Source organism: Scyliorhinus torazame, chromosome 11 (genome assembly GCF_047496885.1).
Source record: "Scyliorhinus torazame isolate Kashiwa2021f chromosome 11, sScyTor2.1, whole genome shotgun sequence".
Taxonomy (NCBI): Eukaryota; Metazoa; Chordata; class Chondrichthyes; order Carcharhiniformes; family Scyliorhinidae; genus Scyliorhinus; species Scyliorhinus torazame.
Genome location: NC_092717.1, coordinates 232,238,071 through 232,310,159, shown reverse-complemented (window position 1 = coordinate 232,310,159; position 72,089 = coordinate 232,238,071).

The window sequence follows — 72,089 nt, the reverse complement described above, 5'->3', positions numbered from 1 at the left end:
GCCTTTTCTCATTAGAACGGAGAAGGATGAGGGGCGACTTGATAGAGGTTTATAAGATGATCAGGGGAATAGATAGAGTAGACAGTCAGAGACTTTTTCCCCGGGTGGAACAAACCATTACAAGGGGACATAAATTTAAGATGAAAGGTGGAAGATATAGGAGAGATATCAGAGGTAGGTTCTTTACCCAGAGAGTAGTGGGGGCATGGAATGCACTGCCTGTGGAAGTAGTTGAGTCGGAAACATTAGGGACCTTCAAGCAGCTATTGGATAGGTACATGGATTACGGTAAAATGACATAGTGCAGATTTATCTGTTCTTAAGGGCAGCACGGTAGCATTGTGGATAGCACAATTGCTTCACAGCTCCAGGGTCCCAGGTTCGATTCAGGCTTGGATCACTGTCTGTGCGGAATCTGCACATCCTCCCCGTGTCTGCGTGGGTTTCCTCCGGGTGCTCCGGTTTCCTCCCACAGTCCAAAGATGTGTAGGTTAGGTGGATTGGCCATGATAAATTGCCCTTAGTGTCCAAAATTGCCCTTGGTGTTGGGTGGAGGTGTTGAGTTTGGGTAGGGTGCTCTTTCCAAGAGCCGGTGCAGACTCAAAGGGCCGAGTGGCCTCCTTCTGCACTGTAAAGTCAATGATAATCTATGATCAATCTAGGACAAAGGTTCGGCACAACATCGTGGGCCGAAGGGCCTGTTCTGTGCTGTATTTTCTATGTTCTATGTATTACAGAAATAGGTGGGAACGAGGTCATGGGTGGATTGGAATGCAAGAATGAAAACTGTACAATTGAGACACTGCCAGACCAAAAACCCATATAGGTTAGCAGGCAGAAGAGCTCGAAATGAGTTAGGAATGCAGTCAGCAGACTCCTGTATGAAAATTAAGTTTACAGAGGGTGCAGGATGGCTGGCCAGCCAGGAGAGCCACTGGAATAGTCAAGTCGAGAAGTTAACCAAGGCACGCAAGAGGGCTTCAACAACAGGTGAGTTGGAAGCAGTGGTGTAAATGTGTAATGTTACAGAGATGGAAGTACGTGGTCTTGGTGACGGAGAGGAAACAGGTTCAGAAGATGATTAAGGGCATCAGAGGGATATGGGCCAAATGCGGGCAATTGGGAGTAGCTTAGTGGTAAAAACTGGGCGCCATGGACAGGTTGGGCCGAATGGCCTGTTTCCATGCTGTAAACCTCTAAGACTCTATCCACCTCAACATCTGTGGTAGATCAAAATATTTTCACACTCCTCCAACCTTGTGCACAGAACTTTATCATGCATTACTTTGTAAGTATATTCCTGGTCTTGCACCCATCCTCTCGATTAGTTGTGTTGGATTTATAATGTCTTACTTCCATTGCTATTAATTCAAGTATGCTGCAGTGCATATGAGTACTTGGGCCTGGACTATGAAAAGTGTGATTTTTTTTTAAAGTTCACCTGATTAAGATCTACGACCCTGTGGGAAAAACACTCAATTCAAGCAGAGTGTGCACTGATCATCGTCATTTTACATCATTTCATCAGCAAAAGCAAATTGAGAAGAGGTCAGCTCAAATTGTCGAATGACTGCCACTAAAATTGCAGCTAACTTCATTCGAAACTAGCTGGATAATGGTTTAATCAGCAAATATATGTTGAACAATTGTGATGACAGCTTCTAGCTGTGAAATGCTCTGCCGCCCCACAGGAGGCTGTCCTAGTTTTGCCTTCCTTCATTTTCTTTGCTTTGTAACCTGATTACAAAACTCCCAGCAAGTGGTAAATGGGATACTTGGGTGCAGTTCTGTCTGGTTATATTTGCAGCTCGCGTATGCTATTACTGCTGTGTGATTACCAAATTATACATCAAATAGTAACTGCTGCCTGCCACTTTTCCGGATGAGCCATGCAACAATACGTGGATGAGAAGCCAGAATCTTTACCTACCTACGTAATGCACCAGACTTGCTGATTAAAAGCAACCTGACGTTCCTTGGACAGTGTGCCGCACTGCCCGAGAGTTGACAGCAATTGATGATTAATCTCTTGGTTACTGCTCTGAACAAGCCAGGAGAAAATCAATGGGGCATTAAACAAAGCACCTGAGGCAGAGTTTCCACTTTGGACACAATTGGAAAACTGGGTACAAATTGCACATGAAATAGATTTGAAATTGCCCTGTTTTCCCCGAGGTGAAACTAAAGTTCGGGTTTGCACCTAAACTAATTTGCACAATCACAAGGTTGGCATCTTCCTTCAGTGGATGCAGTTGGTCAACTTACGAAAATATAATTGCTCAGTGCATTTCCACTGCAGAGAAAAATATTCACTGGTGAGTTAAAGGCTAGAACTTGGTACAGTTCCATCAGCACACCTGCAAATGGGTCCATTGCCAAAAAAGAAGCACGAGACTGTGCATCTGAAACGCCACTTGTGTAACGTGAAAATTCACTGAAAATGAATTTTAGTAAGTATCTGTGCTGAACCACTTACCAGTTTCATTGGTATACTTTTGTGAGGGCCACAAAGAATCCAGCACGAGTTTTAAGGATAAAAAGAAATAACATTTATTTACAATAACATATATATACAACAGCAGCAGCAACTTCGCTTGCTGCTCACTCCTTCCTGGCTGGTTCCAAACTGGCCAGCTTTATTTATGCAGGGAATCTGCTAATGATTTCTCCGCCCCCCTCATTGGGGGAGCTGATACTCCCACAGGATTGTGGGATTGTCATTAGTCCCCAGCCAATGGTAAGCAGGCAGGTTATAACATCCGTCCCCCCCCAAAGTCCAAGGAATCCACCGAAGACCCTGGCGAAGGAGGGCGTCGGAATCGTTTTGACGCAGGCCGGACACCATTTACACGAGGCGCTGGATCGGGTGGAGTGTAACGAGATGGAGACCGCGCTTTCGTGATGAAGGGCGTAACGGTTGTACATCCACGGCCCGTGGGCCCGAGGATTCCCCCTCTGATGCGTCCTGTGTCTCCATCTCGGAGACAGAGTCTGCTGCCTCCATCATCTCGGCGTCTCTATCACCACGCGGTTCTGTAACGACCTGCGCAGGCTTTGAGTGAGGCACCAGAGGAAGATTGTGAGGACTACTTTCCATTTCTACAGTGAGAAATGAGCTCCGGGGGTGGGGAATCTTTGGAAGGATAGTCTTCTGAACCGAACATAGTCTACATGTTTGCGCTGGAGACGACCCTGGGCTTGCACCTGGTAAGATATAGGGCCCGTTTGGTGAAAGATTACACCAGGGACCTACTGGGCACCACCAGCAAAATTCCGAACGAACACTGGGTCACCGGGCGCAAACTGCCGAATCGGCCGATGCCGAGAAAAACCATGTCCCTGCCGTTCTTGTGTGCGGCGTACCTTTGCGCCAATGTCCGGGAAAACCATGCTAAGGCGGGTGCGAAGTCTCCGGCCCATTAGGAGTTCTGGGGGAGCTACCCCAGTCACCGCATGGGGGGTGGTCCTATACGAAAACAAAAAGCGAGCCAGTCTCGTGTCCATTGACCCGGAAGACTGCTTCTTTAGGCCTCGTTTGAATGTCTGCACTGCGCGCTCCGCCAACCCATTTGAAGCCGGATGGTAAGGGGCAGTGCGGATATGGCGTATGCCGTTCATCTTCATGAACCTCGCAAACTCCTCACTTGTGAATGGAGTGCCGTTATCCGTGACCAGCACCTCAGGGAGGCCATGCGTACTGAAAGACAAACGCATCTTCTTAATTGTTGTGCAGGACGTTGTGCCTAGCATCTTATGCACCTCTTACCATTTAGACTGGGCAATCAATTAATAGAAGGAACATGGATCCTTGAAACGGGCCGGCGAAATCCACACGCAAGCGTGCCCAAGGCCGCCCTGGCCATTCCCAGTGATGTAGGGGTGCGGCCGGCGGAAGCTTCTGATGCTCCTGGCTAATGGAGCAGTTTTGGGCCACCTTCTCAATGTCGGTGTCGAGGCCTGGCCACCAGACATAACTCTGGGCCAACATTTTTATTTTGGTCACACCTGGATGCCCATTGTGCAAGTCTCATAGTATCGGCTCCTGTCCTGTTTCAGGGACAATCACACGCGTCCCCCACAAGAGGATGCCGTCTTCCACGCTGAATTCTGACAGCTTGGAGGAAAATGCCCGCATCTCGCCTGGGAGCTGTCTATGCTGCCCACCATACAGGACTATGTGCCGAACCTTTGACAGGACTGGCTCCGTCTGGGACCACTCACGGATCTGTGATGCCGTGACAGGCAAGGTGTCCATAAAATTTAGGGTTGCAACCACCTCACCGGTCGTGGGGGGCGACATGGGGCCGGTCGATAAAGGCAATCGGCTCAGTGCGTCGGCATTCGCTATCTGCGTTCCTGGTTTGTGCTCCAGAGAATACTCATATGCAGCGAGCAACAAAGCCCAGCGCTGGATCCGTGCAGAAGCAATGGGCGGTATTGGCTTATCCTCTCTGAAAAGTCCCAGCAGAGGCTTATGATCAGTCACGATAGTGAAGTGGCAGCCATACACGTACTGGTGGAAACGTTTCACCGCAAAGACCCTTCTTCTCGATCTGCACATACTTTTTCTCCGCTGCAGTCAATGTGCGGGAGGAGAATGCTATCGGCCGCTCGGCCCCGTTTTCCATCTTGTGGGACAGGACGGCCCCAGTACCATACGGGGATGCATCACATGTGACGAGCAAAGGCTTTCCAGGATCATAGTGGGTTAGTAACCCAGACAACAAAAATTGTTGTTTTACCCGCCGGAAAGCGGTTTCTTGCGGCTGACCTCAAACCCAGGTGTGATTTTTCTTTAGCAGAAGGTGCAACGGGGCCAGCGTAGTTGCCAGATTGGGGAGAAACTTCCCGTAATAGTTTACGAGGCTGAGAAAAGAACGAAGATGCGAAGGGTCAGTCGGGGCGCGGGCCTGTTGAATTGCACGCACCTTCTCTGCGACGGGGTGCAGACCTTCGCGGTCCACCCGATAACCCAGGTAGACTACTTCCTTCACCTGAAAGATGCACATTGTGCGACGTAAACGGACTCCAGCCTCCGAAAAGCGTCTAAGGTCAGCCTCCAGATTTTCCAAATGTTCCTGCTCCGACGTCCCTGGATCAAAACGTCATCGAAGTAGACAGCGACACGCGGGAAACCTCTCAAAATGCCCTCCATAACGCGTTGAAAAATAGCGCAGGCAGAGGATACTCCAAAGGGCAAACGTGTATGTTCATACAGGCCCCGGTGTGGATTAATCGTTACATATGGTCGGGAGGCAGGGTCCAGCTCCAACTGCAGGTAGGCGTGACTCATATCTAATTTTGTGAACGAGAGTCCGCCTGCAAGCTTTACGTAGAGATCCTCTATGCGAGGCATAGGATATCAGTCGAGTCGAGAAGCCGTATTCACTGTAAGTGTATAGTCGCCGCACAAGCGAACTGTGGCATCTGGCTTCATTACTGGCACAATTGGTGCTGCCCAGTCAGCGAAACGGACGGGCCTGATAATACCCAAACTCTCCAAACGAGTGAGCTCCCCTTCTACCTTCTCGAGCAAGGCGTAAGGCACCGGGCGCGCCCGGAAATACCGCACGTGGCTCCTGGTTCGACTTGGATACGGTCTACGGCCCCTTTTATTTTCCCCAAATCGGGCTGGAATACATCTGGGTATCACCCTAGCACCTCAGTCAACCCTCCAGAAACTGTTTGGAGGATGTGCTGCCATTGCAACCGCAAATGGCGCAACCAGTCCCGACCCAACAGGCTGGGCCCATGGCCGTGCACCACGATAAGTGGGAAACGCCCCTCCAGGCGTCCGTAAACAACAGGGGTCATTGTAGTTCCTGCAATGTCCAGTGGTTCCCCCGTGTAGGTGGCCAACCTGGCCTATGAGTCGGTTAATGTAAGGGTCTGTAAACTCTGCTTGATGCGGTCGAATGTCCTCTGGGCGATCACGGAGACCGCTGCACCAGTGTCGAACTCCATCTCAAGCGGGTGACCATTGACCCGTACTGTCACCTTAATGGGGGTCACCGGGGAGCTGCCACACAATGCAGCTGTAGGCAGTCGTCCTCCGCCTCCACGTCCTCAGGAGTAGTCGCCGCAGGTTCATCCACATGGAAGGTACAGCCCCTGGGCTGGTCCCAGTTTCGGTCGGAACGACGGCGCCTCTGGCGTCCCCAGGACCGGCGTCCGCGACGGGGTCGGCGCCTACAAGTCTGACACGGACATGGCTCCTCATCCATTGGTTCTGGAGAAGGCTCCATTCAGGGAGGAATGTCCGACGGCCACTGGTGTCAATCCGGATGTCGCCTCGCCCAAGGTACTGCAGGAGTGCGGGGGGGAAGTTTTTGGACAGAAGGGGTTGCGCCCCAAGGCATGCACCTCCATTCCCTGTAGCCCCTGCACTCCTTGTCCTGTGCTCTCTCAGGACAATACTATTTGAATGGCCTGTTGAAAAGTCAATGCTGGCTCATCTAACAACTTTCTCTGGATGACCGCATTGTTAATACCGCAAACCAAACGGTCGCGTAACATTTCTGACAAGGTCTCACCATAGTCACAGTACTCCGCAATCCTGCGTAGCCTGGATAGAAAGTTGGCAAGGGATTCTCCTGGTGTCCTCTCAGCGGTATTAAACCGGTAACGTTGGACTATCATGGACGGGGTTGGGTTAAAATGTTGCCCCACTAAATTCACAAGTTCATCAAACGTTTTGGTGTCCGGCGCAGCTGGGTACGTAAGGCTCCTAATCACCCCAAACGTATGCGGCCTGCAGGCGGTGAGCAATATGACCACCTGGCGCTCGTTTTTGGTGATGTTGTTTGCCCGGAAATAGTAACGCATCCGTTGTGTGTACTGGTTCCAGCTTTCCAGCGCAGCATCAAAAACATCCAAACGTCCGTACAGAGGCATGGTATAATAGAAAACAACTTCCAACCTGTATCCAACAAAAATCCAGGGAGGTGTCTTCAGCAGTGCAGACAGCTATTCACTTTAACCCTCGTCGCCAGTTTTGTGAGGGCCACGAAGAATCCAGCACGAGTTTTAAGGATACAAAGAAATAACATTTATTTACAATAACATATATATACAACAGCAGCAGCAACTTCGCTTGCTGCTCACTCCTTCCTGGCTGGTTCCAAACTGGCCAGCTTTATTTATACAGGGAGTCTGCTAATGATTTCTCCGCCCTCCTCATTGGGGAAGCTTATACTCCCACAGGATTGTGGGATTGTCATTAGTCCCCAGCCAATGGTAAGCAGGCAGGTTATAACATGTACACTAATGAGTTTCTCGGTAAATTAATTATTCTTTAATCAGTCAAACAATGTTCAAGGTGTGCCCACTACTGCCGGTACAACTGAAAAAACAACCAAGCTCAGTTTGAAGAACCTCTTTGCACGGACTCAAGTCTGTGCCATCAGCAAAAACTCAACATGCTTGAGATTTTGATGTGGGCATGGAACAGTGGAATGAGACTAATTGGATAGGACAATCAAAGACATGATGTACTGAATGGTCTCCTCCTGTACTGTATTATTCTATGATACTCTGATCTAACTTCGTAAAAAGCTCCAAATGAAGACTTTCATTTAACTGCATCAAATCTTACATTTAACCCATCGATGCGTTAAATGTGAATGACATTAGAATTTAATTTTACAGCCCATAAAACCATTGACTCCCTACAGTGTAAAAGGAGGCCTTTCGGCTCATCGGGTCTGCACCAACCCTCTGAAAGAGCATCCTACATAGGCCCACTCCCCCTCCTATCCCTGTAACCCCATATAATCTGCACACCTTTGATCAATAAGGGGCAATTTAGCATGGCTAATCCACCTAACGTGCACATCTTTGGACTGTGGGAGGAAACCGGAGCACCTGGAGGAAACCCACGCACACACGGGGAGAACCGCAAACTCCACACAGACAGTCACCCGAGGCCGGAATCGAAGCGAGGTCCCTGGTGCTGTGAGGCAGCAGTGCTAACCACTGTGCCACCGTGCCATCCCTCAGAAGGATGTTGTTCTGAGAGTTCCCAACATTGACTCCAGACCCAGGGTCTGTGGATTACAAGTCCAGTGACCATACCACTATCTCTCCACAGCCATCGTCTCCCCACAGTACTCCTCCACGTTGGCCACCACTTGAAAGTACTCTGGGCTTCAATGCCCATCAACAAGGAGTGGCTCGCTACTAGCTGCCTAACTGAGTTTGTCGTTAGAGGGAAGAAACACGGGGGGGGGGGGGAAGACCAATTTAATCTCATCCTCACCAACCTGGCTGCTGCAGACACGTCTCTGTATGACAGTGTTCACAGGCTTGCCGGGGTGGGGGGTGGGAAGAATAATTTAAGGACGGTAAATTTTAATCTTTGCAGAAAATCTATAATATTTAACGGTGCTAGTCGCTGATTTATTGTGGAGTGGTTCTGTATAGCCTGCATTTCTAATTAATCTGTCGTCCTATATGGGCTCCAGCTGTAAATACTTCCAGTAAATTGGTGTGGAATATTATTTACCTCGTTGGCATAAAGCTGGAGCGGATGGAGATTTGTTTGCTGATTGATTTAGTCAACGTTGCACAGTTAGATGGCGTGTCAAACCTGCGTACAATGGCCTGAGGGTTTTAATTCGGCTCCTCCATCACTGGAAGACTGCAGTTGCCTCTGATGCATGTGACATTACACAACACAGCCCCCGAAGAAACTGTTTTTCGCTGCTCCAGTTTTCCTGGTCAGGTGCTGAATCGCGCTTAAGGTGCAGCATGTTAATAATCTAAACTAAAAATACACTTTATCTGCACTGAATCATAGTTATGGCAGTAATTTGCCTGCAGGGCATCTCATTGTGCACCCATGTGTCGTTTAGTTTCTCAATAGTAGAATGGGGGGAATAGTTTGTCTTCCACCTGTGTCTCCGCAATTGACCTTCAGGAGCCAAATAATAACAGCATTATTGTAAACTAGCACCACTTCAGGGAAAACAGACTTCTTTGTGCAAAACATGCTATTTCGAGTTTGGCTATCCCTATTCCTGACTCCATCACAAAGATTTTCATACCAAACAAACTTTGACCCAAAACGTCTGATCTCGGGGACGCTGGGGGAACCCTAACACCAGTTCCCACATAGAGACTGCATGGCAATTGCATAATTATAATAATAATGTCATAACCTTTGTCACAAGTGTGAAGTTACTGTGACAAGCCCCCAGTCGCCACATTCCGCCTCCTGTTTGGGTAAGCTGGGACAGGAATTGAACCCGCGCTGCTGGCCTTGTTCTGCATCACATATCAGCTGTCTAGACCACTGAGCTAAACCAGCCCATTCCATCCACTACCATTCACTCCCTCCACCATCGATGAACAGTGGCAGCCGTGTGTGCCACCTACAAGATGCACTGCAGGAACTCACCAAGGCTCCATAATTGGCACCTTGCAAACCCCCGGCCGCTACCATCTGGAAGGACAAGGGTATCAGAAACATGGGAACCCCACCACCTGGAGGTTTCCCTCCAAGTCACTCACCATCCTGACTTGGAAATACATCACTGTTACTTCGCTGTCACTGGGTCAAAATCCTGGAACTCCCTCTCTAACAGCATGATGGGTGTACCGACACCTCAGGGACTGCAGTGGTTCAAGAAGGCAGCTCACGCCACCTTCGCAAGGGCAATTATGGATTGCCAACATACTTTGGCCAAGCCAGCGATACCTACATTCTAGGGATGAATTTAAAAATGAAGCCCAAGGGCAGATTCCTCAGGCCTCTTGGTTCGGGATTCCAAGTTTGGATTCCAAAAATAGGTTCAGACCAAACTCTACCCCTTTACAAGTTCATTTCTTTCCTTTCTATTTTAAGATCAACTTAATCTTTTACCTCCGTTTAAGAGATGTATTAGCACCTATTAAGCCAGTGTTTATCAAACGTTTTTTTCCCGGGACCCACACCGACTGACCGATCTTCGTGACACATGCCACATTCGCTTAACTTTAATGCGAAAGGGGAGTCTGCTTTGTCCTCATGATCTCACTTGAATCCGGTTCAAAGGGGGAGAGGGCAATGCACATTTCAGATGTGGACTTCAGCCAGTTCCTTTGTGTCAACTTCAACTTTAGAAAACGGAAAATCCAACCTCGCACATGTAGGTCATCATGAAGGGCAATGGCAACAACATACTTGTTTTACTCAGCACTGGATACTCCTGGATGCTACTCCAGAATGTTGACAGCCTCATGGTCGTTTTGGCATGTTTTGGATGTACTGTCACAGGTCAGGTACAGCAACATATGGTGGGATTGTCCGACCCCCCGCCGGGCCGAAGAATGGCCAGAGGGCAGCGTGAATCCCGCTCCGCCGCCCTGACGCCGGCTGCCGAATTCTCCGGTGCCATTTTTTTGGCATGGGCAGGAATTGCGGCACACCAGTCAGGGGCCATTGGCAGCAGCCCCCCGGCGATTCTCCGCTCCGCGATGGGCCGAGCGGCCACCCGTTTTTGGCCAGTCCCACCGGCGTAAATTATGCAAGGTTTGTACCGGCGGAACCTGGCTCTGCGGGCGGCCTGCGGAGTCCTCGGGGGAGCGCGGGGGTATCTGGCCCTGAGGGGGCCCCAACGGTGGCCTGGCTTGTGATCGGGGCCCACTGATCTGCGGGCGGGCCTGTGTCATGGGGGCACTCTTTCCCTCTGCGCCGGCCGCTGTAAAGCTCTGCCATGGCTGGCGTGGAGAAGAAACTCCCTGCGCATGCATAGGAATCACGCCAGCGGTTCTGGGAACACGCTGGCGCTCCTGCGCATGCGGCAACTTGCGCTGGCCGGCGGAGGCCCTTTGACGCCGATTGACACGCCGCCAATCACTCCAGCGCCAGTCTAGCCCCCGAAGGTGCGGAGGATTCCGCACCTTCCGGTCGGCCTGACGCCAGAGTGGTCCACGCCACTGGTACGGCCCGCCCGCCGGATTCTGGAGAAGTCCAACAGGTTTGTTTCAAATCACTAGCTTTCAGAGCACTGCTCCTTCCTCAGGTGAACAAAGAGGTAGGTTCCAGAAACATATATATAGACAAAGTCAAATATGCAAGGCAATGCTTTGAATGCAAGCCTTTGCGGGTAATTAAGTCTTTACAGAGCCAGAGAGAGGGGTAATCCCAGGTGAAAGTGGTGTGAATTGTCTCAAGCCAGGACATTTGGTAGGATTTTGCAAGCCCAGGCCAAATGGCGGGGGGGTGAATGTAATGCGACATGAATCCAAGGTCCCGGTTGAGGCCGTACTCATGTGTGCGGAACTTGGCTGTAACTTTCCTACGGCGATTTTAATTTGGGGTCAGCTGTAAGTTAATAACTGACGCTGGGGTCTCAACATCAAAAATACATTTTCACCCACCACTTCTCTTTCAAAACTGAAACTTCTCCTCCCATTTGCCAGTACTTCCCTGCATATAACACACATGGGCTTTGTATCCTTATTTGCATTGGCACAATTGATAAAACCACACCTTAAGAAATCACCTTTATAACGTTTTGTTCCCGAGTTAGGTTTCTCCTTTGTAGGCTGTGAAATAGAGGTCCTGGAGCTCTGTACAGAGCTTGACACTAGCACTGCCCTGTCCTGCCTTGACCCTCCTGAGCAGTTCTCTCCAGCAGATACTGTTGTGAGATCCTGTCCAGTCGGTACACTGCCTATTTGTGCCTCTGGCTGTTTCTTACTTGTAACAAAATGATCAACTTTCACAGTCTTGTTGCTTCCTTGCCAGCAGCTAGAAAATGGAAGAAGCTCTCCCCCATGATTTGGCACCAAAATCACGTACATGGAGGGCGCTTATGTCAAGTGTACGTGCAGCGACATGACCTACTCAATACTGCCGCGTCTGGCAGGAAGACTGCCCACAGCCTCATTTCTTTTTATTTAAAAGGCGGCAGCGGCTGCGATTCTCAAGTTAAAAATCGGTAGCAGCCATTGAGCGCTTCTCCGGCGATCAGGACCACCGCAAGAATGATAATTTGGTGACCCTCCCGACGCCCACCAGCGACCCACCCGTGGGTCATGACTTGCACTTTGAAAAACCCTGTATTAAGCAATTCATCTCCCTGTGTCTGCGTGGGTTTCCTCCGCGTGCTCCGGTTTCCTCCCACACGTCCCGAAAGACATGCTTGTTAGATGTATTGGACATTCTGAATTCTCCCTGTGTACCCGAACAGGCGCCGGAATGTGGCGACTAGGGGATTTTCACAGTAACCTCATTGCAGTGTTAATGTAAGCCTACTTGTGACAAGAACAAAGATTATTATATTATTAATAAGTTTCTACCATTAGAATATTGAAAATTTCAAGGTGCAAAGGGGTATGTTAGGTCTTTTGAGAACATGGAGAGGACATTATGGCAGGCTCGTTGACTCCGATATTAAACTGAAGAAGGTGGAGGGCGAAGTTTTGAGCAAGATATGGAAGTCAATTCCGTAGGTCAGAATCGGCGATTACAAGATTAGGATCTGCGATTGCTGTTGAAGCAAAAGATTCCGGAAAGGACGTGGGGACAATCGAGCGAGGAAATCCCATCGGCATAAAAGGCATCTTGGGATTTCCTTTTGAATCTCCACCCCTCCGCCAATCTCGCCCGCCAAATGCGTGGCGGAACCCCCCCCCGCGGAACCCCCCCCCCCTCAATGCGATAGGCAATTGGTGACGTATCAGTCTTGTCGGTGATGTTACAGAGTTTTCCAGCAGAAACAATGCAGATGGAGCCAGTTGTCTATCCTGGGCCAGAGCTCTTTGTCTGTGAGGCTGCTAGTCAGATAGTAAAAAGGCAGTCTGAGACTGTGCAATACAGCAGGGCAATATTACTGGTTACTTTCACTGGTTTCACATGTGGGTCTCAACCCCACAACCCAGAGATGTGCAGGGTAAGTGGAATGTCCATTCTATAAAATGCCCTTTAATTGGAAAAAAAAAATTACAATTGACTGGTTATACAAACGAGAGATCCATGTCACATGATTCCCATCGCTCCACATTGTCTTTGCTAAAGGAGATGCATCCTCGCCTGGGTCCCCAAGGTTGTTAAATATCTCAACCATCGAGAATTGAAAGGAAGGCCCTTTGTCTTAGGAGGCTCCTGTTGACCAGCCTGGGTTATGAATTGCAGATGTCCTTTGCTTAGCTCTCTTTGAATTTGGTTTGTACAGCCAATGGAGTTCACTAGTGACTCCTCAGGGATAACGATGTTTGAGTTTCCCAGATACATTTATTCGGGGTCACAGACAGATCAATCATTTTAGGTATTTGTCCAGTTTAAAATTTCTGGAGCTAGCAATGAGTATATCTCTATGTATTGTATAAGAAAAATATACAGGGTAGGGTCTTAATCCCTCATAAAATGGTAATTCACCATGACAGCACACATTTAGCAAATTTTGCATTTAGGATTTTGTTTATTGTCACGTGTACCAAGGTACAGTGAAAAGTGTTTAAGTTTACTTTTCTTAATAACACGTAAACTTTAATGCTTAGCAACACTTGCTTTTCTTTTAGTGAATGTCAAGAAATGATATTGTGTGAATGTCTAATGAGTGATTGTGTGTTTGAGGGAGAAAAAGAGAGGGAGAGTCCAGACTGCAGGAGCAATCCAGACAGTTTTGTTTTTGATATTTTCCTGCATGAGTCATTCAAACTATTAGGGCAACCCTGGCATTATGGCAGCTAAGTATGTGGCTGACCTGGCACAGTTGCCCTATTTTTATATTCCCTCCTCCTCCCCTTCAGCATCCTCCTCACCTGGCAATGAGAGATGAGCACCTTCGCCCCCCTATAACCTGCAGTCCTCGCTGCTGTGCAGTGTCGTGCCGACTGAGAAACACAACTATCAGTCTGTATAGTATCCCAAATACTGAAGGAGGTTTCCAGGACTGCCTGAACCACGTCCTGAACACGCTGACAGCTTCTTCCATGAATCACTTTCTGATCATGTGGCTCTCGTTGTAGATCTCATTGGTGGACGTCTTCGCAGTTGTCGCAAACTAAGTATGAAGTGGCTAACCCTTGCCTCCAAAGAGCCAACATTTTAGTCTTCTTCCTAGATCCAAAAGGTCTATCATGCTGCGCTGCTATAGTGTGAGTGAAAGAAAGCTTTGTATTTCTATGGCAACCACTGGGTGTTTCAAAGCACTTCAGATCCAATAAAGTACTTTTCAAATGTTGACGCTGTTTTAGTGACACTTCATTTTTTCATTTCATTTAATTTCATTTTCAAAACAGCAGCCAACCTACTCACAGCAGGCCTCCACAAACAGCAATTTGTTCATGATCAGGTAATGTGTGTTTGTGATGTTGATTGAGGGATACTTACTAGTCAGGACACAGGGAATAACTCGCCTCTTCTTCAAAACAGGACAAAGGGAACTTTTGCAACCATCCAAACAGGCACGTGGAGCGTTGTCTTAACATCTCATTGATATAACAGCCCTGCCAACAGTACAGTACTCCCTCAGTACTGCAACGTCGGCCTGCAATGTCGTGCTGAACCCTCAGAGTGGGACACACAAACATTTGAATCACAGATGAGAGTTCCGAGCCACAGCTGAACTTTAGCCCTGTTTCCTTTTTCGCTGACCCTGAAATAAAATTCATGACTAAATTAATTCACTAAGTTGGTCCCTGGATTGGCGGGGCTTGTTCTAGGAGTCTGCACGGTAGCATTCTGGTTTGCACAATTGCTTCACAGCTCCAGGGTCCCAGGTTCGATTCCCGGCTTGGGTCACTGTCTGTGCCGAGTCTGCACGTTCTCCCCGTGTCTGCGTGGGTTTCCTCCGGGTGTTCCGGTTTCCTCCCACAGTCCAAAGATGTGCGGGTTAGGTGGATTGGCCATGCTCAATTGTCCTTAGTGTCCAAAATTGCCCTTCGTGTTGGGTGGGGTTACTAGGTAATGGGGATAGGGTTGAGGTGTGGGTTTGGGTAGGGTGCTCTTTGTTAAGTAATGGGTTAAGAGACATTGCAATTAGTTGTCTCATTTATGTTAAGTATCCATTAATTGACACTGATATGTAAAGGGGCTTCAGGTGGCCTCTGTCAGGTGATATGTAGTTAGAGTTTTGTGCAAAGGCCGTTGGAATGAAATAAATGTGTGTTTGTGAAAAAGGGACAGAACTTTAAACTCTTCATATCACAGCAACTAAAACGTCTAACAATTGGTAGCAGAGGATGGTTGTTGCGTAAATGTGAAGGGTTGAAAGATACAACTTTTCCAGATCAAACCGAGGTGTGAGTGAGAAAAGAAAAAGAGAAAGAGAAAGAGGAAATATGGCTGAACCGAGGATAAAGATGGCTGGATATGACTATCGTCCCTTATTTTCTGAAAGGGGATCGTACGACCAATGGAGAAGTGCAGTAGTTATGTGGGCTAAAGTAACTGCTTTGGGAAAGAGAAAACAAGGTATGGCATTGGCTCTTTCTCTACCTTATGACAGTAAAATCCAAAACAAAGTGCTTTCTGAGCTGGAATTGGAAGAATTAGACTCAGAAGAAGGTCTGGAGACTCTATTACATTATATGGATAAGATTTATGAGAAAGATGACTTGTTAATTGCGTATGAAGCAAGGTCGGATTTTGACAAGTTCCGGAAAATGGAGGATATCTCCATGGAAGACGATGTAATGGAACTTGGCAGACTATATAAAAGGCTGCAGAAACACAACCTGGAATTTCCACAGTCTGTGTTGGCCTTTAAATTACTTGACTGTGCTAGAGTGAGCAACATGGATAGGCTCCTGGTTTTGACAGGAGTTCAGTTTCCTGATAAGGATACCTTATTCGAACAGATGACAAAAGCTTTACAAACGTTTCTGGGGAAACATTTGATTCCGATGGCTCTGATGACCCAAATAGGTCAGTCAGCCTGCAATAAGGCAGAATATGGAAGATACACTACTAACAGGATGGCAAAATCATATGGCTACGAACAGGGCTCAAGACTATAGAAGGAGACTGAGACAAGGAAATTATGAAGACAGAAACCCAGTTGGAACCTACAATATGAAGATGAACCCCAGAAATGCCCGGGGTATGATAAATTGATGTTTTCGATGTGACTCTCAATACCATTATGCTTTCAACTGTCCAACTCGTTATGATAGAGTGTTTGAAGCGACACATGATACGGAAGAGTCGGAAGAGGAAAAAGATAGTGACCAGAAAGAAGGCATTGTCCTATTGACAAGCAGTTTTACGCCGGTAATGAGGGTGTTGGTTGCAGAATCCTTCAACTGTGCTGTATTGGACAGTGGCTGCACATCTACTGTGTGTGGAATTGACTGGTTAAAATGTTACCTGGACTCTTTGAATGCTGAAAATCGTAACAAGGTTAAGGAATTTGAAAGTTCCACAAGTTTTAGGTTTAGAGATGATAATACTCTACTCTGAAGTCGCTGAAAAGAGTGGTAATCCCTTGCAATATTGCCGGAGTGAATCATTTCATTAGCACGGATGTTGTATCAAGTGAGATACCTTTGCTTCTGAGCCACCGTCGATGAAGAAAGCACACATGAAACTGGATATGGAACAGGATAAGGCAACAGTTTTTGGAAAGACGGTGGACTTACAATTCACACAGTCGGGACACTATTGTATTCCATTACTGACAAATAATATTTCAAGTACAGTGGTTAAGGATGTGTTAATGGCAGTTGAAAATGGGACTTTAGCTGATGAAAAGCTTGTGGTATTAAAACTGCATAGGCAATTTGCACATCCGTCTCCTCGGAGGCTGAAAATTTTATTAAAGGATGCAGGGCTAAGGGATGACGACTATACTAAACTGATAGAACAGGTTAGTGACCGCTGTGAAGTTGGTAGGAAGTACAGAAAGACACCAGCATGACCGATAATAACCCTGCCTTTGGCCAGGGATTTTAACGACATTGTGGCCATGGATCTGAAGATCTGGGATAAAGCAAATAATATATTTATTTTGCATTTTGTAGATTTAGCAACCAGATTTAGTCAATCAATGATTGTACGAAGTAAAGAAAAGAGAGTAATTCTGGATCAAATCGTGGGAAAATAGATAAGGACAGGAATGGGTCCACCGGCAAAATTCCTTACGGACAATGGGGGAGAATTTGCTAATGATGAGTTTAGGGATATGTGTGAAAACATGAATATCAGAGTTATGAATACGGCTGCAGAAAGCCCATTTAGTAATGGTGTCTGTGAAAGAAATCATGCTGTCATCGATGACATGCTTCGGAAAATCTTGACAGATCGACCAAATTGCAGGCTAAATTCAGCTTTCGCATGGGCAGTACATGCAAAGAATTCATTGCAGATGGTTGGGGGCTATAGTCCTTATCAATTAGTGTTTGGTAGAAATCCTAAAATTCCGTCCATTTTGGATGACCAGCCTCCAGCTTGGGAGGGGACTACAATTAGCTCTGGTTTTGCTGAACATTTAAATGCATTACATAGCAGTAGAAAAGCTTTTTTGGAAGCAGAAGTCTCTGAAAGAATTCGCAGAGCTTTAAGACATAACGTACAGCCATCAGATGCCATTTTTCAGCAAGGAGGCATGGTATACTATAAGAGAGACAATTCTAATGAATGGAAAGGCCCAGGGAAGATCATAGGCATAGATGGCAAAACAATTATTTTGCAACATGGTAATTAAACTGTTAGGGTACATTCATCAAGGATAATGGGTACAGATTACAAATTTTCAAATTTAGACAGAGCAGGTGGACATGACGAGGAACCAGAGTCATCTGGTACACATGTGTGACAGAACTATGAGGACCAATTAACTTATATAGACAGGGTTTCTGTGGAGGAACACAACACTTCTGATGAATTAGAACAGGCCATTTTTCCGTAAGGGCAACTGCCAAAAGTTGGTACAAAAGTGACATACTTGCCTGAAGGGTCTAGTCAATGGAAGGATGCAACTGTTATTAGTAGAGGAGGGAAGGCCACTGGAAAGTATAAACATTGGTTGAATGTACAGCATTCAGGGGAAGGAGTCAAGACAATGGATTGGGAAAACAAAGTTCAAAAATGGAGGGCACAGAAATGCAGTGCCAGTTCAGATAGCACATGGAATAGTGAACAGGTCCACAGGAAAAGGTCGAGAGCTATTGAAAGGACATCCCACAGCAGAAGGGAAAGATCAAGCAGTAGCAGTACAGAACGAGATACCAGGCGGGAGAGGGGACGTAGTTTATCAAGATCTCGGAACATGAGTAAGACTACGAATACTAATAGGAGTAGAAGCCCACATGCACGTGAGATTTTGGTGGCTCCAAACAAATTAGATGAAAAAGTTATCAAAGAAGCTAAACAGCAAGAATTGCATAGTTGGAGTGAATTTGGGGTATACACGGAAGTACCAGATATGGAACAAAGAGCTCTCTCCCACAGATGGATTTGCACGGTGTGATGAATGGTTACTGCCTTATCATCATGTAAGGTGATGTCCCCTTTAAGACCAGGCTTGGAACCCTGGGGACTCCGCCTCTGGCTCCGCCCATCTGGGAGCCATACATAAAGGCCTGCCTCATGGTCTGTATAGCAGTCAGCTCTCGTCCAAATCTGTAGCATAGTTATTAGCCTAATAAAGCCTTCTTTACAGTTTAATCTCTAAGCATCATTATTGAGGGTACCTCACACGGAAAAGGTTCTTCCGGATGGAACTTATAAGGCAAAGGCCAGGCTTATGGCAAGGGGATTTGAAGAAAACTTAGAAGATCAGGATTTAAGGATAGATTCACCTACAGCAGGAAAGGTTATTTTAAAGATCTTCTTGGCTCTATTAGCCACAAAGGCATGGGAATGCAAATCTATAGATATAAAAGCTGCCTTTTTGCAGAGGCATCAGCTCCAGAGAGACATTTTTCTCCGTCCTCCTAAAGAAGCAGCTAACACAGAAGGGGTACTCTGGAAGCTGAACAAATGTGTATATGGATTAAATGATGCACCTCGAGTCTGGTATTTTTCGGTCCGGTCAGTTTTGTTAAAGTTAGGCTGTTGCCAGTTGAAAGCAGATCCTGCAATGTTTTACTGGCACTATAAAGGAAATCTTACTGGCATTTTTATGATGCATGTCGATGATTTTTTGTGGGGTGGGATTAGTGATTTCGAAGCTATTGTAATCTCTGGTTTGAGGAAAGAAGTCAGGGTTGGAAGTCAGGCTTCCGGTGCATTTAAATATATTGGACTGGAAATTGGACAAAGTTAGGGGCAACTTTATGTCAGCAATCTTATTTGGAAAGCATCACCCCAATAGCAATTAGTCATGGCCGAGTTTCACAAAAAGACGCAATGGTTTCAAAGATAGAAAAAGAGCAACTGCAAAGTTTAATTGGGCAACTGAACTGGTTAGGTAGACAGACTAGACTGGATGTGTATTTTGATGTCTTAGAGTTGAGTGCAAAAATGAATGATCCCAAAGTGGAAGACATAATAAGAGCAAATAAAGTGTTGGCCAAACGACAAATGCAGGATGTGTTTTGAAGTTCCCGGCTTTAGGTGACCTTAGGCACTTGAAACTCATAGTTTATAGTGATGCGTCCTACGCAAATTTATGTGATGGGGTTTCAAGCACAAGAGGTTTTATAATTTTCCTTTTGGGGAACAATGGTAAATATTGCCCACTTGTGTGGGAAACAAAGGAAATAAGGAGAGTGGTAAAAAGCACTTTGGCTGCTGAGACATTAAGCCTTGTAGAGGCGGTGGCTATGGCCTTTTATATAAGTCAGATATTGACAGAAATTTTGGGATTAGGGGATTTGGGTAATATACCTATTGACTGCCACATTGACAATAAATCCCTGTGGGAAAATGTGCACGCTACAAAAAGTGTCAATGAAAAGAGGTTACGGATAGACATTGCAAGTTTGAAGCAGATGTTGGACAGAGGGGAAATAACAAAAATTAAATGGGTCAACAGAAGCTATCAACTGTCAGACTGTTTTACGAAAAGAGGGGTGAGTTCACAGAAACTTTTGGATATTGTTAATGAAGGGCGCCTGTTTCTGTGACTTTTTTTTTTCTTTCTCGTCCAAACAAAAAAAAAGGGGGGGGAAACCATGTGTGTGTTCTTGAGTTTCTTGAAATTTTGTTTTCACCTAATTTTTTTTCTCCAAGGGGAAACTGTTAAGTAATGGGTTAAGAGACATTGCAATTAGTTGTCTCATTTATGTTAAGTATCCATTAATTGACACTGATATGTAAAGGGGCTTCAGGTGGCCTGTCAGGTGATGTATAGTTCGAGTTTTGTGCAAAGGCTGTTGGAATGAAATAAATGTGTGTTTGTGAAAAAGGGGGAGAACTTTAAACTCTTCATATCACAGCAACTAAAACGTCTAACACTCTTTCCAAGAGCCGATGCAGACTCGATGGGCCGAATGGCCTCCTTCTGCACTGTAAATTCTATGATTCTATTAGAGACTGAATAAATTGACTGATGAGAGACTGAGTAAGTTGGGCCTATATTCTCTGTAGTTTAGAATAGGGAGAAGCCATCTGATTGTTACCTACAGGAGAATGGGCTTGATTGGGTGGAGGAGGAGAGACTGGGCTAGATTCTCTGATTCTGATACTAGGTACTGACGCCGGTGTGGGAATGGTGGTGTTTTACGACCAAAAAAATGGCCACCAATCCTCCGTCTGGTTGGGGGTTAGCAGGCACGCAGCATAGAGTCCCCGGCTTTGCCTACGCGGTGGCGGCCTGCAGCAGCCATGCCGTGCAACATGGCGCCAGCCGCCTGCGGGCCCGGCCTGCCACATACTGTCCCCCAAGCCTGGGGTTCGGCTCCCCCCGACTGTGGCCGCGCTGGACTTAATTCGCAGCCGTCATACCGAGTTCAAAAAACAAAATGCCACACGCGACCAACGCCATCGGGTACTCAGTCCATCGGGGGCGGAGCGTCAGGGGGAGGGCCTCAGGGAACGTACTAAGCGGAAGGGGCGGAGCATTGCAAAAGCGGCGCTAACGTGGATTCTCCGGCCGGTCGACGAACGCGATTTCAGCGTCGGAGATCGGAGAATCCTGCCCAGTGTTTCCATTAGCCGGGGGATCAAAAGCACAGCCCCAGGATAAGGGGCCGATCGTTTAGGATTAGATGAGGAGAAATCTCTCCCCTCAAAGAGTTGTGAATCTCTGGAATTCTGCAGCCCAGTGGGTCATGGGTTTCTCCATCATTGTCTATATTTAAGGCTGGGATAGGCAGGTTTTGTCCCTCAGGCGATTAGGGAATATGGGAGCAGGCGGGAAGGTGGAAGCCAAGGGGCAGGATTCTGTTTCTGAGGCGAAGTGAGGAGGATCGGTGGTGTTTTACATGGAAAAAATCAGTGGTGCCCCCTCACTTTTCCTGCGACCGATGAGGGGCTTAAAACACCACTTAAAACTCCGGGCCTCCACAAAATAAATGGCCAGAGAATGGCCGGATCTGTGGCCGCACATGCACAAGGTGACGACCTGCAGCGGTCGCACCAAAAGACATGGCGGCAGCTGTTCGCGGACTCGACCTGCCAGATAGTGCTCCCTTAGCCACCCCCTCGCCACTCCCCACCAGTCTCCCCAGCCCTCGCGGAAGCCCTCCTGGCAGCACGGCTACTGCCCAACTGTGGCGGCGCTGGAACACAGTCCGGAGCCGCCATGCCGGGTTCCCGTACGGCTGAGACCATAGGTGAAGCACGCCGTCGGGAACTCGGCCCATCGGGGGTGCAGCATCGGGGGAGAGCCTTCAGGTGACACGCTGAGGCTGTCCCAACGGCATGCAGCGCGCGCCGCGATTACGCTGTTTCGGAAGGGGCGGAGCATCCAAAACCTGCGACAAACAGGTGCCGCCCCCGATTTCGGCATCAAAGAGGATTCTCCGCCCGCTTGTCGATTACAAAATCCATGTCGGGGAACGGAGAATTCCGCCCAAAGTCAACCGTCATGGTATTGAATGGAAGAACAGGCTCAATGGGCCAAATTGCCCCCTCCTGCTCCCGTTCATCCCAGGGATGATCCCAGGGATGGTAGGCCTAACATACGATGAACGTCTGAGGATCCTGGGATTATATTCATTGGAGTTTAGGAGGTTGAGGGGAGATCTAATAGAAACTTACAAGATAATGAATGGCTTAGATAGGGTGGACGTAGGGAAGTTGTTTCCATTAGCAGGGGAGACTAAGACCCGGGGGCACAGCCTTAGAATAAAAGGGAGTCACTTTAGAACAGAGATGAGGAGAAATCTCTTCAGCCAGAGAGTGGTGGGTCTGTGGAATTCCTTGCCACAGAGGGCGGTGGAGGCCGGGACGTTGAGTGTCTTTAAGACAGAAGTTGATAAATTCTTGATTTCTCGAGGAATTAAGAGCTGTGGAGAGAGAGCGGGTAAATGGAGTTGAAATCAGCCATGATTGAATGGTGGAGTGGACTCGATGGGCCGAATGGCCTTACTTCCCCTCCTATGTCTTATGGTGTTATGGTTTCTCCTATTCTTGTGTTCAAATGACTTTGGCTCAAAAGCTTGCTGTAAAATATAAACAGGTAATTGAAGTAAATAAGCTGTGAGAAACTGTTAAAATAAACACGTTCAATTTCATTTCCATCTTTATGAGAATATGGATGAGGCTCTCTGATCAGTTGTCACGTCACCATCCTGTTTTCAGGAAACAAGTTAGTTCTTGGGCACTATAAACAATGTCCTGGTGCAGAGGACCACAGTATTGCCTCAGTAAGTAATGGGTTAGGTGTAGGGTTATGGTTAGGGTTCATGCACTATAATGCTTGATTGTTTACAACTAGTTTCTGGTGTTTAATGGTACAGGATAACGGGAGAGTGACAGGGAAGCATGGGTTGTAGGGCAGTAGTTGCTGATGGTTAAGAATTCGGAAAATTAAGACTAAAAAATGAAATTGGGATGAAATGAAAAGGGGAATTAATAAGTGCAGCTGCCTGGAGGGGTGTTTGGATATGTGAATTAGCATACCAGTGAGAAAAGCAAGGGGTTACCAATGTAACTTGGGGAGAACAATGGGGTGCAGAAGAGGTGACTTCAAAGTGGAGATTTAGAGTATAGGCTAAAAGCCGGGTCCTCAGCGTGGGTGACATCAAAGAGACAGATTGATATATCCGTAGCACAAGAACTGAAGAAAGGAGCACAATGGAGGCAGCTACCCTCACAGCCACAACCAGGTGGATGAAACAGCCTCCCCGAAAAACAGGTTATTGCAAAAAGGCGGCTGGTGAAAATCCCAAACCTGGAACAGAGAAGATTACGCCTTCGCTGAGACTGAAGACTGTTTTCCCAAACATGGACAAATAACCTGGGCATGGTAACTATCTGCTGGATTTAGCTCATGGAATTTTATAATATTGGAAGTTGTTTGGGTATCTCAGAGTTCAGGAAAAGTAGGCAGTTGGGAACAAAAGGGTAACTTCATGTAACACTGTGTAATAGCCACCAATGTAGTTCGGTGTACATGCTGGCCAGCAAACACTCAAAGAATGGATGAGCACTTGGCACGTCATAACATTCAAGGCTATGGGCCAAGCGCTGGTAAATGGGATTGCATAGGCATGTCAGGTGTCTGCGTCGGTGCAGACTCAATGGGCCGAAGGGCCTCCTCTGCACTGTATTATTTGTGATTCTGTGACTGTTATAGGCTTTCAGGGAGTGAAAGGGAGGAGGGTGGGGGGGAAAGAGGAAAATGGAGGGCCTGCGATAGGTTGGAAGACAGGAGATTAAAGGTTTCATGGTACAAAGAGTGGTAACCGGAGAATAAAAAAACAAAAGTGTGTCTCGGGCAGCAGCGAATGGTAGGATCCAGAATGACTGCCATTCAAAAACAATGTACAGGAAATAAAGAAATTAGAGCAAAAAAACATCTTTGAATTAAACACTCTCTTTCTTTTAAACCTATTTGACTGTTTTTGGAAGCTGACGAACTAACTTTGCCATCTCAGGACTTTTGGGACTGGAATGTCTGGTTAATGATAATATACACTGTGGGTGTCGCTGGCCGAGTCAGCATTTATTTCCCATCATTTACTGCCCTTGAGAAGGTGGTGGTGAGCTGCCTTCTTGAACTGCTGCAGTCCACGTGGTGTAGGTACACCCACAGTGCTGTTAGGGAGGGTGTTCCAGGATTTTGATCCAGCGACAGTGAGGAAACTGCGATGTATTTCCAAGTCAGGGTGGTGAGCGGTTTGGAGGGGAACTTCCAGGTGATGGGGTTCCCGCGCATCTGCTGGCTTTGTCCTTCCAGATGGTAGCAATCGTGGGTTTGGAAGGTTCTGGGTGAGCATCTTGTAGATGGTGCACTCTGCCGCTACTGTGCATCGGCGGTGGAGGGAGGGAATCTTTGTGGAAGAGATGCCAATCAAGCGAGCTGCTTTGTCCTGGATGGTGTCAAGCTTCTTGAGTGTTGTTGGAGCTGCGCTCATCCTGGGAGGAGGGGAGTATCCACTCACATACGAACATACAAATTAGGAGCAGAAGTCGGCCCCTCGAGCCTGTTCTGCCAGTCAATCAGATCACAGCTGATTTGATTGTAACCTCAACCTCACATTCCTGCCCACCGCAATAACCTTTCACCCCCCTTGTTTATCAAGAGTCTATCCAGCTCTGCCTTAAAATATTCAAAGACTCTACTTCCACCGCCTTTTCAGGCAGAGAGTTCCAGAGGCTCACGACTGTCTTAGAGAACGAATTTCACCCCATCTCCATCTTGGAACTTTGCCCCCACGCCGGCGTAAAAACGCTGGCGTTTTGCTCTGAAGATTGCTGGGAAAAAGTGGAGCCGATTCAGTGGCCTGCAGGGGGCTAGCAGGGACCCAGAGTGATTGACGCAGCTTTAGCTGCGGATACGGGCCCCCACACATCCAGTTTTGAGTCCGCGCATGTACACAGCGGAGGCCTCCAGCGGCCATGCCGAGCGCCATGGCGGATTCAGACCGCGGAGGCAGGAACAGAAATTAGAGCCCCCCGATCGGCCGCGCCCGAAGATCTCACCGCGCAGATCTGTCCCCTGGTCGCCTATAAGGCCCCCCTCCCCAGTGTCCGATCCCCACGCCTCTCAAAAGGGCGGCTGCGGACTCATGCGAGCATCCCGACCGGCAATGGCAGGTTAGTTCCACGCTGTCGGGAACTCGGCCGGTCGGGAGCGGAGGATCGCTGGGCGGGCTTCTGTGAGTGGTCCCCCAGCCACACGGAGTACTCCTCGATCACAACGATTCTCGGGTCCCGGAGAATCGCCGGTCCAGCGGCAGGCCCGATTTTGACGTGAAATTAGATTCTCCGCCCCCGCGCCAAACGCCAAACTAGTGACCCCTAATTCTGCATTCTCCGACAAGAGGAAACATCCTCTCCACATCCACCCTGCCAATACCCTTGAGGATCTTAAAAATCTCGATCAAGTCACCTCTTACTCTTCAAAACTCTAGTGGGCACGGACCTAACCTCTCCGGCCTTTCCTCATAAGCCCACGTGTCCATTCCTGGTATTAGTTCAGTAAACCTTCCCTGAACTGCTTCTAACACATTTGCATCTTTCCTTGAATAAGGAAACCAAAATTGACACAATTTTCCAGATGTAGCTTCACCAGTGCCCTGTATAACTGAAGCATAACCTCCTTACTTTTGAAAACAATTCCCCTCACAATAAACTCTACTAGCTTTCCTAATAAATTTCTGTTCCTGTATACCAACTTTTTGTGATTCATGCACTAGGACACCCAGATCCCTCTGCACCTCAGAGCTCTGCAACCTCTCACCATTTACATAAGAGGCTTCTTTTTTATTCTTCCTGCCAAAATGGATAATTTCACATTTGCCCACATTATCCTCCACTCGCCAGAGTTTTGCCCACATATTTAAACTATCGATTTTCTTTTGTAGCCTCCTTACATCCTCTTCGCAATTTACTTTCCTCCCTGTTATAACCCTCACAGAGGTCACGGGGTGTGAGCTATGAGGTTCACCATGACCTCGTCAGAATACGAGCTTCCCTGTTAAGGGGGCAGGACTTCCCCTTAACATGGAAGGCCGGGCGGATATAAAATCCCAACCCGGATGTGGGTCGGGGTGGAAGAACCCTTCGGCGAGTAGAGTTTGTATGGTGCACTGTGTGATTAAACCTTTGTGTTCTGTCTCCATCATTGTTTCCTATGTGGTCGCTGTGTCTGACTCAACACTACCTATCTTGGTATCACCAGCACTGTACCATGGCAACCGTACTTTCATTCCCAAGTCATATAAATTGCAAAATGTGGAGGCTCCTGCACTGACCCCTGTGACACACCAATCGTTACATTCCCCAACTCTCTGTTTCGTTTTAGCTAACCAATCTTCAATCCATGCCAATATGTTACCCCAAAGAGCATGAGTTTTTATTTTCCTCAATTACCTTTGATGTGGTGCCTTATGCATTCTGGAAATCTAAGTACAGTACATCCACTGGTATCCCTTTATCCACAGCACACGTGACTCCTTCAAAGTCCAATAAATTGGTTTTCCTCCTGATTCCCATTGACTCCAGTTTAGCTCGGGCTCCTTGATGCCATACCCGGTCAAATGCTGCCTGGATGTGAAGGGCAGTCACTCTCACCTTACCTCTGGCATTCAGCTCTTCTGTGCATGTTCGGACCAAGGCTGTAATGAGGTCAGGAGCTGATGGCCATTGTGGAACCCAAACTGAGCATTCATGAGCTGGAGTAAGTGTCACTTGATAGCACTGTCGATGACTCCTTTCATCACTTTGCTGATGATGGAGAGTAGACTGATGAGACAGTAATTGGCTGAGTTGGATTTGTCCTGCTTTTTGTGTACAGGACGCACCTGGGCAATTTTCCACATTGCTGGATAGATGCCAGTGTTATAGCTGTACTGGAATAGCTCGGCTAGGGGTGCAGCAAGTTCTGGAGCACAAGTCTTCAGTACAATTTCTGGATCAATTGTCAGGGCCCATAGCCTTTGCAGTATCCAGTGCCTTCAGCCATTTCTTGATATCATGTGGAGTGAATCGGATTGGCTGAAGACACATATCTGTGATGCTGGGGATCTCTGGAGGAGACCGAGATGGATCATCCACTCGGCACTTCTGGCTGAAGATTATTGCGAACGCTTCAGCCTTAACCTTTGCACATGTGTGCTGGGCTCCTCCATCATTGAGGACGGGGATATTTGTGGAGCCTCCTCCACCAGTGAGTTGTTTAGTTGCCCACCACCATTCACGGCTGGATGTGGCAGGACTGAAGAGCTTAGATCTGATCCATTAGTGTGGAATCGCTTTGGTCTGTCTATCACTTTGTGTTATGAGAGCAAGATGGGAGGAATGCACAGCTAATTCTAGCCCCGCTACTTCACAGGTTATAACGATAGTGGGAATGTTTAATTCACCCACCAATTATATAGTTTTGCTACTGCATACAACCAGGCATCGTTCAATAAACATGGAATATTCAATTTATAGTGAAATAGAGCTCTTTAAAGCAAGTGTCAAAACTGATTAGCATATAATTTGTAATCTGAAAGCATGCTATTTACCCCTTTTAAACAATCCCGACACACATACACCCAACCTCAAAACATTGGACAAGACAAATAAGACCTCTGCAGAGATTGTTGTGAGGGAACAGTTTGACAATGATAAAGCCTGAAAAGATCTTGAAGCTGTTGATCTGACCAAGTTCTGGCCGCAGTAAAACAGGAAGTCCATTCAGATAGATCTTTGTTGAAGCACTGGGAAAACGTTTATGTAGAATGTGGCAGCAGGCAGGAAAAGCGGCTCTGAAGCCGTCAGCCCCAACAGAAACTTCCTCCGCCATCTTGTTGGACCTCAGTTCAAAAGACTTAAAGGGGCGGGTCCCACAATGTCACACTGGCAGGGTAGGTTCTTTTTTTTATAAAAGATCGGGGCACCATTGATAATGGCCGTCCTGATACACACAAGTTAGAATGGGACCACTCCCGCACCATCCTCCCATGCCACATCACCCCTCCCCACCCTGGGCAGTGCCCCTTGCTCGCCTGCTCATGACCCTTTTCCCCCCCGAAGAGGTGCAGTCACCTGTGCTCCTCTGGCGAATCTTCATGCCAGGCGCACACCATGTTGCAATTTGTGTCAGTCCCTCACACCGACATGAGTAGATTATCTAACGGGATGGGAGAATAATTAATTGAGGAGGCCTGATCAAATTTACTGTGTTCCAATGTTGAGCGTCAGGATTCCCATTACCTCACTGGGGGGAGAGCGGGGTGGGGCGGGGGGAGAGAATCGCGCCGAAACTTCCCGCTGGTGTAAAACGCGATTTGGGCCTTGCGCCAGATTTTGCGATCCTGTCACCAAAACCCCCCAGGAGAATTGTGGGAGCAGGAAATCAAGCTTTGCAGGCTTTTAAAATACGGATGCGTTATCCGGAAATGAGTTTTCTGTCTGAAGATTAGCTCACACTGGACTGCAGGCAATACAGGGAGAGAGATAGAGAGGGAGAGAGAGGGAGAGTGAGGGAGAGAGTGAGAGAGATAATTTTTTCACAGTATGCTGTCGAGGCACAGCTGAGTTCAACTTAAATGCCCAACAAAAACTTGTCCCAGGCCAAGTGTTTTCAGCCAATCAGCAGGGGTCCAAGCCAGTGCAACAGTAGTTTTTCCTTCAACTTAAAATAAACAAAATAATCTCGCTGAAGACAGGTGATTCCTTGAAAAAAAAAGCTTGCTCACAGACCAAAGTGAACTTGTAGCCTTAAAAATTCTCAGCAGGGAGAGTGTCCAGAGTTCAGCATCCTTCCAATTATTTTACAAAGCATATTCCTCAAACTTGCTGTTTATAAAGTTGAGAACACAAGTAGTCCTGTGTTGTAACATCATCAGTCTAAAACCTCATTTTTCAGTGTGTCCGATGTTGCTCCTGGCTCTCCTGCACTCTTCATTGAACCAGGGTTGATCCCCTGGCTGGGTGGTAATGGTAGAGTGGAGGATATGCCAGCCATGAGGTTACAGATTGTGGTTGAGTATAATTCTGCTGCTGTCGATGGTCCATTGCACCTCATGGTTGTTAGATCAGAGCTGCTAGGTCAGTTCAAAGTCTATCCCATTAAACAGAATGGTAGTGCCACACAACACGAAGGAGGGTATCCTCAATGTGAAGATGGGATATCATCTCTGCAAGCACTGTGGTCACTCCCTCCAATACTGTTATGGACAGATGCATCTGCCACAGTCAGGTTAGTGAGCACGAGGTCAAGTATGTATTTCCCTTTTTTGGTCCCCCAACTATGTTAGTGAACAGATGGGTTTTTACGACAATCAGGGTTTTTTTTAACTGAATTCAAATTGTAACATTAGCTGTGGTAGGGTTTGAACCTGGGTCTCGGGATAAGTGGTCCAGTGACAATACCACCGCGCCATGACTTTCCGGCTCCTATCGGTCGGTGTGACCTCATCCCAAATCTCAGGGAAGGCGACACTTTAATATTAAATGAAGGCAGCTGAAGCAGTAACATTGCATCATGAAGCTGGTGGGCCTACAGGGGCAGCGTGTTTGCTACCGCGCTAGGCTGTGGGAGGAGGCGTTAAGCATGTGTCATTTGAGAGTACCTTTAAGAAATGGGGGTTTATAAAATAGCTGTAGTGGATGTACCTTTAAGAAATGGGTGTTTACCAGTGATGTCAGAGTGTGGGTGGAGCTGGGCTGCCTGTCTGCTTTTACTTTCACTTTGGGCTTGCAGCTACAGGGTGTGTTTAGTTTTGTTTTAGATTTGGAGAAGCTGCAGTCACAGCAAGATGTGTACGGATCTTTGCAAGCTAAAGCATGTTCATTTGATGATTTCAAAGTGGTAACTGTTCTCAGTAGAGAAGTTTAACCTGATGTCTTTCTGTAAAAAGGGTTCTTTTTGTCTTATGGATGTTGCAAAGAAAGAGTTACTTAGAGAGTACTGTTTTCTTTGGGGGATTTATTGGTGTTGATAGTTGTTAAGATGTTTACTGTGGGTTTATAAAGCGTTAACTGGTTTCATAAATAAACATTGTTTTAATTTAAAAGTACTTTAGATTTCTGTTGCATCACACCTGCAGAGTGGGCCCGTGTGCTCCCCATAACCACAATCTATTCAAAGTTATGGGTCAGGTGAACTCCATGATACACTTTGGGGTTCTCTAAACCCTGGCCCATAACACATGTTTGTGTCTCCGATGGATTTACCAGTATAAATCTGCTCCACTATCACTAGTAAAGCGGGCCCTCATTCATCAGCCATCACAAAAGTGGCGCCAAAACAGAGGAGGCTCAGGCAGAACAAGTTCCAAACCAATACCCCATGTCAGAAGTTTCATCCCAGCGTGCAAGGGGTGAAAATATTTCAAGAATGCCGTACGAGCAAATTTCCTGCCTCTCTGTTCCCAGTCTCACCGCCACCTTCTCAAGGACAATTAGGGATGGACAACAAATGCTGGGGACTTGCCAATGATGAATAAAGAAAAGGTTTGCCAGATCACTGTCGCGAAAAGGGATTGAATTTCAGGATCTACAATCTTTCATTCAACTGATCCAAAACCTTGAACAGGACAAATGTTAAGGCCGAGCCAAGAGTTCATTTCCGACTGAAACCCTCAGCTTCCTGGATTCCTGCTCCTCTTTATTTGAGGTGGAAGCTGACAGCCAGCCGAGCGACGGCCAACCTTCAACAGCTTCCAGCGGCTCAGCAGCCAAATGGGGCGAAGAGAACCAACAGCCTGCAAATAAGGCCTGGGGGTTAAAACCGTCATGGCCTCCTGCATCCATCAACATTAAATATTCACCAAGAGCCTTCATTCAATCATTTCCAGGCTTGTGTTTCTGCACCATCACTTCCAGCCCATCAAATTCCTTCACACAATCAGTCTTCGTCCATGCATGACTCTCTCTTGGTTTATAGAAACAGAGTCCATCAAGCCCATTCCACAGTTTAGTTTGGTCACGGTCAATGTGTATCTTAACTCCGTTGACTTGCCTCGGTTTCGTAACCCTTAGCATCCTTGTCCAACAAACATTGGCCGGGGTTGTAAATTGCCCATGGAAACTGGATCGTTCGTGGACACGCTTTGGAAATATCAGTGCCCCACACCTCTGGGACACACTCGGATGTCAAAGTGAAGGGCAGGAGGGAGGGTTCAGGAATGCACTCGCCTCCAATTAACTGCCTGCTAAGCTCCTTCAGGAGCTTGTTAGCCGACCGGGGTGGGCGCAAAAATGATTTTCAATTTGTAAATCACCCAACCTGAACAGTCTGCCGCTCATTCCCGCACAGCTGTCAGATGTCACGTGGGCAAGGTTTTTTTTAATGCTGAATAATTTCAGGAGCTGGGAGATACTGAGTTGGACTGAATAGTAAGGTTGTGGTGCCGAGCTCGCCGCCCCTCCAATTCAGGCATTTACATTTGAAGATAGCGTCCTGTGAACGATGTACATGTGGCACGGAATTGGGACCCGCAGATAATCCGGGCGCCGTGTTACTGACCCAAAATATAAAACCCAGCTCATTAACTCTGTTACTCTCTCTGCAGATGCCACCTGGCCTGTTCTGCATTCCCAGCATTTTCTGCTTCTTTTATTGAAAGATCTATCAGTTGCAGCTTTTGAAATTTATATTGACACAGCTAACGTTGCTTTGCACAAGCCAGCAGTGGTTCTTTTGTTCATTCAACACACATTGATTCCCAATTGCAATGTACTACACATTTCTTCTCTCACACCATCTTTGATGTCTTTGTTAGTTGTTTTTTTATGCTTCAAACACTTATAAAGTACCATCTCCAGAGGGTGAATGTTCTTTTTCTTTTCTCCTCATGTGAAACACTACTGCCTAAACGTATGGGGTGCTTCACTTTATAAACAGAGATGTACAATGGTAAGGAAAAGAAGTTGGAGCTTTTTAATTACTGGATTGGTCGCAGTAATCTGGGAACCGCGATTTAGTAAAGTCCTCAAAGCCGCGAAGTGGCTGCGGACAAGATTTGTTTGAATGATACCAGGCAACGGGGATTTCTGTTATGTAGCAGCTGGGGTCATTCTCCTTAAAGGAAAAGTGAAAACAAAATTTGATAGGGGTATTAAGATCATGAATGGTATTATGATACTCATCCCCCTTTACACATTTTACTGTAATACAGATATACATCTTGGTGCAATGAGATACATGGCACTCTGCATTACAAATATACATCTCTGTGTAATGTGGATACATGGCTCTGCAGTATAGATGAACATCTCTGTGTAATATAGATACATGGCTCTGTAATACAGATGAACATCTCTCTGTAATATAGATATATGGCTCTGTAATATAGATGAACAGCTCTGTCTAATGTAGATACAAGGCTCTGTAATATCGATGAACACCTCTGTGTAATATAGATACAGGGCTCTGTAATATAGATGGACAGCTCTGTCTAATGTAAATACATGGCTCTGTAATATAGATGAACAGCTCTGTCTAATGTAGATACAAGGCTCTGTAATATCGATGAACACCTCTGTGTAATATAAATACATGACATGATAGATGGACAGCTCTGTCTAATGTAAATACAAGGCTCTGTAATATAGATGAACATCTTTGTGTAATATAGATACAGGGCTCTGTAATATAGATGAACAGCTCTGTTTAATGTAGCTACATGGCTCTGTAATATAGATGAACATATCTGTGTAATGTAGATATAGGGCTCTGTAATATAGATGAACATCGCTGTGTCATGTAGATACAGGGCTCTGTAATATAGATGAACAGCTCTGTTTAATGTAGCTACATGGCTCTGTAATATAGATGAACATATCTGTGTAATGTAGATATAGGGCTCTGTAATATAGATGGACATCTCTGTGTAACATAGATACAGGGCTCTGTAATATAGATGGACATATCTGTGTAATGTAGGTATAGGGCTCTGTAATATAGATGAACATCTCTGTGTCATGTAGATACAGGGCTCTGTAATATAGATGAACATATCTGTGTAATATAGATACAGGGCTCTGTAATATAGATGAACAGCTCTGTGTAATGTAGATACGGGGCTCTGTAATATAGATGAACATCTCTGTGTAATGTAGATACATGGCTCTGTAATATAGATGGACATCTCTGTGTAATGTAGATACAGGGCTCTGTAATATAGATGAACATCGCTGTGTAATGTAGATGCAGGGCTCTGTAACATAGATGAACATCTCTGTGTAACATAGATACAGGGCTCTGTAATATAGATGGACATCTCTGTGTAATGTAGATACAGGGCTCTGTAATATAGATGGACATCTCTGTGTAATGTAGATACAGGGCTCTGTAATATAGATGGACATCTCTGTGTAATGTAAATACAGGGCTCTGTAATATAGATGGACATCTCTGTGTAATGTAGATACAGGGCTCTGTAATATAGATGGACATCTCTGTGTAACATAGATACAGGGCTCTGTAATATAGATGGACATCCCTGTGTAATGTAGATACAGGGCTCTGTAATATAGATGAACATATCTGTGTAATGTAGATACAGGGCTCTGTAATATAGATGAACATTTCTGTGTAACATAAATACAGGGCTCTGTAATATAGATGGACATCTCTGTGTAATGTAGATACAGGGCTCTGTAATATAGATGGACATCTCTGTGTAATGTAGATACAGGGCTCTGTAATATAGATGAACATTTCTGTGTAACATAGATACAGGGCTCTGTAATATAGATGGACATCTCTGTGTAATGTAGATACAGGGCTCTGTAATATAGATGAACATATCTGTGTAATGTAGATACAGGGCTCTGTAATATAGATGAACATTTCTGTGTAACATAGATACAGGGCTCTGTAATATAGATGGACATCTCTGTGTAATGTAGATACAGGGCTCTGTAATATAGATGGACATCTCTGTGTAATGTAGATACAGGGCTCTGTAATATAGATGAACATTTCTGTGTAACATAGATACAGGGCTCTGTAATATAGATGGACATCTCTGTGTAATGTAGATACAGGGCTTTGTAATATAGATGAACATCTCTGTGTAATGTAGATACAGGGCTCTGTAATATAGATGGACATCCCTGTGTAATGTAGATACAGGGCTCTGTAATATAGAAGGACATATCTGTGTAATGTAGATACAGGGCTCTGTAATATAGAAGGACATATCTGTGTAATGTAGATACAGGGCTCTGTAATATAGAAGGACATATCTGTGTAATGTAGATACAGGGCTCTGTAATATAGAAGGACATATCTGTGTAATGTAGATACAGGGCTCTGTAATATAGATGGACATCTCTGTGTAATGTAGATACAGGGCTCTGTAATATAGATGAACATTTCTGTGTAATGTAGATACAGGGCTCTGTAATATAGATGGACATCTCTGTGTAATGTAGATACAGGGCTCTGTAATATAGAAGGACATATCTGTGTAATGTAGATACAGGGCTCTGTAATATAGATGGACATCTCTGTGTAATGTAGATACAGGGCTCTGTAATATAGATGGACATCTCTGTTTAATGTAGATACAGGGCTCTGTAATATAGATGGACATCTCTGTGTAATGTAGATACAGGGCTCTGTAATATAGATGGACATCTCTGTGTAATGTAGATACAGGGCTCTGTAATATAGATGGACATCTCTGTGTAATGTAGATACAGGGCTCTGTAATATAGATGGACATCTCTGTGTAATGTAAATACAGGGCTCTGTAATATAGATGGACATCTCTGTGTAATGTAGATACAGGGCTCTGTAATATAGATGGACATCTCTGTGTAATGTAGATACAGGGCTCTGTAATATAGATGGACATCTCTGTTTAATGTAGATACAGGGCTCTGTAATATGAATACAGGTTTCTCTTTAATGTAGATCCACATCTCTAAATAAAGTGACCCTGCTTCCAGTGGCAGACGGGTCAGTAACCAGGGGAGACAAATTTAAGGTCACCGACAAAAGAACCAGAGGGGAGATGAGGGAAATACTTTTCCTGCAGCGAGCAGCAACACTGACTAAAAGGAAGGGCTGGAAGCAGCTTCAGCTGTTCCATTCAAAAGAGAATTGGATTAATGCTTCAGGGGCAAGAGCAAGGGAGTGCGATTAATTCGCTAGCTCTTTCAGCTCGCCACCATTGGCAACATGGGCCAATCCACCTCCTTCTCTGCTGGTTACTTTATGATTCTTCGCCTCTGTGATCAGCTTCCTCCTGATCCTCGCCTGTAGGAAACCCCCCATCGACCACCTACCTTGAAGGCACACTTTCATTTTCCAACACGCCGCTCTTACACCCACCAACAATCTAATGCCAGCAATGTTATTGTGACTTAATAGTTCCTCTAATTTATTATGTTTACCTTTTCAGCTACATCAAAACCGAACGTGACGCAGATAGAGCTTTCAAATTAACGTGTTATTCTGAATTTTTGATCCGTTTTCAACAGAGCACAAAAAAAACCTTCTTGTTAGCTGCCACTAAACTGATGCCAATTAAACCCTCCAGATATGCTCCAGCTGTTAATCCACCCAGAATAGAACTGAACACAGATGAGTTTTATGAAGCATTCAAAGTCAAACCTCCCATGGACATAAACATTTAATCTGCTCTAAAATGTTCAACTGAGTAACCCAGAACACGTATCAGTTAATTTAACCTGTGCTGCCACATTCATAATGGGTTTATTTAAAGGGGATGCGTGCTCCACTCGTCATTGCCATCAATATTATCATCTCCATTAATTTATTTTGATTCATTCGTGGAATGTGGGCATCTCTGGCGGCTGGGCCAACATTTATTGTCCATCCCTAATTGCCCTTGAATCGAGTAACATTTCAAAGTCAACCACATTGCTGTGGATCTGCAGACACGTGTAGACCAGACCAGGTAAGAATGGCAGATTTCCTTCCCTAAAGGACATTAGTGAGCCAGATGGGATTTTAACCACAAGCGATTCGACTTTAAGTTCCTGGGGGCCCTCATCACCAACAGACTATCCTGGTCCACTCACGTTGATGCAACAGTCAAGAAAGCCCAACAACGTCTCTACTTCCTACGGAAGCTAAAGAAATTTGGCATGTCTGCATCGACTCTCACAAACTTCTACAGATGTGCGATAGAGAGCATCCTATCCGGCTGCATCACAGCCTGGTATGGCAACTTCTCGGTCCAAGATCGCAAGAAGCTGCAGAGTGTGGTGAACTCAGCCAACGCATCACACAAACTTGCCACCCTCCCATTGATTCTGTCTACACCTCCCGCTGCCTCAGGAAGGCAGACAGCATTGTCAGAGACCCCTCCCACCCAGGCTTTTCCCTCTTCCAGACCCTTCCATCAGGCAGAAGGTACAGATGTCTGAAGATCCGCACATCCAGAGTTAGGAACAGCTTCTTCCCCACAGCTATAAAACTCCTCAACGACTCCCCTTTGGACTGATCTGTTCCCTGTAAGAACACTATTCCCGATGCCCTTGGCTGCTCGTGCTCATATATTTGCTTTGTTTTTGGCTCTTGTTTCATATTGTAACTAATTACTTATTGTCAGTGTACTGTGTACTTTTTCACATTCACTGTAACTATCCACTATTCTTTTTTGTCTACTGTGTACGTACTGTGTACGTTTCCTTGGCTGCAGAAAAATACTTTTCACTGTACTTTGATGCATGTGACAATAAATTAAATCAATCAATCAACTTTAATTCCAGCCTTTTGTTGAATTCAAATGTTACCATCTGCTGAGTCCACACTTCAAAAGTGCTTCATTTGATGTAATGTCCTTTGGAGCACCCTGAGGTTGTGTTAGGCACCATTCAAATGCAAGTTCTTTTTTTGGATACAATTCTCTTTGCAACCTCACACGAGTTATGAGACAAAACATGGTGAATTCACCATACAAGTTGGTCCTCATCCATGGATCAAACATTCAGCATTGGTCACTCGGTAAGGTAAAGTTGCCATAGTCCCAGGTGACCATAGGTTGCTTGTGCCTTTGAGGGAGAGAGCTGACTGGTGGTAATCACCACACCACAGGCGAGGGGCAAGGCGTGGCCTTCATGAGTAACCTCAGCCGGTATGGGAATTGAACCTATGCTGCTGGCCTTACTATGCATCACAAGCCAGCTGTCTAGCCAACTGAGCTAAACCGGCCCCCAACTGGTCACTATATTTCAGTTGGGAGTAGGAACCCTCGCTGATCTACGTCGACAGTAGTCTCAGAGTGCTGCGATCAATTCTAACTCTTCAACTATCACCCCAGCTGAGATCAACCAATTTGGTGAATCTCTGAGAATGTGATTCCACTGCATAATATTTTGCCTAATCTAACAGATGCTTTTCTTTCAGATGAATGACTGCCGTGGCTGTAATGTGTGCAGATTCTTTGGAAAGTGTTAAAGATGATGTCTCACGTAAGGCGTGTCTGGAAAATCAGAGGCATGGCAGAAGAGCAAATGTGGTCGCACAGAATTATTTTCCGGCCAGTCCCATCGATGGGGTTTTCTGGTGCCGGTGAAGATGACCCCTTGTAGCGGGTTCCTCGGCTCAGGACGGAGGAGCCACGGGACACGGCGTGGACATCAGCAGGGCCGGACGATCCTGCCGGCAGCCACTGGTAATCGGCCGCCGGGAAACAATCCGCAGTGAGGCCGGAAAATCCTTCCCATAGACTCTTAAAACATGGAAGGTGGCTATTCAGCCCATCCAGCATGTGCTGCCTCTTTGAAGGTGTTATCCAATTCATTCTATCCCCCTGCACTTCGTTTTGAATGACGGGGTTTGTTATTTTTTCTTAATAAATTTAGAGTACCCAATTCATTTTTTCCAATTAAGGGGCCAATTAGCGTGGCCAATCCACCTACCCATCTTTGGGTTCTGGGGGCGAAACCCACGCAGATACAGGAAGAATGTGCAAACTCCATACGGACAGTGATCCAGAGCCGGGATCGAACCTGTGACCTCGACACCGTGAGGCAGCAGGGCTAACCCACTGCGCCACCAACCTGCCCTAGAATGATGGGGTTAAATTGAGCAAGTATCACTCCAGCTGGGTGAAGTGCTAGCAGCTTTATGCAGAGAAATGTGAGTTGATAAATATTACGATGAAAAAGGCAGCATGGTAGCATAGTGGTTAGTACAACTGGTTCACAGCTCCCGGGTCCCAGGTTCGATTCCCGGCTTGGGTCACTGTCTGTGCGGAGTCAGCACGTTCTCCCTGTGTGTGCGTGGGTTCCCTCCATGTGCTCCGGTTTCCTCCCACAGTCCAAAGATGTGCAGGTTAGGTGGATTGGCCATGCTAAATTCCCCTTAGTGTCCAAAATTGCCCTTAGTGTTGGGTGGGGTTATGGGGAAAAGGGTGGAGGTGTGGGCTTGGTAGGGTGCTCTTTCAAAGAGCTGGTGCAGACTCGATGGGCCGAATGGCCTCCTTCTGCACTGTAAATTCTATGAAATTCTATCCTATTCTAAACAATATGTAAACAGTCCAACTAGGGAAGGGGCGGTACTGGACCTGGTATTGGGGAATGAGCCCGGCCAGGTGGTAGATGTTTCAGTAGGGGTGCATTTTGGTAACAGTGACCACAATTCGGTAAGTTTTAAAGTACTGGTGGACAAGGATAAGAGTGGTCCGAGGATGAATGTGCTAAATTGGGGGAAGGCTAATTATAACAATATTAGGCGAGAACTGAAGAACATAGATTGGGGGCGGATGTTTGAGGGCAAATCAACATCTGACATGTGGGAGGCTTTCAAGTGTCAGTTGAAAGGAATACAGGACAGGCATGTTCCTCTGAGGAAGAAAGATAAATACGGCAATTTTCGGGAACCTTGGATGACGAGTGATATTGTAGGCCTCGTCAAAAAGAAAAAGGAGGCATTTGTCAGGGCTAAAAGGCTGGGAACAGACGAAGCCTGTGTGGCATATAAGGAAAGTAGGAAGGAACTTAAGAAAGGAGTCAGGAGGGCTAGAAGGGGTCATGAAAAGTCATTGGCAAATAGGGTTAAGGAAAATCCCAAGGCTTTTTACACGTACATAAAAAGCAAGAGGGTAGCCAGGGAAAGGGTTGGCCCACTGAAGGATAGGCAAGGGAATCTATGTGCGGAGCCAGAGGAAATGGGCGAGGTACTAAATGAATACTTTGCATCAGTATTCACCAAAGAGAAGGAATTGGTAGATGTTGAGTCTGGAGAAGGGGGTGTAGATAGCCTGGGTCACATTGTGATCCAAAAAAACGAGGTGTTGGGTGTCTTAAAAAATATTAAGGTAGATAAGTCCCCAGGGCCTGATGGGATCTACCCCAGAATACTGAAGGAGGCTGGAGAGGAAATTGCTGAGGCCTTGACAGAAATCTTTGGATCCTCGCTGTCTTCAGGGGATGTCCCGGAGGACTGGAGAATAGCCAATGTTGTTCCTCTGTTTAAGAAGGGTAGCAAGGATAATCCCGGGAACTACAGGCCGGTGAGCCTTACTTCAGTGGTAGGGAAATTACTGGAGAGAATTCTTCGAGACAGGATCTACTCCCATTTGGAAGCAAATGGACGTATTAGTGAGAGGCAGCACGGTTTTGTGAAGGGGAGGTCGTGTCTCACTAACTTGATAGAGTTTTTCGAGGAGGTCACTAAGGTGATTGATGCAGGTAGGGCAGTAGATGTTGTCTATATGGACTTCAGTAAGGCCTTTGACAAGGTCCCTCATGGTAGACTAGTACAAAAGGTGAAGTCACACGGGATCAGGGGTGAACTGGCAAGGTGGATACAGAACTGGCTAGGCCATAGAAGGCAGAGGGTAGCAATGGAGGGATGCTTTTCTAATTGGAGGGCTGTGACCAGTGGTGTTCCACAGGGATCAGTGTTGGGACCTTTGCTGTTTGTAGTATATATAAATGATTTGGAGGAAAATGTAACTGGTCTGATTAGTAAGTTTGCAGACGACACAAAGGTTGGTGGAATTGCGGATAGCGATGAGGACTGTCTGAGGATACAGCAGGATTTAGATTGTCTGGAGACTTGGGCGGAGAGATGGCAGATGGAGTTTAATCCGGACAAATGTGAGGTAATGCATTTTGGAAGGGCTAATGCAGGTAGGGAATATACAGTGAATGGTAGAACCCTCAAGAGTATTGAAAGTCAAAGAGATCTAGGAGTACAGGTCCACAGGTCATTGAAAGGGGCAACACAGGTGGAGAAGGTAGTCAAGAAGGCATACAGCATGCTTGCCTTCATTGGCCGGGGCATTGAGTATAAGAATTGGCAAGTCATGTTGCAGCTGTATAGAACCTTAGTTAGGCCACACTTAGAGTATAGTGTTCAATTCTGGTCGCCACACTACCAGAAGGATGTGGAGGCTTTAGAGAGGGTGCAGAAGAGATTTACCAGAATGTTGCCTGGTATGGAGGGCATAAGCTATGAGGAGCGATTGAATAAACTCGGTTTGTTCTCACTGGAACGAAGGAGGTTGAGGGGCGACCTGATAGAGGTATACAAAATTATGAGGGGCATAGACAGAGTGGATAGTCAGAGGCTTTTCCCCAGGGTAGAGGTGTCAATTACTAGGGGGCATAGGTTTAAGGTGAGAGGGGCAAGGTTTAGAGTAGATGTACGAGGCAAGTTTTTTACGCAGAGGGTAGTGGGTGCCTGGAACTCGCTACCGGAGGAGGTAGTGGAAGCAGGGACGATGGGGACATTTAAGGGGCATCTTGACAAATATATGAATAGGATGGGAATAGAAGGATACGGACCCAGGAAGTGTAGAAGATTGTAGTTTAGTCGGGCAGTATGGTCGGCACGGGCTTGGAGGGCCGAAGGGCCTGTTCCTGTGCTGTACATTTCTTTGTTCTTTGTTTGTTTGTATGAAAACAAGGAATGGGAGCAGCGATTAAATTGCTGTGATATGCCTGTGGGCTTGATCATAGACGGATGGTTTGCGACCTATCAGCAGGTGGTGGTGCAGAGACACCATGTGGTCACAAGACAAAGGTCATGTGACCAGTGGCTCCCATAAAAGGGGAGACACATCCGGCCATCAGCAGAAAATTGTAGATGGTAGTAAGACATACAAGTGGAAGGTCAGTGCTAGATGTAGTTCTGTAAGAGTAATAAGCAGACTCCATGGTAACATGCTCTGGAACAGTTTGCTATCTTACCACACGAGACTCAATAAAGCCGTGATAAATTGCCCTTAGTGTCCAAAAAGGATAGGTGGGGTGGAGGTGTGGGCTTAAGTGGGGTGCTCTTTGCAAAGGGCCGGTGCAGACTCAATGGGCCAAATGGCCTCCTTCTGTACTGTAAGTGCTGTGATGTATAGAAGGCCAAACACAACATAAATGAGGTGTCCTCACATTCTGAGAGACTCAAGTACATATATCCTTGAAAGTGTAGTTAGATAGAGCCACAAAATATCAAGGGATTACCAATAGATTTTAAGGAGGTTCTGCAAATTTTTTACCAAACAGTGGTTAGGCCAAGGTTGGAATACTGTGTGCATTTTCAAGAACCCCAATATAGGTAGGATATAAAATCGGTTAAAAAATGTTCACCTTAGATTTAACAGGATGATACCAGGTATGCGGACACGTGTGAGATCTAATGGAAAATTGTCAAGTCATGAAGGGGTCACGTCCTCTGCCCTTCTTTCAAATAGTGTCTTTGAATCTTTTATATCCAACTGAGAAGGTCGATGGGGCATCAGCTCAATGTCTCACCCGGAAGCAAACAATTCTGACAGTCACAGAACTCCCTCAATGCAGCACAGTGGTTTCAGGGCCATTCTGGAGTGCGATTTGAACCCATGACCTTTGACTCAGAGGGGAAATGCCACACACTGAGCCTTGGAAATGGCAAACACTTGTTTTCTCATGAATACTACCCTAAACAGAACGGAAATCAAAATTAATGGGCAATTCTGAGAGCTACAGGAAATACTGCTGTGAAATGGGATACAGTGTGTCCATTGATAAAGCTACACTAAAGGTATTTTACTGAAGGACAAAATATGAGAGGGTGCAGAGGAGGTCTACCAGGATGTTGCCTGGTCTGGAGCGTGTTAGCTATGTGGAAAGGCTGAATAGACTCGGACTGTTTTCATTAGAAACACGGAGGTTGAGGGGTGACCTGATAGAGGTCTACAAGAATATGAGTGGCATGGATAGAGTGTATGGGCAGGCGCTCTTTCACAGGGTGGAGGGGGTCAGTCACTAGGGGGCATAGGTTTAAGGTCCGTGGGGCAAAGTTTAGAGGAAATGTGCGAGGCAGGTTTTTTACACAGAGGATGGTGAGTGCCTGGAGCACGTTGTCAGGGCAGATACATTAACAGCTTTCAAAAGGCATCTTGACAAATACATGGATAGGATGGGTATAGAGGGATACGACACAAGGAAGCGCTGAGGGCTTTGGCCAAGGTTGGTATCATGACCGGTACAGGCTTGGAGGGCCGAAGGGCCTGTTCCTGTGCTTATTGTTCTTTGTTCTATTGCCAATGCAGTCTGGTGGGTTCCTTTCATGTCCACAGAATCGCTTTAATTTCCTGTGATAGACCATTTAACACATCACTAATAAAATCTGTGCTCGGAAGGCAGATATTCAGGTAGATCAGACATGGACAGTGAAAGAAACTTTCAGTGGAAGAAACTTAAAATCAAATAATTTTTCTAGTGCTCTCTGGTTGTGACAGGAACAGGTCATAAAATGGTGTGGGTGCCAATGTTCCTGGGAAGCCCCAGCTAATGCCTGAGTCAATGGTGACCGTTAAGTCTATTGAATCTTATTGACCTCAGGTGATTTATGGTGTAGACTCATACAGAGACAGGTGCACGCTGTCTTGTAGAACAGATTTATGAGAGAGATCAGTGACAGTGCAATGAAACCTGCAATTGCTGTTTCTCAAAAGGACACTATGCGCCATCAATTACCAATACAATTTTTATGATATGTTCCCAGAACGGTGGAGTTAAAATCAATAAAATTTGTAGATATATTCATTTCAATGCATATCAGTAATTAAACAAAATGCAGAGGCTTAACATATTCATGGGAAGTTCATTTCTCCTGCTGCTAAGGCGGAGTTGTTCATCTAATGTGACCACTGCATCTGTTGAAATATCAACAACAACTTGCTGTTATATTTCTTTGTTGCTGCAAAGGTCTAGAGGTGCCCACACCCTGGATTCTTGTAAACCACGATGAGCGGTTTATTAAGGGTGTTGCTCAGTACAATTAAGCTGGTGGTCTGCCCAAAGCCCGCACACTCTGTTGACGTCACTACGCATCACATGACGCAGAATCAGCAGGAATGTATCACCAGCTACATAACATTCCTCCCTCTTTACTTCATTAGTGTAACGACAATTAACATTTATACAACAGGTCCCCTGAGCTGCTATTTCTATATATATTTACAATTCAATAAGACAGTCTCTGTGATGGACGTCCTTTTTGGTAGAATTCAGTATTCTTGAACTCGACTGCTCCTGACCTCAGAAGTGTCCTCATTCCTTTCTGTAGATGGTGCTTCCTGAGTAGTTATTTCGGTATCTGTCACAATAGGCATTGAAAAGTCCTCAGGAACAGAACCTGAACTCGTCACTGTCTCTGGTCTATGTTCCAAAGTATAGCTTTCCAGATCTTCTAAAAATGGAACCTCTTGAGATGTTTCTGGAACTTCCTTCATGCAGCAAATAACTAATCAGCATGACATCACCAAACTCTTTCACCGTCCGTCTGTTCTGTGTATGACATTGGACCTGCCTTTGCTAGGATCATAGCAGGTACCCATTTCTTGTAGGTGTAACTCCCAGCTAACACTCTCGCTCCCTGGTTAAATACACGTCTTTTAAAGATTTTCTCCCTCTGAGCAATTTGCATCTGTTGTTGTCGTTTGGCAATCTCTGAAGTGTCAGGAAGAGTTAACAAATCAAACTGTGTTTGTAGTTTCCTCTTAAACGACAGCACAGCCGGTGAACTTTGCGTGATAGTATGTACAATGTTCCACGAAGATATTAGAAATTTATTTACTCTTCCCGTACCAGCCTTCCCGGATAGGCGCCGGAATGTGGCGACTAGGGACTTTTCACAGTAACTTCATTTGAAGCCTACTTGTGACAATAAGCGATTTTCATTTCATTTCATTTTTTCATTTCTTCCTGATAATGTCCCCAGTCCTTCGACGCTTTGATAGAATGCTTTAATGACAGCACAAAACGATCGACCAATCCATTCATTGTGGATGATACTGTTCCCTTTCATATGGTCCACAAACTCCTTCAAAATAAACTGCGTACCATTATCACTGACCATCTGCTCCGGTGTTGTAAAAATTGCAAATGCTTTGTCTAGTTTCTCAATGATCTTCTCAGTCATCACTGACTTCATTATTGCGACCTCTGGTCATTTTGAGTGTGCATCCAGAATCACTAAGAATATGTGACCCTCCAGTGGACCAGCATAATCGATGTATATTCTCTGCCATGGTTGAGTCGGCACAAAATTGGCATTGCCCAACTTTCTCTTCAATTTGAGTGTCCAATCCTGGTCACAAAAAATATCTGCATGCTAATTCCTTCATCCTCACCACACCAGGTATCCCTCATGCAATTGGTCAAGGACTCTATCTACTACACAATCCACCATCAACTAAGTTCTTCGTCTGATGTAGGGCTTGAGGTCTGGATTGTTCTGATGAATGTCTGACAGCGTTCCCTTTTGGACGAAGTCCATCACCTTCCCCATCGCTGGATCGGTTCTTGTCTTTGAACTTGAGATGAAGACACCGGTTCACTATCCATGAGCGAGAAATACAAAATATTGACAGAATGTTCTTCAGGGTCATGCTTGACTCGTAACGGCAATCATGATAAGCCATCAATCAGCATTTGCGATACTGGATATCGATGTGTGCGCCGACTAGCTGCCAATGAAGGTGTGTACCTTTATACGGTCCAAAGTTTGTAGTCAAGTGTGAATGACCCTTCAAAAGAGCAAAATGATGTCCATAAAGGTAATAGAGCATAGAACATACAGTGCAGAAGGAGGCCATTCGGCCCATCGAGTCTGCACCGACCCACTTAAGCCCTCACTTCCACCCTATCCCTGTAACCCAATAACTCCCCCTGACCTTTTTGGACACTAAGGGCAATTTAGCATGACCAATCCACCTAACCTGCACGTCTTTGGACTGTGGGAGGAAACCAGAGCACTCGGAGGAAACCCACGCAGACACGGGGAGAATGTGCAGACTCCGCACAGACAGTGACCCAGCGGGGAATCGAACCTGGGACCCTGGCGCTGTGAAGCCACAGTGCTATCCACTTGTGCTGCCGTGCTGCCCGAATGGTGGAACCTTCTTACACCGAAAGTCATGCTCAAAGCCACTTTTTCGAGCTGAGCTTAATTCCTTTCTGCTCCAGTAATAGTGCGTGATGCAAATGCTGATGGCCGTTCCTCCCTGAAGGTATAATGTGTGAGATGACTGCACCAACCCCATAGGGTGAAGAATCACAAGCTAATTGCAGCTTAATTTTGGATTATAATGCACCAACAGCTCGGTCTTCAGTAAAGCTTATTTCATTTCATTGTCTGCACTTTCACATTCTTCTGACCAGTGCCATGCCTGTTTGACACACAGAAATTTGTGTAAAAGCTTCAATCGTGTTGCTAAATTCAGCACAAATTTACCATGATAATTGATTAATCCTAAAAACGACCTTAATTGTGTCGCATTTGATAACGTGGGTCTTCTAAGATTGCTGGCGTTTTCTTTGGCTCTTTGTGTAATCCATTTTTGTCGATAATATGACCGATGTAATTTATGGATGACTTGAAAAAGCCTCACTTTTCCTTCATAACTCTCAGGTTGTGGCTCTGAAACCGCTTCAGTGTAGCTTCCAAATTCTCCAAGTGTTCCTGTTCAATTGAACTGGAGATGAGTGTGTATTCCAAATAATATTGCACCCCGTTCAGCCCACTTAAAATTTGATCTATGGATCTTTGAAAACGAGAGGGTGTAGATGTTATTCCAAAAGGAAATCTTCAGTAACGACACAAATTTACGTTACGATGGTGAGAAGTGGCTGTGATTCAGTAGCCACATTCATCTGCACATATTACCCTCAAAAATCAATTTTACTGAATTTCTGTCCTCCAGAAAGTCCAGCAAACAAGTCTTCAATCATCAGCAGCAAATAATGAGATGTGCGCAAAACTGGGTTAATAGTAGTTTTAAAATCTCCACAAATTCTCACTGAACCAACCCGCTTTCATACAGGAACGACTGGTGTCATCCAATCACTTGTAGTAGCAGGTTCGATGACTCCTATCCTTACTAATTTTGTTAATCCTTATTCAACTTTAGGCTTGAAGGCTTTTGGTATGGTTTCAGCTTTGAGACATTTGGTTCTACAGTCTGATTTGATTTTTAGGTGCAGCTGATCAACTCCAATCATAGAGCCAAATGAATCTTCGAACACCTTCTCGTAGTTCTTCAGAAGTCGTTCAAGTTGTTCTTTGAACCACTAATTGATTGATTGTTTTCTAGTCAAGCCTAATCTTTTCCAACCATACTCTGCCAGATAGAGCAGGAAGGTTTCCATGGACAACGTGAATACGCAACTTCACCATCTGTCCATTTGCTTCTACTTTCACCATAATGCACCCTTTTAATGGTATGACCTCTTCAGTGTATGTCTTTAGGATCACATTTGATGGTTTTAAACACAGATGCCTCAGCTTTGATGCTAAATTGTTTCAGATATTAGCGATATTACTGCACCATATCCACTTCCATTTTAATTTCACATCCGGCAAGTTTTGGATATGCCAAAAAGTGTTGCTGATCTCCCGACATTGACATGTCACCCAGCTCTTGCAATAGCACGGTTTTGCTGTCTTTCAAATGATCATGAGCTTCATTAATTCGTAGGCACGATTAGATTGATTTAGTGTTGACTTTCTTGCATGTTCTTGGTGTAGAAGACATTTTCTGAGTCCAACACTCTTTGGCAATGTGGCCCTTCTTACCACAGTTCTGGCATGTATTTGATTTACTCCAGCATTCCCCCGCTGAGTGTCCAATCTGTGTACAATGTTGGCGTGGTTGCACCTTTGTAGCCTTGTTCATTTAAGTGTCCATCTTGTGAATCTTCGCTCCAGCCCCTTTCTCTGAGGCTTCTTCCGTTGCATAGATGTGGCAACTTCCACCGCAGCTTTCAGATTTAGATCACTTGCAGTAAGCAGCTTCCTCTGAATTGCTTCACTGCATAACACACAAACCAGGCTGTCTTGCAGAGTATCATCAAGTGTTATACCAAATATCACAATATCTCGCTAATCTGCTTAAAGAAGCTATAAACTGTAAAATGGCTTCTTCCTGACTAGGGTGGTGGAATCGAAACCTTTCTGCAATCCATAATGGTTTAACAGAGAAATGTCCCTCTAAGATTTTCATTAATTCGCTGAAGGACTTGTCTCCTGCGTTAGCTGGTGAACAAGATTCTGGAGCAGCACCAACTGAGCTGAGAAATGTTGTGACCTTTAGATCCTCCGGTGTCTGATTAGTTATTAAAAGCAACTGGAATCTTTCTTGATATGAATTCCATGTTTCATAATCCTTATCAAGTGTCTCCATGGCACCTGTTTTTCCCACCACTATTTGGATCCCAGCTCCTAGGGTCTACACTTCCTCCCTTCCGACTGTATTGAAAAGTCTGCCACAAACAATCCCTTGAAAAAGCAACTAGGAAATCTTTTCCCCTTGTTTTCTTGAGTATTTCAACTTTTCTCCAGAGTAGTGGCCTGTGCAGAGTCAGCACACCTCGGAATTCCCGTTCCCTGCAGCCTGTCTAGCTTCACCATGTGGGTGGTCCCTGCTTTTCAGATCCCACTCACTTCAACGCATGAAAGAGTTTCCTGACTGTCAGTCTCCTTACTCATAGTTGCTGCCGATAACTTTTGTTAAACCTTCACATTGGCGGCAGTGCTTTGGCTGATGTCTGTGTGCGCGTGGTTCTGGTCCCGAGAATCACCTGTTGTTCCTGATGCCATCAACAAAAAGCTCCTTTCCAGCGATTTCTTTCTGCCAGAATCCTCGTCGCCCGTTTTCTCTCCTGTTATTTCCTTGCTGGCGTAACGAGAAGGGGCATGCTGGTGCCCACACTCAGGATTCTTGTAAAACACAATGAGAGGTGTATTAAAGGGTGTTGCTCAAAGGGTGGCACAGTGGTTAGCACTGCTACCTCGCAGCGCCAGGGACACGGGTTTGATTCTAACCTTGGGTGGCTGCCTGTGTAGAGTTGGCACATTCTCCCCATGTCTGTGTGGGTTTCCTCCGGGCTCTCTGGTTTCCTCCCACAGTTCTAAGATGGACTGGTTAGTTGGATTGGCCATGTTAAATTGCCCCTTCGTGCCCAAAGATGTGCAGGTTAGGTGGGGTCATGAGGTTAAGCGGTAGGGCGGGGGAGTGAGCCTGGGTAGGCTGCTCTTTCCAAGGGTCGGTGCAGACTTGATGGACTGAAAGACCTCCTTCTGCACTACAGGAATTCCACGGTTCTGTGAATACAATCAAGGTAGTGATCTGCTCAAAGCCCACGCAAACACTCCGCTGACGCCATTACACAATACGTGGTGCAGAACTAGTAAGAATGTATTCCCAGACACATAACACTTGCATTGATGCAGTATCTTTAATGTAATAAAACATTCCAAGTTGCTTCACAGTAACATTGATCAAACTAAAGTTGACACCAAGCCCCAGAATTAAATATGAGGACAGGTAAACAAGGATTCAGTCAAAGTCGTAGCTTTTATTTAGCATTTTAACAGGGTTGAGAGACACGAACCAGTTTAGGGAGGGGATTCCAGAGCTTAGCCAACAATGGTGGAACAATTAAAATTGGCGGATCCTCAAGAGAATGGAATTGAAGAAGGCAGATGTATCAGAGGTTCATCAGTTTGGAGGAAGTTACAGAGGTGGGGGGGAGGGGGTGGGACTCTTTGATTTCATTGATTAAGGAGGGACACATTTGCTTGTCTTGTGCCTGTAGAAAGTGTTCTATTTAAATGGTTTTCTGACTGCCACGAGTTCCAACGCACAAGTCCACAGAAAGCCTGCGGGAAGGTCTATGGACGGGGTTCTCCGGCCGCGATGCCCGGCGACCGGAGAACCCCACCCGAGGTCAATGGACGCCTCCATTGTCCGCGTCACGCCCGTGGCGTACTTATAGAATTTGCAATGCAGAAGGAGGCCATTCGGCCCATCGAGTCTGCACCGGCTCTTGGAAAGGTCAACCTACTTAAGCCCACACCTCCACCCTATCCCCATAACCCAGTATCCCCACCTAACATTTTTTGGACAGTAAGGGCAATTTATCATGGCCAATCCACCTAACCTGCACATCTTTGGACTGTGGGAGGAAACCGGAGCACCCGGAGGAAACCCACGCAGACGGGGCTTGCAACGGGCAGGGCGGAAGATTCCAGCCCTAAGTGTAATGAAACATTTTTATTCACCACTGACCCAAAGACCTGGGCCAATATTTAATTTTACAAATACATTTAGTAGAGGTAGTGAAAGGCTTCAGTCGCACCACGAGAATAGGACTAGACACATAAAGATTATGTCCTATCAAATGAAAATGCAACTGAATGGCAATTTATCAAGTCAGGTTGTTTGTTTTGTTGGCACTTTTATCCACTTTACAGCAAATGGGCAGACCTTCGCTGTTTCGTTTGGGCAGTTTGTTTTAAGTGGCCATGTAACTAAATCTTGCTTGTGTCTTCCCCGTGCATTTAAATACCATTCATCACATTCTGTTAATTTAGCCTTAGCCCATGTAAAAGAAAATCAATGGGGGTGAACGCCATTCACAAGGGCGAAGCAACAATAGGCTCATTACCATATTGGGCTCGTTACGTCTTATGCATGGCGCTGACTACAAAAATACTTGATGCTCAACAATGTATGCTCTCAAGGGAATCTAACAGTTCTTCACATCTTTTGTATTCTTTAATCGATACCTACATCTCTGCTTCAGGATCCAAGCCACTGGGGTTTCCGCCGTTTCAGTTCTCGCCTAACTTGGCATAAAACTGCCAGATGTTGCTAACCACTGCATTAAAATAGGAACGTTTCAGGGTGATATTCAAAAATCCACGCTGAAGCTTCACTGAAATAATTCATCAACAAAGCACTTCAAAGACAGGGCAACTGAAGGTATTCATTTCAAATGCTAATCCTGTCCAAGTAATAACCCAACAACGAATATAGTGGGCTGGCTATAATTATAAAGATTTGCATTTATACAGCATCTTTCATGGCCTCAGGACACCCCAAAGTGTTTTACAATCATTGCACTACTTTTGAAGTGTAGCCACTGTTGTAATGTACGAACAATGACATTAGAACCCAATATTCGGGTCGCATAAGTCAGAATTGGAGCACGCTGAGACAAGCTCGAATGGAAGTCTGGCTTGGCAGTTATAATAACTCTAGCAGAGGCAAGGCTGAGCAAATCAAAGGTTTACTTCTCAACATAAATAAATCCACACCACTCTTGTCCCATCCCAGGACCATCGGGAACGTCCGGTCTGGGTAACGGTATTTAAGCTCCCACAGTATTTAAGCGAGCCCCTATTGGGAAGGCCTCCGTCCTCTGTACGGGAGCTCGTAATCCACAAACCCCACGAGGAGATCAATCGGCAATCCTCCATGGTCTTTGTGGGGGTTCTAACATCCCTCCCCTCTTAAGTTCATTTCAGCCCCGTCGATCCCGTGACGATCTAGGCTACTTCTGCATTTTTCCACTCGACCTCGAGTCTGTGGCAGACAGAACCAAGGGGGGGGGGGGGGGGGGGGTGAAGTGGAGAGGTGACCTTCACTTCCTCAAAGAGCACCTGAGGATCACCGATACAGGCTCATCATCGGGGCTAGACTTGTTTCTCCAGCCTCCATATCAGACCCTGCGTCTTCACTGATGGGGGGGGGGGCCAGCTCTGTGATACCCCCGCGGGCACGAGCCTGACAACAGAGACATCCACGGCTGGAGTCAGACACGCCAATTCCACTGGAGCAGCCTCCCTACTCCTAAAATGGTCCAGGTGCTTTCCAAGGACTCTTGCATGGACCTGAACTTTGTTAGAGACGGACCCGCCTTCTCTAAAATTACTCCATAGACCCAACGGGAGCCATCCCCGAAGTTTAGTACGGGTACTGCATCCCCACTCTTAAATGCTCCCTAGGGCCCTGCATGCTGTCAGGAGGATTACCTTCTGCTTCTCACCTCCTTAAATGCTGTTGGCGGGGGGGAGATAGCACATGCGCTCAGCTTACTGGGCCCAGTCTCCTAGGTTTGCGTCATATTTTCCAAATAATGGCATTTCTGGGCGGGGCAGTTTCTTCTTCTAAAGGCTGCTCAGAATCCCATTCTTGCTCCTCATCGCCAATGTAATAACGCCAGCTGAGTCTAGGCCGGGCAAATCAAACATTTAATTCTCAACAGAAATAAAGCCACAGCCACTGTACAACGGTCTTGTCCCAATCCGGGACCACCGGGAACTCCACTCGGGGTCTGGGTCACTGTATTCAAGCTCCCGCTGGAGAGTTGCTATTGGGTGGGCCTGCGCCCGCTCAGTATGGGAACTCGCTCTCCACAAACCCCACGGGGAGATCAGTCGATGATCCCCTGTGGCCTCCGTGGGATTTAAAAAGCAGGGTTAAAGCACAGGGACTGCAGGGAAATGTTAGCACAGTCACCCTTCATTCCACCGCATCAAACCTCCTCTTCCCACCCTTAACAAAATGGGGGTGTCCCCCCTCCCCCGCCTTCCCAGTTCTCAAGGCACTGACAGAGATTTTGAGCGACTATTATAGTCACAGAGTTTGAGAATAGGAAATAGACCCTTCAGTCCATCGTGATTGCGTCAACCACCGAACCATCGAATTCCTACAGTGCAATGGAGGCCATTCAGCCCATTTCTTTGGGGCTTTTGCTCCTACCGTACTGCAGCTCACTGTTTTTTCTCTCGCTCTCTCTCCTACAGAGAATATCCCAAAGAAGGGGGACTTGAGGGGGTTTTAGCGTCCAGCCCAGCACTGACTCCCAGAAACAGGTGGTGGGGCTCAACGCGATTCCCCTACTGCAGCAGAAACTATTAACCTGCAACGCAGGAAGAGGAAATAATTCTACAATACTCTGTACACCACGACCACTGATCCCAGCGTAGGGACCACAATAAAACAATGTACTTCATTGTCCACTGTTAAAATTTCCCATCACAGAATTCACCACACTGACTGACATCAAGACATGGGAAAAAGCATTGAATCCCGACAGTGCAGAAGGAGGCACAGTGGTTAGCACTGCAGCCTCACAACGCCTGGGACTCGGGTTCAATTCCAGCCTTGGGTCAGTGTCAGTATAGAGTTTGTACGTTCTCCCCGTGTCTGCGTGGGTTTCCTCCGCGTGCTCCGGTTTCCTCCCACAATCCAAAGATGTGCAGGTTTGGTGGATTGACCATGCTAAAAATAAACTGCTCCTTAATGTCCGGGGACGTGCAGATTAGGTGGGGTTATGGGATTACGGGGATAGGGCAGGGGAGTGAGCCGAGGTAGGGTGCTCATTCAAAGGGTCGTTGCAGACTCAATGGGCTGAACGGCCTTCTTCTCCACTGTAGGGATTCTGTGGTTCTGTAATTCTAACTCCCACCAAACATCTGGAGATAAAAAGCTGGTATCACTGATGGTGATCGCAAAGCTGTCGGATTGTTGTAAAAATCTGACTTAGTGACCTGCTTTAAAGAAAGAAACTGGTTCGCTACTCAGCGAGGCTTACATCCATGTTCCATAGAACCATAGAAAAGTTACAGCACAGGAGGAGGCCATTCGGCCCATCTTGTCCATGCCATTCCGAGGACACCCACATGCCTTTTCTAATCCCACGTCCTTGCACCCGGCCCTTAGCCCTGCACCTTACAGCACTTAAGGTGCAGATCCAAGTGCTTTTTAACAGAGTTTAGGGTCTCTGTCTCCACCACCAACACGGGCAGTGAATTCCAGATACCCACTACCCTCTGCATAAAAAGGTTCTTCCTCATATCCCCTCTACACCTTCTGCCTCTTATCTTGAACCTATGTCCCCGGTTCTCCACCAAGGGAAACAATTCCAAGGGGCAGCACAGTAGCACAGTGGTTAGCACAGTGGCTTCGCAGCGCCAGAGTCCCAGGTTCGATTCCCGCTTGGGTCACTGTCTGTGCGGAGTCTGCACGTTCTCCCTGTGTCTGCGTGGGTTTCCTCCGGGTGTTCCGGTTTCCTCCCACAAGTTCCGAAAGACGTGATGTTAGGTGAATTGAACATTCTGAATTCTCCCTCAGTGTACCCGAACAGGCGCCGGAATGTGGTGACTAGGGACTTTTCACAGTAACTTCATTGCAGTGTTAATGCAAGCCTACTTGTGGCAATAAAGATTATTATTATTATAAATTTATCCTGTCCACTCCATCTCATTCCCTCATAATTTTGTACACCTCAAACAAATCACCCATCAGCCTTCTTCAATTTTCCAAAGGAAATAACTCCAACCTATCCAGTCTCTCCTCATAGCTACACTTTTCTAGCTCTGGCAACATTCTTGTAAACCTCCTGTGCACTCTCCCCAGAGCAATAACGGCCTTCCTGTAATGTGGTGACCATAACTGCACCATTACTCCAGTTATGGCCGTACCAGTGTTTTCAACAATTCCAACATTAAATTCTTACTCTTATATTCTATACCTCTGTCAGTGAAGGAGAGCATTCCATATACCTTCTTTACAACCTTGTCTACTTGGACTGCTGCCTTTAGGGACCTGTTAGTACATTTGCATTTATTGTGTACTCCTTATTGAAGTTTGACCTCCCTAAATGCATGACCTCACACTTCTCTGTGTTAAATTCCATTTGCCACTTTATCACCCACTCCACTAACTCATCTATACTATATTGTTTTGGAGGTTACAGCTTTCCTCCACACTGTTCGCTACTCGGCCAATTTTTGTGTCACCTGCAAATTTCCCAATCGTGCCCCCCACATTCAAGTTCAAATCGTTAATATACAAACATTAAGGATCCCACATTGAGCCCTGTGGAAGACCACTTGAAAACGCTTTCCAGTCACAAGGACATCCATCGACCATTACCATTTGTTTCCTGTTAATGAGCCAAATCCTATCCAGTTTGCCATATAACCCTGTATCCCTCAGCTTTTACCTTTTTGACCAATCTGCCATGTGGGCCCTTATCAAACGCCTTGCTAAAATCCATGGACACACAATCCACTTCAATCCACCTTCATTAACCCTTTTTGTCACTTCCTCAAAGAATTCAATCAAATTTGTGAAGTAGGACCTTCCTTTAACAAATCCATGTTGACTATCCCTGAGTAGTCCATGCCTTTCTATGTTACAGTTAATCCGATCTCTCAGGATTGATTCCACTAATTTGCCCACAACCGACGTATGGCTAACTGGCTTATAATTGTTTGGCATTTCCTTGGATCCATTTTAAAATAATGTAACTATGTTTGGATTTGTCCAGTCTTCAGTAGCCTCAGAAACAATCCACCTGGCCCTGGTGACTTTCACGGATTCCAACCCTTCGAGCACTTCATCTCTCTTTATGATTATCCTGTTTAATATCTCACAGTGTTCCTTCTGGACTACTGTATCTGCATCATCCATTTCCTTTGGAAACACAGATACAAAATATTCATTTAAAACCCCTTCCCACAGTCTCTACGTCTACACACAAGTTCCCTTCTTCATCTCTGATAGGTCCTACTTTTTCCTTAACTAACCTTTTACCATTGATTTTTTGGTAAAACAGCTTTGCGTTTTCTTTAACTTTACTTGGTAATCTTTTTTCGTGGCCTGGCTTTGATTTCCTAATTTCTTTTTTGACTTTGTCCCTGCATTTTCTATACTCTTCCAGGCTATCTACAGTTCTTTGTGCCTATTCTACGCTTTCTTTTTCTATTTGATCTTCCCCTGTATTCCTCTAGACAACCAGGGGAGACATGTCTACTTTGTACATTTAGGACCTCACTTTTCAGGGCTTCCACTGGTTTATCCTCCAGCGGTGATGTTCTATCCACCTCAGCCAAGTCCCTTCTCATGTTAGCGAAATTTGTCTTCCCCCAGTTCAAAACGTTTACTCCTGCTTTATCTCTGTCCTTTTCCATGGTAACACTGAATCTAACTGAATTGTTATGTTATGGTCGGCAGCTGCCACTTCAACCACTTTCCCGTTTTCATTCCCCAAGGCTATATCTAGAATTCCATCTCCTCTTATTGGGTTTGCCACAAATTGATTGAAAAGATTTTCCTGGACAAACTACGTGAATATTTCTCCCTCAGCTCCCCTTATATTGTTTGAATCCCAGTTATATTGGGATAGTTAAAGTCTCCTACTATTATTGTCCTCTTGTTCTTACAGGCAGAAATTAGCCTACATATTTGCTCTTCGATCTGCCTTTCACTATTTAGGGGTGTGTCGTGTACTCCCAGTCATGACTGCCCCTTTTTTATTTCTAAGCTCCATCCGTGGAGCTTCTTTTATTGACCCATTTAATCCATCATCCCTTCTCGCAACTGGAATTGATTCTTTAATCATTAGTGCTACTCCCCCCTCCTTTTTTATCTCTCACTCCATTGTGTCTGGAGACTTTATAACCAGGGACATTGAGCTGACTGTTTTGCCCCTCGTTTAGCCAGGATTCCGTTATAGCCATGACATCCTGCTGCCATGTGTCTACCTGTGCCCTTAACTCATCGACCTTGTTTGTAATACTCCTTGCATGGAAGAATAAACAGTTTAACTCCGTCATTTTTCCTTGCTCGGCACTTTTTAAACTTTGCTTTCCCCTGTAATTGCAGGTCTATCACTACATCGTCCAAATCACTAGCTAATGTTCTACCTCCATTTTCCTGATCCTACTCCTGGGACCATCGGCACTTACATATTAATCCAGACGCACAGGAATGCAAGTGACTCTGAACTGGCCTTACAAGCCACTCATTTATATTGAACCATCACAAATATGGAAGATCAGCCAACAACCGCCACCTTCTCAGGGCAACTGGGTGAGCAGTAAATGCCAACCTTGCAAATGGTACCTCAGTCCCTCAAATAATTATTTCTTAAACTCGCTCTTCTTGAAAAGCCTCTTAAATACTTGTCCCTTTGATCTTAAAAACCTGCCATTTCATATTTCCCATCTCTTGCTCGTCGTACGTCTCGCCTTTGTTCAAATCAGACCTTTCGCAAGTGAGATTGCTTTATTAATGCAGCTTCTTGATCTGAAGTTTGATTCAACAAAGGTTCTGGTGATATACACGTGGGGTGTAAGCCTGTGGGGTGCTTCACGCAGCCAGTAGGATTCAGAAGGAGTTGATTGATCTGAAAAGTTGTGCGAGGCTTCATCCAGTTTCAATAAATGTGGACAGAACTGCGGGAGGTTTGTACACACGTCCCTGAACTGACAATAACCCCTGTGCAACTGGAGGCAAGGCTGGAAGTGGAAAAGGGCCAGTCTTCCTCCTGTTATAACGAAAGGACAGAATGGTTCACATATTCGGCGAGACCTTTGTCCCCACCCCAACAGTGTGTCATGTGGCGGCAGAGATGGCCCGCCATTGGTCAATGGTGGGATCTTCTGATCCCTTCACTGTCAAGAGGGTTTCCCCCTGTTTGAACCCGCGCCGATGTGGGGGGGAGGGGGCGTTTGCTGGAACGGCTGAAAAATTCCACAAGATGCACAATCAAAGAAATCTGCAATGACTGCCAATTAATCCATAGAGTAGCAATCCACATTTCAAGGGATTGGTATTGCAACTTTGATTGGCTTGCCATTAAATAACAAATGAAATTAATTTTCCTTGCGTTGATAAATCCTCTAACTGAGCACCCAGCAGAGGAAATAAGAATCAGCCAATCTCGAGCCAATGCTGGTCATCTGTCCGAGCTGTGGAAGGAGCTACCACTCACCAATTGACTTCTATAACAGACGGTGTCCAATCCAGGAGAGGCTTATACTTTTGGGCGCAGCCCATCATCTCCCAAAATGGCGGCTGACTAATACAACCAGTGCTATTAATCATCCAACTGAATCTCAAGCATACCGTGGGCAGCATGGTAGCACAAGTGGGTAGCACTGTGGCTTCACAGCTTCACAGCGCCAGGGTCCCAGGTTCGATTCCCTGCTGGGTCACTGTCTGTGCGGAGTCTGCACATTCTCCCTGTGTCTGCGTGGGTTTCCTCTGGGTGCTCCGGTTTCCTCCCACAGTCCAAAGACGTGCAGGTTAGGTGGATTGGCCATGATAAATTGCTCTTCGTGACCAAAAAGGTTGGAGAGGTTATTGGGTTACGGGGATAGGGTGGCAGTGAGGGCTTAAGTGGGTCGGTGCAGGCTTGATGGGTCGAATGGCCTCCTTCTGCACTGTATGTTCTATGTACACAACATGCCTGTGCCAGCCTTTTGAAGAGCTGTCCAATTAACCCAGTTCCTCTGCTACTTGCCCACGGTCATGTAAATTGTTTTCTCTTCAAGTATTTATCCAATTCCCTTTAGTGAATCTTTCTCCTCCTGCTCTCCTTGGTTCTTTGGCCAATACATTTAAATTTAGGCCTTCATGTTACTAATCCATCAACCACTGAAAAGTGTTTCTTCTATTTATATTGTTATTTCACTGAATGTGGGCATCGATGATGAGGACAGCATTTATTGCGCATCTAATTGCCCTTCAGAAGGTGGTGGTGAGCTGCCTTCTTGAACCGGTGCAGTCCATGCGGTGTAGGCACACCCACAGTGCTGTTAGGGAGGGAGTTCCAGGATTTTGACCCAGTGACAGTGCAGGAACGGCTGATATATTTCCAAGTCAAGATGATGAGTGACTTGGTGGGGAACCTCCAGGTGGTGGGGTTCCCAGGTATCTGCTGCCCTTTACTTCTAGATGGTAGCACGGTAGCACAGTGGTTATCACAGTTGCTTCACAGCTCCAGGGTCCCGGGTTCAATTCCCAGCTTGGGTCACTGTCTGTGCGGAATCTGTACGTTCTCCCCGTGTCTGCGTGGGTTTCCTCCGGGTGCTCCGGTTTCCTCCCACAGTCCAAAGATGTGCCGGTAAGGTGGATTGCCCTTAGTGTCCAAAAAGGTGAGGTGGGGTTATTGGGTCAAGGGGATAGGGTTGAGGTGTGGGCTTAAATAGGGTGCTCTGTCCAAGAGCCAGTGCAGCCAATGGTACACACGGCTGCTACTGTTCATCAATGTTGAAGGTGGCAGATGAGGTGCCAAACAATTGGGCTGCTTTGTCCTGGATGGTGTCAAGCTTCTTGCATGCTGTTGAAGCCGCACTCATCCAGGCAAGTGGAGAGCGTTCCATCACATTCCTGACATGCAGATGATGGACAGACCTGGAGAGACAGGAGGTGATTTTCTCGGTCCAGAATTCCTCACCTCTGACCTATTCTTGTAGCGACAGTATTTATGTGGCTCGTCCAGTTCAGGTTTTGGTCAGTGGTAACCACCCCAGGATGCTGTTAGTGGGGGATTCAGTGATAGTAACTGTGGTACCCTCAATAACGACGCCCAGAGTGTAAACGGTAAAGAAGGCTTTAATAAACTAAGAACTAGACTGGTGCCGAGACGTGTGCTGACAGCTACGCCGCCCACAAGGCGGCCCCTTTTATACGGCTCCCAGATGGGCGGAGCCGGAGGCGGAGTTCCCCAGGATTCCAAGCCCGGTCTTAAAGGGGACATCACCTTTCATGATGACAAGGGTACAGTGTTACAGTAACCGTTCTTCACAGTAACGCCATTGAATATCAAAAGGAGATGATTAGATCAAAACCCTTCACAAATGTATACACCTCTATAAAACCTCCCCTTAAAGCTCTGCTTTAAAGACAACCATTGTATTTGATATTCTCTAAATGGCTGGGATATCTGATGCTAACACCCCGAGATCATTCTTATTCTGAATTATTTCAACAAGTAGTTGATACTTTGGTCCTCCACGGATTATATGTGCTTATCGCTGTCTGCCATTGGTGCATTATAGTCCTATCCGATTTCACATCTGACCTCCCTCATCATGGGATAGAATTCTTTGTGAGCTGAGTGTAAATTAATAAAACTCTTCGCTCATTTAGTTGGCTGCTTTTAAAGATGAGTCTCCCACTCAGGTGTCAAGTCATTGAAGTGTGAGGCAGACACCATCGAGTGAGTTCTCCAATTAAGCAGCTCACAAAAGCTGAGCTTCTGACAAGTAATGGACTTCTTATTAAAGCTGTCATTTTCAAAGTTCTGTATCCTGACTAAATGTGTTTTAATGTTGTCCAGGGGGTGCTTCTCAGGTGATTTTCTAATTATGGCAGATTTCAATCTTCCTACGCTAGGTATTTTACATTTTCAACTCCAACACGATGATTTATTAATCAAGTATTCTACCTGCGCCAGATCTGTAATATTTAATTTCTGAAAATTAAAATACCGCAATCTGGTTTTTTTCTTTCCAATTGATGGCCAATTTAGCGTGGCCAATCCTGCACATCTTTGGGTTGGTTGTGTAGTGATCTGCATATCTGTGTATACACAAGGGGCTAATGTAAAGACACTACAACTAAGTAATCACTAGAGGGCAGCACGAGAGATGTATAAATAGTCAGAGTCAAGGACATTCATAAGGACAGTGACTCGTAACCACAAGCAGACAAAGGTAGCTCAGCACAGGTGTAGCTAATCATAAGTATTTCTTATTTGATCATGTTCATGTAACATCTAGTTTAAGCATTGGAGAGAGAACAAACTCACAGTTAATTAATCAAAGTTACTCAATAAAGTATTTGCTCTAATTGGAAGACTACGAGTGTTAATCGCTATCAAGTTAAAGATCATCCTGGAAGAAGCAAGTCAGTAACACATGTTGCACAAAGCAATACAACATTACTATCATAAATAGTAATATAATAGGTTGTGGGGGTGAGACCCAGACAGACAAGGGGAGAATGTGCAAACTCCACACGAACAGTGACCTGGGGCCGAGATCGAACGCGGGTCCTCAGCGCCGTGAGGCAGCAGTGCTAGCCACTGAGCCACCATGCTGCCCCCTAAAACACCACAATCTGAATTAAAAAGAAAAAAAGATAAACGCTTCACCTTTCCTCCTTGTACCTTTTCTTTCTTACTTCTTGACATTCTGCTTACTATTTTTATGATGATACATTAACCATCATAGAATTTACAGTGCAGAAGGAGGCCATTCGGCCCATCGAGTCTGCACCGGCTCTTGGAAAGAGCACCCGACCCAAGGTCAACACCTCCACCCTATCCCCATAACCCAGTAACCCCACCCAACACTGAGGGCAATTTTGGACACTAAGGGTAATTTATCATGGCCAATCCACCTAACCTGCACATCTTTGGACTGTGGGAGAAAACCGGAGCACCCGGAGGAATCCCACGCACACACTGGGAGGATGTGCAGACTCCGCACAGACAGCGACCCAAGCCGAAATCGAACCTGGGACCCTGGAGCTGTGAAGCAATTGTGCTATCCACAATGCTACCGTGCTGCTCCGTACTACCGTGCTGCCCCGAACCATGATTAAATAGAACCATGTTCTATTTAATCATGGCCCACATTCTATCCTCAACTCAAAACGATGGCACTCACCGCTGACCTCAAAGGAAGCTGCCGACACAGACCTAGGAATCCTTCAGGTGTAACATCCCCCTTTCCAAAAGTAGATTCAAACCTGCTGCCCAAGCAAAGTTCCCGTACCAGCCTCCCCGAACAGGCGCCGGAATGTGGCGACTAGGGGCTTTTCACAGTAGCTTCATTTGAAGCCTACTTGTGACAATAAGCGATTTTCATTTCATTTCAAAGTGGCTCTCCGGGCATCAAACAATAGCGATGTCATCAAGCAACTGGACAGCCAATCACAATGAAGTATTCACACAGCACCCCAAGAAGTTAAAAACACTTAGTATCCTTTACTTTTCGTTTATATTTTTAGATGGTGAAATAAATAACTATGATTGGTTTCAGGCTGAAGCTAAAATAAAGATAAACAAACTTGCAAAATGCAAAAAGAAAACTTACAAAATATGTGAATTATCCTTGTGGGGAGATTCAACAGTCCGTCAATATCAAATCAGCATTTCAGGGCCAGTGAGTGTGTTCAGCAGTAATTATGAAATTAAAGTAGAGTTAGAAACTGTTTCACACCGAGTTCAAGGAGCAACTTCTCTGAGGGATTTTACAGTGAGGGCGATCATGGAAGTAAACTCTGGGCCTGCCTCAACAAAGACCACAGGCCACAATCAGTCAGAATAAACAACAACACCTTCTCCACAATAGTCCTCAATACCAGGGCCCCACAAGGCTGCATACTTAGCCCCCTACTATACTCCCTGTACACACACGACTGCGTGGCAAAATTTGGTTCCAGCTCCATCTACAGGTTTGTTGACGATGTGACCATAGTGGGCCAGAATTCGAATAACGACGAATCAGAATACAGGAGGGAGATAGAGAACCTAGTGGAGTGGTGCAGCGACAACAATCTCTCCCTCAATGCCAGCAAAACTAAAGAGCTGGTCATTGACTTCAGGAAGCAAAGTACTGTACACACCCCTGTCTGTATCTGAGGGAGAGATAGTTAACAGCTTCAAATTCCTCACGGTACACATCTCCAAAAATCTGTCCTGGTCCACCTACGTCGACACTCCCACCAAGAAAGCACAACAGCGCCTATACTTCCTCAGGAAACTAAGGAAATTCAGCATGTCCACATTAACTCTTATCAACTTTTACAGATGCACCGTAGAAAACATCCTATCGGGCTGCATCACAGCTTGGTATGGCAACTGCTCGGCCCAGGACCGCAAGAAACTTCAGAGAGTCGTGAACACCTCCCAGTTCATCACGCGAGCCTGCCTCCCATCCATTGACTCCATCTACACTTCCTGCTGCCTGGGTGTAGCGCACAAAGACTCCGAGAGACGAATAGAGTGAAGTCGATGAGGCTTTATTAAGCGTGACTGTTTCCCCCGCAGTTCAGTAGTAGACTTGATAAAGTGGTAAAACCGAGTGACCCCCGGGTGGCAGAGGTCCTCGTGGAGGGTTTGGAGGCGGTTAATTTGTGCGTTGGCACATGTGCCGTGGGATAGGGCATCGGACGGCTCGTTCAGCTTTCCGGGACGATACAAGATCTCGTAGTTGAAGGTGGAGAGCTCGATCCTCCACCTTAATATCTTGTCGTTTTTGATTTTGCCCCGCTGTGCATTATCGAACATGAAGGCTACCGACCGTTGGTCCGTGAGGAGAGTGAATCTCCTGCCGGCCAGGTAATGCCTCCAATGTCACACAGCTTCCACTATGGCTTGGGCTTCCTTTTCCACTGAGGAGTGGCGGATTTCTGAAGCGTGGAGGGTTCGGGAGAAAAAGGCCACGGGTCTGCCCGCTTGGTTAAGGGTGGCCGCTAGAGCTACGTCGGAGGCGTCGCTCTCGACCTCGAAGGGGAGGGACTCGTCGATGGCGCGCATCGTGGCCTTTGCGATATCCGCTTTGATGCGGCTGAAGGCCTGGCAAGCCTCTGTCGACAGAGGGAAGGTCGTGGTCTGTATTAGGGGGCGGGCCTTGTCTGCGTACTGGGGAACCCACTGGGCGTAGTATGAAAAGAACCCCAGGCAGCGTTTCAGGGCTTTTGAGCAGTGCGGGAGGGGAAATTCCATGAGGGCGCGCATACGTTCGGGGTCGGGGCCTATTATCCCATTGCGCACTACGTAGCCCAGGATGGCTAGCCGGTTGGTGCTAAAAACGCACTTGTCCTCGTTGTACGTGAGGTTCAAGGCTTTAGCGGTCTGGAGGAATTTTTGGAGGTTGGCGTCGTGGTCCTGCTGATCGTGGCCGCAGATGGTTACATTGTCGAGATACGGGAACGTGGCCCGCAACCCGTGTTGATCAACCATTCGGTCCATCTCTCGTTGGAAGACCGAGACCCCGTTTGTGATGCCAAATGGGACCCTAAGGAAATGGTATAATCGCCCGCCTGCCTCGAAGGTTGTGTACTTGCGGTCACTTGGGCGGATGGGGAGCTGATGGTAGGCGGACTTGAGGTCCATGGTGGAGAAGGCTTTATATTGGGCAATCCGATTGACCATGTCGGATATGTGGGGGAGAGGGTACGCGTCTAGTTGTGTGTACCTGTTGATGGTCTGGCTATAGTCTATGACCATCCTTTGCTTCTCCCCTGTCTTTACTACTACCACCTGTGCTCTCCAGGGACTATTGCTGGCCTGGATTATGCCTTCCTTTAGTAGCCGCTGGACTTCGGACCGAATGAAGGTCCGGTCCTGGGCGCTGTACCGTCTGCTCCTACTGGCGACGGGTTTGCAATCCAGGGTGAGGTTTGCAAACAAGGACGGGGGTTGCACCTTGAGGGTTGCGAGGCCGCAGATAGTGAGTGGGGGTATTGGGCCGCCGAATTTGAAGGTAAGACTCTGTAGATTGCACTGGAAGTCTAATCCCAGTAATGTGGGGGCGCAGAGTTGGGGAAGGACGTAGAGCCTGTAGTTTTTGAACTCCCTCCCCTGCACTGGTAACTATGCAGAAGCCTTTGATCTGTACGGAGTGGGATCCTGCAGCTAGGGAAATCTTTTGTGCGCTGGGATGGGTGGTCAAAGAACAGCGTCTTACCGTGTCGGGGTGGATAAAGCTCTCCGTGCTCCCGGAGTCGACTAGGCATGGTGTCTCGTGCCCGTTTATCAGCACCGTTGTCGTCGTCGTCTGGAGTGTCCGGGGCCGAGCTTGGTCCAGCGTTATTGAAGCGAGACGTGGTTGTAGTAGTTGAGCGTCTTCTTCGAACCCCGTGGAGCCGTCGACACTGGGGTCCGTTGTTGCCGTCCAAGATGGCGTCGGGGGTGAACAAAATGGCTGCCCCCATGCATCGCACATGGCTGGGGGGGTCACAAGATGGCGGCAGGGGTGGACAAAATGGCCGCCCCCATGCGTCGTACAGGTCTGGTGTGGCCCAAGATGGCGGCGCCCTTCCTCCCCTCGTGGTGGCCGGGACCCAAAATGGCAGCGTCTGCGGGTCGCACATGGGGCGCTGGGGGGGTTGGGGAGCGTTAGGAACGCGCGGGGCTCCCTCATCTCTTGGGACAGCGGTGGTCGGGACCTAAATTGGTAGCGCCGGTGGGTAATACGTGGGGCACGGGGGGGGCGGGGTTTGGGGGGCGTTAGAGACGCGCAGAACTCCCTCTTCTCCGGGGAGAGCGGTGGTCGGGACCCAGAGTGGCTGCGCCTGTGGGTCGTACATGGGGCGCTGGGGGGGGTTGGGGAGCGTAAGCGGCGTGCGGGGCTCCCTGTTCTCCCGGGACAGCGGCGACCTCGCGGGACCGGCACACAACCGCGAAATGGCCCTTTTTTCCGCAGCTCTTGCAGATCGCTGCGCGGGCCGGGCAGCGCTGCCAGGGGTGTTTCACCTGGCTGCAGAAATAGCAGCGGGCGCCCCCGGTGCGACTTGGCGTTTGGACCGTGCAAGCCTGTGGGGTGTCCGGGGGGGGGGGGTGGGTTTGTCACGACGGGTACGTACGGAGCCCAATGGGCTGCCGCACGGTCGGGGCCGTAGGCGCGGGTATTTTGCGCGGCCACGTCTAGGGAGGCTTCTAGGGCCCGTGCCTCTGAGAGTCCTCGCAACTCTTTTTCTAGAAGTCTTTGGCGGATTTGGGAGGAGTTCATACCTGCCACAAAAGCATCGCACATTAACATGTCCGTGTGTTCATTTGCGTTCACCGACGGGCAGCTGCAGGCTCGTCCCAAAATTAGTAGCGCGGCGTAGAATTCATCTATCGATTCTCCGGGACTTTGCCGTCTCGTTGCGAGTTGATAGCGAGCGTAGATCTGGTTTACTGGGTGGACATAGAGACTTTTTAGTGCTGCGAACGCCATCTGGAAATCCTCTGCATCTTCGATGAAAGAGAAAATCTCCGTGCTTAACCTCGAGTGCAGGACCTGTAGTTTTTGGTCTTCTGTGACCCGGCCGGTGGCCGTTCTGAGGTAGGCCTCAAAACAAGTCTGCCAGTGCTTGAAAGCTGCTGCCGCGTTCACTGCGTGGGGGCTGATCCTCAGGCATTCCGGGATGATCCTGAGCTCCATAGTCCTTTAGTCACGCTTAATAAATTGTAGCGCACAAAGACTCCGAGAGACGAATAGAGTGAAGTCGATGAGGCTTTATTAAGCGTGACTGTTTCCCCCGCAGTTCAGTAGTAGACTGCCTGCGGGGGAGGACTCCAGGTACTTATACTCCGCCTTCAAGGCGGAGCTAGAGGTCAACGTCCAACCAGGACCCGGGATCTGTCAGCCAATGACATCATGGCTTCACAGTCCCACATGACCCCTAATGCATACTAGCACACTGGGGAAAGCGGGCAGCATAATCAAAGACCCCTCCCACCCGGCTTACTCACTCTTCCAACTTCTTCCATCGGGCAGGAGATACAGAAGTCTGAGAACACACACGAACAGACTGAAAAACAGCTTCTTCCCCGCTGTTACCAGACTCCTAAATGACCCTCTTATGGACTGACCTCATTAACACTACACCCTGTATGCTGCATCTGATGCCAGTGCTTATGTAGTTACATTGTATACCTTGTGTTGCCCTATTATGTACTTTCTTTTATTTCCCTTCCTTTTCATGTACTTAATGATCTGTTGAGCTGCTCGCAGAAAAATACTTGTCACTGTACCTCGGTACACGTGACAATAAACAAATCCAATCCAATCCAAATGCTGGCGATACACAGCAGGCCAGGCAGCAGGCAGAGTGCAAGGTCCAGATCTTCTGGTGCCCAGATTGTCAGAAATTGGATGTAGGAGTCAAGGTACACATTGGAATCCCATGGAAGTTCCCGCATCCGGATCTCTGTGGCAAGTTTAAACTTTCGACGGGCAATTCAGCTGCTCACCAGCAACCTCCATGAATGCCTCTGACTCAAGTAGTCTAACACTTTGGGCAGTTCCATGGGACCTACCTGAACAGTTATTCAGGAAATGCTGTGCAGACAAATCCTAGCCTAACTCCTGGGTAACAACACAAAAGACTTTTCCAATCATTCACACTGGCTGCCCCCCCTCCCCTCAACTCTCCCATGGACTCTCCAACCTCACACAATTAGCAGACGACCACCCAACTAACGCCACTGATTCCCCAGCTAAACCTGACTAATGCCCCACCTATATCTCGCCCACCCTGCCAACCTACCACCCTGCCCGGCTGCCACCCGCCCCCCCCACCCAACACTGCACCTAGCTGCCACCTTCCACAGCTAACACCTGCCACCTCACCCGCCGACCATCCTACCCGCCTGCCACTCCACCGACCTGTTGCCTCACCCACTTACTTGCCACCTCGCCTACCTAATACCTCACCCATCTACCTGCCACCTCACCCATCTACTACCTCCCTATCTGCCAACTCACCCACCTAGTACCTCACCCATCTACCACCTCATTAACCTGCCACCTCACCCATTTATCCACTTATTTCACCCACCTACCCATCCATTCACTCGATCACCCATTCACTCATTCACTAATATTCAGGCAGGACTACACCCTGACCTGAGCTGAACCAACTCCCCCAACAATCCAACTATCGCACTGACCCAACCTGACCAGCAACCGACATAACTACCCCTCCTAGGGCAGCACGGTGGCGCAGTGGTCATGACGCCAAGGTCCCAGGTTCGATTCTGGGTCACTGTCCGTGTGGAGTTTGCACATTCTCCCCGAGTTTGCGTGGATGTCGCCCCCACAAACCAAATGATGTGCACAGGTTAATTGGCCGTGCTAAATTGCTCCTTTTTTGGAAAAAATGAATTGGATAATCAAAATTTTTGAAATAAATAAATAACTACCACTCCTGACCTGACCCGACCCGACTTCCCCAACCCATCTACCACCTGCTGCTCTACCCATCTGCCATCTTACCCACCTGTCACCCGGCCCACTTACCCACCTCCTCACCTACCTACCCACCTACCACCATACCCATTCAATCATTCACCCATTCGCTAAGGATATTCGCCGAGGATATTTTAGCTTACCCTGCGGCGGTTAGTGCTGTAAAAAGGTTTGGTCTTCCACCCAACGCCCCATCCCTGCGATGGAGCTTTCCCAGGGATGCCGCACTCCACATTTCTGTAGTGTCCGGGCTCAGAAGACTTGGCCGGAATCACGGAGTCGTGTTAAGATGTGGAAAAGTTCAAGTGGCACAGCAATCTGATGGTGATTCATGCTCCACGGACCAACCTTTCAGGTTTCCTGAGAAAATAGGCAACATCATTTTGACAATAAGGTGGAAAGATCCAGGAATAATATATTTTTTTATCCGTTGATGGGACGTGGCTGGGCAAATGTTTATTGTTGTGGGTCTGGAGTCACATGTAGGCCAGACCAGGTAAGGACAGCAGATTTCCTTCCCTAAAGAACATTAGTGAACCAGATGGATTTTTACGACAACCGACTCATGGTCATCATTAGACTTTTCATTCCAGATTGTTATTGAATTCAAATTTCACCATCTGCAGTGGGATTCGAACCCAGGTCATGGTCTGGATCTCTGGATTACTAGGCCAACGACAATACCACTACGCCACTGCCTAATTATACAAAGCTTTTATAAAGGCCTGGGTGGGTGAATTTCCCCAAGTGCTTTAGGTACTAAACATACTCCAAGTTGACCAACATTGTGCATTAAGCTGAAGAGCCCATTCAATCTGCCATCTGGGGAGAGAAATTGAAGTTTGCATGAAGAATGAACGATCATTAAGCAACTGATTGCAGCTTTAACTATTGCTGGCACTCATTAATGGATTTGCAGAGCATTTTGGGACAGAATATTATGGTCTGTGATGGTAGTGGGAGTCCGACCTCTGCAACTCCTGACCCCACCATTCCAGGACAGCAGTCCTCCCGAGAACCGTAGAATCCCTACAGTGCAGAACGAGGCCATTCGGCCCATCGTGTCTGCGCCAACCCTCTGAAAGAGCACCACATAAGCCCACTTCCCCGCCCTATTCCTATAACCCTTTAACCTAACCTACACATCCCTGGACACAAAGGGACAATCCACCTAACCTGCCAATATTTGGATCCTAAGGAACAATATAGCATGGCCAATCCACCTAACCTGCACTTCTTTGGACTGTGGGAGGAAACCGGAGCACCCGGAGGAAACCCACGCAGACACGGGGAGAACGTGCAAACTGCACACAGTCAGTCACCCGAGGCCGGAATTGAACCCGGGTCCCTGGCGTTGTGAGGCAGCAGTGCTAACCACTGTGCCACCGTGCTGCCCACTTGAGCTGCCGGCCCACATTGTTTCTGGAATGGCCTGCTTGTTGATCGGGCATAGAGGGCGGGACATCCGGGCAGCATGCTGGCAGGAGCGGGTGACCTGGCAAGATATCGCAGCCACCAATTTAAAGGGACACGTGGCGCAGGACTGTGTCCAGCGTACCAGGGCAGGAGTTTTCTGAAGGAAGAATACTTTGGTTCTGTGTATAAATATTTACAAGAATTGACGCGGGTGAGTGTGAATATTTCGATCGATTTGACCTGACGGGTGGCAGACGGGCAGGGTGGGCGAGGTGCAGAATTAAGCACCTTTGGCGGGGAAGACACAGGTAAGGAATACATTGTGAGCAGAACCATGATGCAAATCGCAAAATATGGAGCAGCTGATCAATTGCTATCTTTCCTTGTCCAGATTATGGCCACGAGAAGGGGGTCAGGTGATGGGAAGGTGGAAGAACTAGGGGCGGCCTCAAGGTTCCGCGATCATTCCATGTGAGCCCAATCTCCAGCCTGTAAGTAACTGACGGGAAATGTTCATGCCTGGAAACGGGAAGAAAAGACATCCCAGAGTGACCAGGGCAGCCTGGATAGAGGTGGTAACAGAAGCCATTAGTGTTGGGGTCATCCAGAGAACCTGCTCTCAATGGCAAATGGAGATCAATGATCCTTTAAGACCTGCAAGGGTAAGTAAGTCTCCAATGCGGCCATTAGCATTCGTAGGAAGCCATGAGAAGGCTCCATCTGGATAATATGTTGCATACTGTCAGAGGTGCGAGGCACATAACGCACAAATCGAGGCTCCTAGGCCTAAGTAGTGGTGGTGTTTGGGATGGTGGTTGTATCATAGAATACCTACAGTGCAGAAGGAGGCCATTCATCCCATCAAGTCTGCACTGGCCCTTTGAATGTGCATCCTACCCATGCCCACTCCATCTCCGTGTCCCTACCTAACCTTGTGGACACTAAGGGCAATTTAGCATGGCCAATCCACGTAACCTGCTCATCTTTGGACCATAGGAGGAAACCGGAGCACCCGGAGGAAACCCACGCAGGCACGGGGAGAACATGCCAACTCCACACAGACAGTGACCCAAGGCCAGAATTGAACCCGGGTCCCTGGCGCTATGAGGCAGCAGTGCTAACCCCTGTGCCACCGTGCCGTGTGGAAAACACACAGGCTAATGACTAATCATTGTGTAACCTGTGACATTCTCACATGGCATAAGTGTGAAGGAACAAGTGTACTTGAGAACCTAATTCATCCCAGGCACACACCCCATCGCAGGAAAAGAGGGGTCACAAAGCCAGGAAGAGGTCATCCTCACATCAATTAGAGAAAGTGGGCTTGGAGCTTGCAGCAGATAATTGGAGTCATTCCATTGGCAGAGGAGTAACTGGAGGAAGGCCTCAGGGTGGTGAGCTTGCAAAGGGAATTATCTGCAGTTGATAGGGAGAGGGGATAAGAGGGCTAAGGGAGAGTCCACGATGCCTTGTATGCTGTTGGGGATGACCCATTGACGGCTTATGGATTCAAAGGCTCTCATGGATTGGGGAGAAAATAGTGGCAGCATTCTGGAAGTTGCTAAATACGAACAAATAGTAATATCTCGCTCTGCGTGTAGTGCTACCTTAGTGGTATGGCTGAGTCTTCCCACACCACAAAGGGAGAGAATGGCCATAGCCTGCCATTCTTCTGTCTCTTGCACAGGTGAACCATTGACTGCAAACACGAGCCACGAAGGACACAAACTGGTTTCTGAGGAGGAAGAAGAAGCTTGGGAGGGTGTGGCTGCACATCCTCTCACCACACCAAGCAGATACTGGTCCCTCAGCAGCGTTCCGTGCCGAGGGCAAGCACATTCTGGGGAGTGTACCTCACAATCGCACACGCAGCCGCCGGAGAGTGTGGTGGAGCAGGCTGCAGTTGGTGGAATGTTTGAGGCGATGCAGAGACTAAGTCCCAGTCGGGCGGTGAGCCTCTGGAGTCATCCACAAGGCGGCACTTGCTCGATGCTTGGCGAGAGTTGTGCGGCGATTTGGAAGGGTCACCAGCAGGTTTGCTGCATCTTGCTCAGACTTTGCAGGTGTCCATTCAGGCCATGGGCACTGCTGTGGCCCACTTAGTGCGAGAGAGGAGGGTTTGCCCTGCAGAGTAAACCAGAGGTCCCCCTATCATCGCGGCACTCGGGTGTGACTGCGGAGGGGAGGTTGCCACCCATCAGGAACACCCTGAGAGGTGATTCAGCTTCTGGAAAGAGGACAGATTGGGCCTCCCTGCCTACCTGTGAGTCCCAGGCGAGTATCCAAGCTCCAAGCCTCCGTCATTCAGGGCGATGGAGTGCAGGCTGCATCCCGCAGATTGCTTCTGCAACCTGCTGGGCTTGCCCCTCCAAGTCGGTCTCCAGTCTGTTTATGGAGGAAGCTCCTGGGGCTGGGCCCTCACAAGGAGGCCCAACCAGCCCTCTTGCCGGCGGTTGAGCATCCACTACCATCTGGATGCATCTTTTAGGAAGCTTCTGATTGGGGCAACTTACCCTCCAGTGCCATGGCAACAGAAAGGCCTCCTGTCACTCAGCAGGAGAATTCTAATGTGACAGGGCCCTCAAGGTCCCAGGACAAAGTCATCAGGCAAGTGGGGAAATGGAACCGCAGGCCCTCACCAGTGCAGCTGAATGTGAGGGGGGAGCAGCACACTACAGCACATGGAAGATATTGAGAAAGATCCCACAATCAGCAAATTGTGCCTCACAAGGTGTGTTGTCCACCATCTACAAGGCACAAGTCAGGAGTGAGTCAAAATCCTGGAACACCATGTCTAACAGCACTGTGGGTGTACCTACATCACATGGACAGCAGCGTTTCAAGAAGGCGGGTCACCACCATCTCCTCAAGGGAGATTAGAGGAGGGACAGTGAATGCTGGCCTTGCCAGTGATGCCTACAACCCATGAATGAATGAAAAACGAACAAGAGGTTTCTGACCATAGCAAGCAATAGTGAAGCGAGTAATTATTTTCTTGCGGTCCAAAAGCACTCTGTCAGCTTTATTTGCACTTGACAATGCAGTAACGACAACCAGGAAAATGGAAGGCAGCTGACGGGTCAGGGACTGAAAGCAATCAAAAATGTGACAAATGGAGGAAACAAAGGCACAGAAAAGCAGCGTTAGATTGGAAAAGAAGGACAAGGACAACAGGCACATGGGAGCACCATGCAAACACCTGATCGGAGACTTTTCTTCACTCATTTACAGGGTGTGGGCATCGCAGGAGACTTATAACTGAGTCTCAGCAACATTGTCAGTAAATCACTCCTTTGCTTTGTTACGATCCATCCTAGGTGAGGCTCTCCGAAGTTGTTGATGCAGGCGAGACCCTTCAATTTGTCTCCGTCCGGCTGGGATACCCCTAAATTGTTACAATCCCGGGTGATGAGGGATGAACAGGCTCCCTGTCTTTAGTCAAAGCCCTCTGTTGGCCACAGTGAGATGTAACCCTGAATGGATGCCTTTTCACAGATACCATTTTCCCAGACACTCTTTTAAAAGGATCCAATTTAACCAGGTTTCTTGAGTTAAAGACAGAGTGAGTTTATTAACTACGAAAGGCAAGAAAATTGTAAAGCACGTGGCCTGCGGATTCACACAGATTAGAAGGGAGAACGGAGTTCAAAGTAAATAATTTTTATTTCAAAAGGTATACGGAACAGTCCTTGACTTGTGAGGAGTGGATGATTGAGCGTTGCGGCCGTT